Here is a 72,089-nt window from a genome sequence, read left to right as displayed (position 1 = left end):
GTTTTGTATCAGGATGATGCTGGCATCATAAAATGAGTTAGGGAGGAGTTCCTCCTTTTCAATTGTTTTGACTAGTTTCTGAAGAGATGGTACCAGCTTCTCTTTGTACTTCTGGTAGAATTTAGCTGCAAATTCGTCTGGTCCTGGGCTTTTTTTGGTTGGTAGGCTATTTGTTTTTGTCTTAATTTTAGAACTTGTTATTGATCTATTCAGTGATTCAACTTCTTCCTGGTTTAGTCTTGGGAGGGTGTATGTATCCAGGAATTTATCCATTTCTTCTAGATCTTCTAGTTTATTTGCACTAAAGTGTTTATAGTATTCTCTGATGGTTGTTTGTATTTCTGTGGGGTCAGTGGTAATATCCTCTTTATCAATTTTTATTGTGTCTATTTGATTCTTTTCTCTTTATTATTCTAGCCAGTGGTCTATGTATTTTATTAATTTTTTTTTTTTTTCAAGAAACCAGCTCCTGGGTTCATTGATTTTTTTTGAAGGTTTTTTTGTGTTTCTATCTTCTTCAGTTTCACTTTGAGCTTGATTATTTCTTCTCTTCTGCTAGCTTTGGAGTTTATTTGCTCTTGGTTCACTAGTAGTTTTAGTTGTGATGTTAGGATGTTGATTTGAGATCTTCCTAATTTTTTGACGTGGGCATTTAGTTCTGTAAATTCCCCTCTTAACACTACTTTAGCTATGTTCCCAGAGATTCCGGTACATTGTCTCTTGTTCTCATTGGTTTCAAAAAACTTCTTGATTTCTGCCTTAATTTCATTATTTACCCAGGAGTCATTCAGGAGCAGGCTGTTCAATTTCCATGTAGTTGTGTGGTTTTGAGTGAGTTTCTTAGTCTTGAGTTCTAATTTGATTATTTCTTTGCATTGGGTTAGAACATGCTCCTTCAGCTCAGCAAAGTTTGTTATTACTCATCTTCTGAAGCCTACTTCTGTCAGTTCATCCATCTCAGCCTCAGCCCAGTTCTGTACCCTTGCTGGAGAGGTGTTGTGATCATTTGGAGAAGAAGAAGCACTCTGGGTTTTTGAGTTTTCAGTGTTTTCATTTTTTTTTTTTTTTTAATCTTCAGTGAGTTTATCTACTTTTGATCTTTGAGGCTGCTGACCTTTGGATGAATTTTTTTGTGGGGGCTTTTTTATTGATGCTGTTGTAGTTGTTGCTTTCTGTTTTTCTTTTAACAGACCCCTCTTCCATAGGGCTACTGTGGATTGCTGGGGGTTTACTCCAGACTCTATTCACCTGGGTCCCTCCTGCACCTGAAGGTGTCACCAGTGGAGGCTGCAGAACAGCAAAGATGGCTGCCTACTCCTTCCTCTGGGAGCTCCATCCCAGAGGGGCACTGACCCAATGCCAGCAGGAATGCTGCTGTATACGTTGTCTGGCAACCTCTGTTTGGGGGGTCTCACCCAGTCAGGAGGCATGGGATCAGGGACCCACTTCACAGGGTACTCTGGCTGCCCCTTGGTGGAGGGGCTGTGCTGGGCTAGGGGGGAATCCTGCTCGTTCGGTTTGCCCAGATTCCTCAGAGCCAGCAGGGGAAAGACTAAGTCTGCTGATCTGCATAGACCACAGCCACCCCTCCCCTCACAGACTCCATCCCAAGGAGATCAGAGTTCGGTCTGTAAACTCCTTGCTGGAGTTGCTAAAATTCCTGCAGAGAGGCCCTGCCCAGTGAGGAAGGATGGGTCCAGGTTCAGCCTAAAGAGGCAGTCTGCCCATGATCTGCCAAAGACACTGTGCTGCAGTGTGAGAAATTCCTCCTGGGTCCGAACTGCCCAGTCTCCCTGAAACCGGCAGAAGAAAATGGCAGACTGGTACCTCCTCTTCTTTCACCAAGTCTTAATGCCCCATCAACCATGTCTAAAGTTCCCTTTTCCTTTCTTCACAGAGTCCTTGAGCCCTTCTAGCCAGGAGGACTCTGGGCCATCTGACTGAGCCCCCAAGAGCCCCAGGGTGCATGTGCAGATAGAAACCTTGCAAGGCCCTTGTTGCTGAGCTATGACAGATGGGCGTTAATTTGTTTTCACGGCTTAGATGCAGACATGAAATCCATCGGCTAGAGGGACTGATGAGCTGCTTGGGAATAAAATCATTCTCAGAGGAAGAGAGTGAGATGCCCAGGCTTGATTCAGCACAATACTCTCACTGTTGAGGGGCCAAGACCGTTCAATTCAGAATACAGCATGCGTAGTGTTAAATAGAGGCCAAGTTCATGTGTAAAGTGGATGAAGATAAAAATGTAAAGCTATTTACACACAGGGAGTTCCTGAGGTTTGGAGCATAGGCCAGTATTGTTTGAGGTCAATTTTAAAAGAGAATAGCATGAAGTTGGGTTGAGGGATTATTTTACTTTTATCCTTGGCCGCCCAGGTACTCAGATGTGGGGGCACCTGGGGTCAGTTAGTGGTGTTTGTTTTCAGAGACACTGGGTAAGGAGGGACTAAAACAGCTGAAGGCCAGGTACAATGAGTGGATAGGAGAAAGAAAAGATCAAGTCAAGAGGCCAAGGGGCAGGATGAGAATGAGAATATCAACAACAAAAGTAATTAGAATGAGGTGTCTGGAGAAAAGCGTAAGAAAAAATTGGAGAGTAGATTCAGGAACAAATCCTGCCAGGGAGCTGAATAGCAGTGTTTCTCCCTTAGTCTGTGATAGGGATCAGATGAAAGTCTTCTAAAGTTAGTAAAAGAATGTTGGTAAAGTTATTTAACTCTGTGCACATGATGGAGAAGTGGAATTAAGTTAAAAGTATTCTAAGAGCATAACGGACAATCATGGGACTCTGAACATGTGACATACTATTTGTTTTTCTAATTTTTCCCTTATGACACGTAAAAATCAAATTACACAAAGCAGCAATGTCTGAGAATCTTTGGCTCAAATAAATCAACCAGAAATAAGCTTTTAAAGTGTAGTCTATTTTTCAAGAGTTGGCTTTATTAAGTAAAATGAGAATGACCTACAGATATTTGCCATATCAATTTTTGTGACATGTTTGATAGAAGGCATTTTCTCTCCATGAGGAGTTTTATCTAATCAAATTTTCTTAATGCAGCCCACATTTGTTGCAGTCACAGAGACTCTAAACTCCATCTTTACTGCTTTTCCCCCTCTGAGATTGTTAAACACAGCACAGCCATTGGCCCTGTAGAAATCTTTATTTGAACAAATGAAAAAACAAAAACAAACAAACAAACAAAAACCAAGGACTGGGAAACCCTAACATATCACATGGGCATTTTTGAGGGGGAGGTAGTTATTACCACAGTCTCTGGAGCCAAGGAGATCTAGCCTTAGCCCAGCTTAGCCCTCAGATCAGTCATGGACCTAATGAAAACTGACTTAAGACTCAAGTTTCCTCAATGAAAAGCAGAGATAATAATAGTAACAAATGCAGTAATGCATGTACATTGCATAGAACCTTAAAATAAATTTAACAGAAGTTAGCTCTTATTTAATAACTGCATCTACAGCAATTTAAAACATTTCTGCCTCTTTGTCCAAATCAAACTGGTGCAGTTATACCACCAGCCATAAAATCAACAAAAAATTCTACTGGAGAGACTCCTACCTGGGTGGTGACCAATGGTATATATAATTCTGTGTATGTACATGCCTGTGTGTGCGTGTATGTTTGTGTGTGTGTGTGTGAGAGAGAGAGAGAATGCAAGTGAAAGACAATGACATCTTTAAAGTACTGAAAGAAAAAAAAACCCTATCAACCCAAAATTCTCTGCCCAAATGAATTTTTACTTAAAAAATTCAATTATAACTTTCTCAATTTCTTTGTGTAGATCCTGGCATCATAGTCCTGATACCTGAAGAATTTATCATTTTTTGTAGTGCAGGTCTTCTGGCCATGAATTCTCTCAATGTTTCAATGTTTCATTGAGCTGACAAAGTCCTTATTTTGGCTTATAATTGCCCATGGTAACCACTTAGCATGCTCCCTGGTATAAGGGGAGGAACCCCATCACTACAGGACAGGTGACAATTGACTCAAGGCAGAGGACTATGCATTTTACTCTCTGTTTCTTGTCTTTTAGAATGCCAGGCCCTTGAAAGCAGGAGCAGTCTTAGCACATAGCTCAAGTCACACTTTCCTCAGCAGCTACCACTTCGGCCACTTCTGACTTAGCAGCAGCCACATTCCCTTTCACTGTCCACTTGGCTGCCCCACCATTGCCTCTATATATCCCTGTGCCAGGTGTCACCATTGACCCACCCTACCACAGCCCTGTTGGTCAAAGGTTGAGGTGACAAGGGCTGTACTATCACATCTGCCCTAGAGACAGCAAAGCAGCTAGCTGGGATTGAGAAGCCAACAGAAAGTGGGGGTGGAGATGAGATGATGGGGTGGAGATATGATAGAGGTGACCCAGGGCAGGAATGGTTGCTTCAGAGATGGACAGGATGGGGGAAATTAGTGAGCTGAGGACACCTGTGACTTCCTGGAGGCAGAAAATGCCCTTCAGAAGGAAGAAATATGGGTGCAGAAGTTGGTGGGGAGGGATGGGTGTAGGGACAGGGATGGGGAAGGCTGTGTGTGTGTTTGTGTGTTTAAGTTTAATATCATTTGCTGTGAACTGATAGGCTGGAAAAAGTCTTTTAAAATAATAACAAGCTATTTACCAGCAAAGGACAGTTGCATCTAGACTAGTAAGAAACATGTTAGAAAAAACTTAGTTGGAGCCCTGGACCTGCCACTATGGAGCTTTCTAAGCTCTAGTTAAATCTTATGTGACTATTAAATAAAATAATGTATATAATGTCCTAGAACATTGGAGCCACACAGCAAATACTATTACTATTAACCACATAAACTTGGAAATCATGCAGACTTCTGTCAAAATATTATTCACCTGCCTTTCTATTTAAAAAAGAGGTTTTCATATTCCCAACCCCCATAGTTCTTTTGGGGTTTATCTACTCTATGTGAATTCTGTAATATAATTCACCATGATTTTAAGCATGAGCCCCAATTTGCATGCCAGCCAGACATAGATAAATGCACTTATAGAAAAGGCTTGAATAGTCTTCAAAATATTCTAATTATTCTTCTTGGCAATTTTGTTTCACACACACACAAAATTCCTCCAAGGATTAAGCAACATTATAATTTGTCTAAATCAAGTAGACTCAGAATGTTTGGTGGGCTGCTTGCCACTGTAAATACAACTACTGTTGCAGAAATGTCAGAGAGAATAACAGTCAGTATTAAGTCACCTCCCTGCCTCAGATTTCTCCACTCTCAACATATGACTTTTACACTTTACCAAACTTGTATTTCCAGAGCACAGATCTGTGCATGTCTTGTCTCTCACCCCAATCCTCCAGGGGCTCCCCATTGTCAAACAGCTCATCTGACATGACTGGGACACATTTCTAGCCTCAACTCTTATGATGCCTCCTCAGAGACCTATGTTCTAGAAAAACTGAGACATATCTTATTTCTTGTCCCATGCTTTCCCAGTGGGAATGTTTAAATTCCACCCATGCATTGAAGCTCAGATAAAATGGCATGTCTTTTTGAAGCTTTTCCTAATTCCGATGTTGAAATCCAAGGTGATAGTTTTTGTCTCTAAACTATCATGGAACTTTATTTTACCTGTTTTGTACTGTACTGTGCCTACCTGTGTAATTGCTTGCTTTTCTCCCTCCTCTCCTTCCACCCCTTTCTGCCTCAAACACCATGTGCACCTATGCATTTCACGGACTGAGCATACAGTGATGAACAACGCAGAAAAGATCCACACTCTAGTGGATGTGACAGTGTCGTTGGGGCAAAGATGGCCACGAATCTCATAACCAAAAAGCAAATTTGTAATTACAAAATGAGTTGAGTACCGCCAGGGAAAGTATAGAGCACTATAAGTGATATGCTTTGGCTGTGTCCTCACCCAAATCTCACGTTGAATTGTAATAATCTCCACATGTCAAGGGCGGGGCCAGACGGAGGTCATTGAATCATGGGGGCAGTTTCTGGCATACTGTTCTCATGATGGTGAATCAGTCTCATGAGACCTGATGGTTTTAGGAATGGGAGATCCCCTGCACAAGCTCTCTTGCCTGCTGACATGTAAGATGTGACTTTTCTCCTCATTCGCCTTCTGCTGTGACTCCCAGCCATGTGGAGCTGTGAGTCAATCAAACCTCTTTCCTTTATAAATTACCCAGTCTTGGGTATGTCTTTATTAGCAGCATGAGAACAGATTAATACAATAAGCTAGCATAACAGAAGATAGAATTTAGATTTTGAGGTAGAGAAGAAAGAAATTTTGGACAGAGAAATGGTGCCGACCTGTCATAACCTATATAAAGGTACTAACAAAGGACAAAAGACAGGCATCACATATTCAGGTAGCCTAGCCGGTAATTCACAGTGACATGGTCAAGCTCTTCTGGAGAATTCGTAAGAAACTGACAAGGTTTTCCTTGATGCTTACTCAGCTGTCTAAGAGCAGAACACTTTGATTAGCCTTTCTTCTAGTTAATTATCAGTTTACCCATTTATCCAAATTATCAGTTTGAAAATTATCAGTTTTCAAACTGTCTTTGGTTTTTCCTTCTCCTATCCTCTTTTTATATTCCTGGTTTTGTTAAATAAATTAACAATAAATAATTATTTATTATTGGTTTTCACTGCATATAATAAATAATATGTTAATAAATAACAATATGCCTGTCAGTTATTTTTGGCAGAAGTTAGCATTTACTGAGATTTTGTTATGTGCCAAACATGGTGCTAAGAGCTTTAAATTGTTTCATTTGATCCTCATAACATAATTCTAAGATTATTATTCTTTTATCATCAAAATGGAAACTAAAGCACAAAAAGATAAGTCAAGAAAATACCAAATTTGATTCTAGTTCTTTTATTTCAAAACCTGTGCTTCTACTCACAAATCACCACTCCAAAGTCATACCACTTTTTCAAGCTTCTTGAAGGGATACATAATGTTTCATCCATAGTGAGTCTTGACTGGTGAGATGAAAAATCAGGTAGATTAAACACACCTGATGCCATGATATTACAGAACTATAGGGGCTTATGCTGATCTTCCGAAAACATGACTCTCAAATTTGAGGACTCAAATCAGTCCAAAATTTAAATGCCAATTTTCCACAATAACATCATAAGTCGGCTCACAAGCAATAATTCTATGTGATTCTCTAAGATAACCGTTAGATGACATTGTGAATATATTATGTTTTCTTTTTTTTTTCCGGCTCACTTTTACCAAATGCATTTTATTTTGTTGTATTTATTTTATAAGGATGTTTATTGCACAGATTTTAATCTATGTTTTCCCTTCCCTTCCCCCCTTCCTTCTTCCTTATTCTTTCTCCCTTTTTATCTTTCTTTGTTGTTTCTTTTCCTTATTTTGTATTTTCTTTTTTCCTTTCTTTCTCTTCCTTTCTTCATCCTTTCTATTTATCCATGCATCCATCCATCCATCCTACTTTCTCATTCTATCGTAGCAAAATAGTTGTAATTTCCAGAAATTGTAAACATCATTCTAATAAGAATAGTTCTCCATGTGTTAGCATTCTCATAGCTGAGTTCAGAAATTGGCATGAGTTAGCTTACTAGTGCAAGCATCTCTTGTTGAGGGCGATTTGTAACTTGATTTGAAAAGGATTTTCATTTTCTAAGCAATATTCAAAGGCACTGCTTGCTCCCCACCACAGAGAATTTCTAAAGCTTTCAGAAAGCATTCCACCTGAATAAAATATCAGGCTGTATGATAAATAGGTAGACCTTGAAACCTTGAACATTGAGATACTTACCTAATCCTAAACTATGCTTCAGTAGAATAACTTGATTAACTTCCAAGATTTGACACTGTTTCCAGTTAAGCCAGAATGTCTCTTAGGAACAACTACTTAGCTGTCATATTGGTGCTATGCTTCAAAAAATCAAAATAGTACAGATGATAGAAAGTAATTTTTAAAATTTTGTAATGTACACTTGTGGGTTTACATTTAGATATATGCACTCAGGATTAACCTTAGATATGAGGACATGATGAGCAGGCTAATAATTTGGTATCTCCTTAAGCAATATTCTTTACATGGTTGTTCCAAATTGATTTAGTGGTAAAGAGGAGGACCTAGTTTTCTATTAGTAAGAATTGTATTTTTCTGCTATTCTGTCATAAAAAGGAACGAGATCATTCATTTGCAGGGACATAGATGGAGCTGGAGGCCATTATCTTTAGCAAAGTAAGGCAGGAACAGAAAACCAAATACTGCATGTTGTGGCTTATAAATGGGTGATAAATGATGAGAACACATGGTCACATGGAGGGGAACAACACACAATGGGGCCTTTTAGAGGGTGAAGGATGGGAGGAGGGGAGGATTTGGAAAAACTAATGGGTACTCGGCTTAACACCTGGCTGATGAAATCATCTGTACAACAGCCCCCATGATGACACAAGTTGACCTGTGTAACAAACCTGCATTTCTCCCCCTGCAGTTAAAAGTTATGTTTTGTTTTTTTCTTTCTAGATTCATGTTGCCTGACATTTCTAAATGTATTGTGGCTCTAGTTCTTTCTCTATTTTTCTATTGTTGTTTGCTAATCTGAAAAAATTTATTGGAATGTACTTAAAGGTTTTAAATTTAGATTAAATAGTAACATTTCACTACAGCATGCACTACATCATATTTCTTTTCTTGTTTTTGTTTCAGATTTTTCTTTGATTTTATTTCGTTTCAATGGCCTACTCTCAGTGTTGGTGTCTGAGCTTGCTGTGTGTGGAACAGAAGATTTTTAAACCTGCAGATTTATAGAAAACAACGAATCTTTAAATAGTTATTCACATCTGGAAGTGTTCCCACTTATTAATTTGAGTAGGTTTTGCCAGATCTGAGGGAAATTTTCATATTTTTTCTTCTCACATGGCAAAGAAGTTCTCAGGGCTATGAATTTATAGAAAGGAAATGAAATCTGGCAAGATCCTCAGAGACTGTTTAATTGGAATTTTTGTGCTTCAGATATAAAGAAAATCAAGCTCAGAAATGAAGTCAGGTGTTCCAAACCTCCCGAAAGGAGTCTTCCTGTTCTATATTCAGGAAGGCATTAGTCACGTTGAGGTCCTTTTGGGATTCTCTAGTTTTCATGTTTCAGTGGTAGACAAAGGAGTGTTTGAAGCATCAAGAGCATTTTCGATGTCGCTATTCTCTGTCTTAATTCTCCTGAAGCACCAATTATGATCAAGCTTGCAGTCTGAGAGTAAGATGTGGGAGGAGACAGAAATGAAATGCAATTACCCAAGAAAGTATTTAAATACAATTGTATTAAATACTATTATGGAGAGATACAGGCTACTGTGAGCGTGTATATAAAAACAGAGCGTTCTGATCTGGTCAGGTGGACTGGGGAAAGCCTCCAGGAGGAAGACAAATTTAAGCTGAGACCTGAAGGGTGATTAGAAATTGTGCAACTGAGGGAGACAATTCTATTAATAGCGCTATCATAAAAACATCCCCTAGTGACTGGAATGTAGGGTTTGAGACCTTGGGCTCAAAGACTGACTGCCTGAGCAAAATTCTCTCAGCTCTGTTTTCTGTGGGCAAGACATTGAGGTTTTCTTTTCCTCTCCAGTCTTTTCTGTGAAATTAGGAAGCAATACTATTAAGGTATTGGGCTCTTATAACCATTATCACACAATTTTTATAATCCCATGTGAAACTTAAATGCAATAATGCATATAAAGCATTTTAACATGGTGCCCAACACTCAGTAAACAATCAACAAATATTGGCTATTATTGCAGGATTCTGCAGCTTACAAAACATTTTCATAGGCATCATGCATTGTCTCATCACCAATGCTTTCCTGTAGTACTAGTTCTCGGGGCACTTCCTCCGCTGATGGTACTATGATTCTATTTGGAGAAAATAAGCAAATGCTGTGAACCCCTTGTTAGCTTTATCAGCAGTTAGGAGTGTTCTATAGGGAGAATCGAGACAGAGCTTGGGTCTCAGAGTCCCCAAGAATACTCAAGAATCCTCCTATGTAGACTGGAAGTTTGCCAATACTTAAAATTCTAGCAGTGTCTTAGACGAATAGAAGCACACATTTAAGGGACTAGGTTACATTAAGGGTTTTGACAACATGACATTTATGGTTTAAGTGCTCCTCAAGAATCATGTCCTCAAACTGTTCAATAATGATGTAAGATGGGTGAGCAAACAATTTAAGCTTTACTCTAAAATAATCTCAGCGGGAGCACAATATTGTAAACAGTCATTGCTGTGTCTCCATTCTGTGAAGTACCCTTTCATTGTTGTCCATTTATTCCTTTAAACTAAAAGTCTTTGACCAAGTTACTTAGCATCTTCTAACAATTCTTAAAAGTTCTTCTAAAGAAATTCAATGTAAGGCAGTGTGAGCTATTATCCTGACTATAAAGAATGTCATTTTTATTGAAAAGAGCAAACTTGCCACTATACACATTTGACCTCCTTCTACCCGGTATTGTGGCTCATCTGAGAATAGGGATGGTGGCTGTATTAGTTCATTCTCATGCTGCTAATAAAGACGTACCTGAGACTGGGTAATTTATAAAGGAAAAGGGTTTAATTGACTCACACAGTTCAGCATGGCTGGGGAGGCCTCAAGTACTTACAATCATGGTGGAAGGGGAAGCAAACATGTCCTTCTTTGTATGGCAGCAGCCAGGAGAAGTGCAGAGTGAAGCGGGGTGGGTGGAAGTCCCTTATAAAACCATCAAATCTTGTGAGAGCTCACTGTTATCACAAGAACAGCAGCATGGGGGAAACTGCCTCCATGATTCAATTACCTCCCATGACGTGGGGATTATGGAAACTACAATTCAAGATGAGATTTGGGTGGGGACACAGCCAGACCATATCAGTGGCATTTATTATTGCAATTTGACAGCATTTAACGTTGGTAAATTATTTTACAGCTTGCAACATACTTTTCCACATTTGGTTCTCTCAGCAGCCTTTCTCAATTTTTAGTTAGTGAAATTGAGACCCAAAGTTAAATAGATTGCCCAAGTTCAGAGAGCTGGTCAGTGACACAGCCAGGACTTGAACCAAATGTTTCACTTCCAAATAGAAAGCTCTTGCCACCAAATTTTGATTTTTGCTTCATTTTCAAAGCTTGCACATGAACACAAGAGCAAGTATGTTACAGTTCTAAGATTAGTAGGACACAGAAGAGGATCTTTTGCTAGTATGCCACTGAGGACCCCACTGAACTACATTCAGTTCCCAGAAGTATTAGGACTTCAAAGACCAGGCAAGATAATATTACTGTGTCACTGCCAAGCAACAGAGACAAGGTCGTGGCAGCCACCTTGGGGAGAACTGTTGGGGATACAGAGTTACAGCAGGCCATTAGCCTCTGTGACACTTTCTATACCTGAGAATTCCCCGGAGGCCATGAGGGACTAATCCTCCCAAGGCCTCTGGGAATTTTCAACCCTGTGTGGAAAAGACAACCTCCAACCATTTAAGACAGTCAAGAAAAGTTGTTAATGATTCCCTTAGGGTCCCTCGCTTCAGGCAGTTTAAGAATTGTTTCATTTCAACCTAAATCAGGACATCTCTTTAAGAAAATCCAGCTTGCTATTTTACTGCCTCCTTTGGGATTAAGTTAAGGAAACTAAAGCCATTATCTGCTTGTGGCTTTGCTGAATCAATGAATTTTACTCACTATAAACCCACGTGAAGTGATTCTTTTTCATGAAAAGATAGCATAGGCATTTTTTGAGCCTTGAGTTTTGAAGGATACACAGAAGGCTCTCTTAGTCTGATAATTAGAGCAGACATCATGGCAGTGCACATGCACAGTGTCAGGGGCTTTTCCACATTGGACATGCTGAAAGACGGAGATACAGATTCTGTTTAAAGTAAAATAATAAAAAGAGGGGCTAAGAAGGAATTTAAAGTATTTGGAAATCATAAAAAAATGGTTTGTCTTTCTCTGGATGTTGCTATCTAAATTGTGCCTTCCCTTTAGACTTTTGAAACATCTTTTGTTAAAAGCAAATACAGGTACAACAATTTTGCTTCTTTGGTACAAGCCTAATGGACTGGCACACGTGGCTTAGGGTCAGCAGTCACAGCTTAGCAAAGCTACCATGTTTTCTTAAATCTAGGACTGCATTGATTCAAAAATGCATCGCATTATTTTTATGCACCACTAAGAAAAAAAAATACCAACAGCTGGTCACACCAGCCTCTTATGGTTTTGTATCTTGTCTTTTCAATGGTACTGGTGATTTTTCTTTCCTTCATTTCATTGTCTGGCAAGTGAGAGGCACTGTCTTTTGCATGTGCCCCAATAACAAAATGTAACACATTTTCATCTACATCTATAAATAACTTGATTGTTGTTTTGCAAGAAATTAGGGAGTTTCAATCATCACTTGGACAGTAAGTATTTATTTCCCTAGTAATACCAAGTTTACATGCAGTGGCTCATTTCAACAAAATGACTTCGTTTCCAAAATGAATCATAGCGCAGTCTTTTTGAAGACCAACAAGTTATAATGTTTGGTATGTCACCACTGCCACCCAGACAACAGCAACGGTAGTAAGACACATTTAAATTTTGGAAAAGTTAAAATGTGAAAAACAAGTGTGATTTAGAATTGATGAACTATGATAATTCATCAGCCTAAATAGCCAAGAGATGAGGAAACCATCCAGATATGGGAATTTCCTGTCCAGTGATGAGGAATTGAAGAAGTAACCTAGTGACAAAGGACTTAATGTTCCTCTCAACATGACTAAGCTTTAGATAGGTTTCTTCCTGACCTCCCCCTTTCCTTAAAGCATTTACTTTAGGAAACTTTTACATTCTTTCTCTGCCCCTTTGAGGTGTAAGTCTTCTGTAACTCAGAAGTATCTTTCTCAAGGTCCTGGGAACCACCCCCTTTAAATGTAATAATCTAAAGAGAAGGGGCCCCTGTCTCCCAGTCTCTGTGGGAGGGTAGGAGCCTAATTTTGATGGGCTCTCATTAACAGACACAGACGGCTTCACACATTAATCAGCCTTCACTCCTAATGTCCTCTAGTGCTTTCCCATTAACTCACTCCGGCATTTACAAACCCTCCCCTCTAAGCCTTTTGTTTCAATGGGGTTGAATTTAATCTCTCTCCCCATTGCAACAGTCTGGATTAAAGTCCTTCTTGCTTGTTTACCTGGTCCAGTGCAACTTTTCTTTTACACTAGTAACCCAGTTCTAGAGAAATGGTCAGCGTTAACATGATACTGCTTACACACTTAGCATGTGTTATTTTGAATTGTGATTTTCTCTTTATGCATAAGTTTTGGTCTCCCAATTAGCTTATACAGTTTATTTATTTTTGGAGAGTAAATCCCAGCAATATATATTCCCCTGTAGTATTTTCATGTTGTAAATGCTGAGTGAAAGTGAAGGTGTGTTGAAAATTATAATTTATGATTAGAACTGGTCATTTTTGGCCGGGTGCAGTGGCTCACGCCTGTAATTCCAGCACTTTGGGAGGCCAAGGCGGGCAGATCACAAGGTCAGGAGATCGAGACCATCCTGGCTAATAGGGTGAAACCCCGTCTCTACTAAAAATACAAAAAAATTAGCCAGGCGTGGTGGCGGGTGCCTGTGGTCCCAGTTACTTGGGAGGCTGGGGCAGGAGAATGGCGTGAACCCGGGAGGCGGAGCTTGCAGTGAGCCAAGATCGCGCCACTGCACTCCAGCCTGGGCGACAGAGCGAGACTCCGTCTCAAGGAAAAAAAAAAAAAAAAAAAAGAATTGGTCATTTTTATCGTTTAGAATCGTAGGAGTTTAGAGGTGAAAGGAAATTCTAATCCAAATATCAAAGTTTTCAGTACAATATTCTGTGACCTAGAAGGATTAATATCTTTTTCAAGATCACACAATTAGTTAATGGTTAGCCAAAAACAGTCCAGTGCTGTTTTCACTAGACAAGTGATGCCCCACACTGAGCTACCCGTTGAAGAGACCTATGGAGCTTTAAAAAATGCTGACGCAATTTTTTCATCAAGATCAATTGATTAAAAGTCTCTGGTTGTGAGCCCTCATATTTGTGGTTTGTAAAAGCTCTCTAGGTGATTATAAAATGCAGTCAGGTCACGAAACTACTAGAATATGCTTTCTCCCTATGTGTAACCTAAAAAGAAACTAGTTCTTAGTTTGTGGTCCTGCGCAGAGTGGCAGAGGAATAAATTTTTAATGCTTTTAGCACTTCTGAGTGGATTCCCATTTTAACAGCACTCATCATTTATTATTTTTATTCCTTCTGTTGCTTTCATGGCTAGAAGTTTATAAAGTTGCGTGTGTTACAACTGCCTTGCTGGTTATGGTAGCTCACAGAGCCTGGGAAGGTGGCCTTTGTACTAAAGCAAACAGTACTTGATGTGCCTCTGGAGCTGGTCTATTTGCAGATTGGGCTGCTTGGCAGAGGGAAAAAGTTTTCAATGAACATTTCTATAATATTACCAATCTATTAGACTGCTGGCCTACAAATCTGTACCAGTGATAGAATTTTTGTAGGTCAGTAAGATATATACTTCATAAGACTATGAATGCCAAGGAAGAAAGAAATTGGATAAATGCAAATGATTATTTTGGTTATACAAATAAGTGAGCTTAATATAGTAATAATTGCAATTAAAAAGAAAGCCAGGTTCCATTGCACTAGAGAACAACACTTCATAAAGAAATTTAGCAAAGAAATTATTACATGCCTTAGCTGTAAGCTTTGAATAAGAACCACATTTTTAAGGTTTTTTAAAAAAATTCATTAGACATAAATTAAACCAAATTAGGAGATTGAAGTGTCTCCTCCCTCACTCCCACACCACCGTGGGCCTAACCTTAATTTGCTGATGTTCGCAGTATTTGTATAGTACTGCTCTTCTAGAGCAACGGCAATGCTACTGTGATGATTCAGGGAAAAGAATTAGAAACTATATATTTTCAAAATTTCCCTTTTATGAGCAATTTAAATTGGCAGGGAAAACACAATTAAGCAATTTCAAAGGTATAATTTCATGGAGATTTAAACACCACATATCCAAACAGTGTTTTTTAAAAAAGAAATTTGTAATTAAATTTTCGTATTATTTATAGTTCTAATCTTTGGGAGATAATGGTGAAGAAAATTACCAAGAACGTGATTTTTACAAAGAACTATTTGAAAAGTCCCAGCCTAAAATGTTGAAACAGAAAAAGGTGAGTGACTGGTGATTTTGGAGGCAGAAAACAGTGGAGCCGTCCATTTGGCATTGCTCTAAGGTCATTAACTAGGGGAGATCTGCAGGCTCCGTTCCTCAGCTTAGAAAGCCAGTGGCTCATGGAAAAAAGTCCTCCCAGCAAATAAGAGACTGCGCCATAGATACTGCAGAAGGAACAGGGAATTACCAGGTATCTTTAACCCTTCCATTTTTACATCCTATGTTTGTAATCTTCAAATGCAAGGTTTCATTTTACATTTTTTTTTTTTTCTGACAGCATCAAAGTTTGCTTCTATTTACGTAGAGTCTTGGGAGCCCCTAGTTTTTGAGCAAGTCAGTTCCATTGCACAGCTTTACTTGTTTGAAAATTCTCCAGTGCATCAATAAAAATCTGATTCCAAATGTTTTTATCTGCTAGCCTGAAGTTGCCTGTCTTTCTAGGTCTACATTTCGTAATACCAGGTTGGGGCTTGAAATCACCCACAGTATGAGTATTTATACGGAAGAAATCTGCAAGTGATACGAATCAGGAAATCTCTGAAAAGAGTTGGTTGTTAAACTTTACCAGCACACCAATACTTCTGGAGCTGAGCAAAATAAGTCTACCCCCTCATCTTCACAACAGTCTTTCAAACATATGTAAGGTTCCTTTCCCGTTCTCTCAGAAGTCCAGGCCATACAAGGTAGGAAGGACCCTGGGAGGGGCTCTTGCTGGGCAGTTCTAATTTTGAGCAAATGGTATGTATATTTGCCAGTGTGTGTGTCCTCATCTAAGATACACTGCTTGCTTCATTAAGCTGTTTCAGAAATTAAAATAATGTCTGCAAAGTGCTTAGCATGGGACCTAGCACGTCATAAGACCTTGGACATTTTTAGCTCTTATTATCTTTAGTGCAATGGTTTATTGAGCCAGAGAACAGCCTTTGCTTACTCTTTTCTCCCAGTCAAGGAGTTTAGGGAAAAGTGCATCCTAACAATAGTTTTTACTTTTTTCCAAATGGCTTTATTTGACCCAAATTTGTACAATTTTGATTAGGCACCAAGGCTTACATATACATTTACTTTCAACTTCAAATTTAATGTTGCATCCTATTAGCACACTTGGATTGTCAGAGTGGCTATCCCAAAGCCTTCTTTTTGTCTTACAAAGAGAGTGCCAAACCATTTAAAATGTTTGCTTGAACAGGAGCATACCCTTGGGTTTGAGGAGAGGTTGTGGAGTGTGTGGTCATTTCCTATACTATCAACTCTTCTCTGGTTCATCATTCTGTCTCTCAGAGCCTAACACATTTGTCCCTTTGTGCATTACTTACTCTTCCTCTCCTAATGTCTTTAAGGCTCATGGTACTCTCCACATGAAAAGGGGAACCCAGCTGTTGTTTTGGCATGCTAACCTCGTCACCAAGTTTCCCTCCTCCTCATGTACATGTCCTGTATAATCCTATCCTCTTGAGTGTGGGCATGAACTGTGAACATGATGGGATAGCACTCCCTTGATTAGGTTATTCTGTAAGGCACAGGTGATTTCAGAAAAGGAGATTATCCTTCTTGGGACCGGCTTAACCTTTAAAGGGATTGGATTTTTGCTGAAGTGAGAGATTTGAAGCATGAAACACATTCTGCGTGAAGGAGATCGTCTGTTTCTAGCTTTGAATTATGGAGGGGGCCAATTTGTAAGCACTTAAGAGCAGCTTCTAAGAGCCTTCAGCCCACCAGAAATCAGAATTTCAAACACACAGCCTCAAAGAACTGAATTCTGCCAACAGCCTGAGTGAGCTTTCCCCTATCCTATAAAAGAAAGTGAACCCACCTGACACCTTCATTGTGAGACTCTGGGTAAAAGACCCACTTTAACTAGACTTGACTTCTGAACTACACAACTGTGTGAAAATAAATGGCTATTGGTTTTGGCTGCTATTTTTTTTTTTTTTTTAATGCAGCAACAGGAAACACATGTACCAGCTATCATGTGCCCTCAGAATTTTCTTCTTCAGTCTAAACAGCTTTAATCTCGTCACCATATTGCCAGACTCTCTCAGCAGCCATGGGTGCCTCCTTCTCGATTCTTTCTGGTTTCATCAAAGTTTCTTCTAAATATGGGCTGTCTTTTCTCTACCTCTGGCTCAATATTCACTTGAATCACAGGTAGAATGTCTTAAAATGATCCAAGAGATGTTCCACAATGAGGTAAATGAACTAAGACATAACATTTTGAGGAGGCATGTGTATGTTATATCAACACAGAAAAATGTGAATCTGTTCTGAAACAAGGCAGAGAAATAATCGAATAAAAAAGCCTCTGACCCATTCCTCTACTGAGGCATTTTTCACACTGCCATGTGATTATTTCCATCTGGGTCTAGTCTGTGAACTCATTGGGGGTGAGAGACTGTACTATTTTCATCTCTAAACTCCAAGGATAGGTGTTCAGTGAATGTCTTCTACATTTACCTGAAATAGAAGCACTTGCAAATGATAGGAAGTACAGCTTGCTTAGATTGATTGAAGATATTCTCCGAAGTTGAGAAGCAGCAGAGAGAACTATCCGTTTGGAAAGATGTGAGCGACTGAGGAATGCACCATGAAGTAAATGCTTTTTCAGGAACTGAAAGCAATTTTAATGAAGCAGTTTTTGGCGAGCTCTTCCAGGGTGAGAGATGAAGAATTGAACAAAAATAAAAATGAGACACCTTAGAATTTGCCATAGAACAAACAAGACAGGATGTGATAACACTGGTAGTTTAGAGCCACTCTCAAAGCATATTTTCTCTAGTTCAGAAGGGCACTGTCTTTCTTTGAGAGAAACTGGGTTATACACACAGACATAACCAGGGGGATTTGTCCAGGGTAAAATAGCCAAACTAATATTAAGAGAAGAAAATCTACTCACAGTTGAAAGATAAATGGAATAAAGAGAAAGAAGCTGAAGAGCCTAGCCTTCTGTAGGGAAGTCTAGGCTCCCAACAGGGAACCCAATTAAGTTCTCTCTCACTTGGGTTGCCAGTTCCTCAGAGCACAGTCTGGGGAACAATCATCTGAAGGAAGTAAGCAATTGAGAAATAGCAGCAACCAAAACCTAAATTTATGTTGTTACTTGGAGCGCATATGCTGCATGAATACATGTGAGATCAGTAACAGTTTCACCGTTCCTTAGTTGGGGAAACAGGCCCAGAAGGTATGTGACCTGCTAAAGGTTGCACAGCTGATAACTGGTAGGGTCAGGTAAGGACTAGAACCTGGTCCAAGAATTTGATGCCAAATCCTGTGCTCTTTCAGAACATCAAATTATCTCTCCAAGGAAGAACAAAGACTAAAAAAATTTATGTATTTTGAGATCAACACCCAGGTTGATTTTTTTTTTCTTTTTTGCGAGATGTAGATGAGTTATGCTCCTGGGAAAGTCATTTAATTTTCTGGAAAAAAAATCCAATAACCCATTCAACTCTAACATCTTTGATTGCCCGATTCTAAGAATTTATTGAGCACCTAAAATGAATAAAGTTCCAGGACTGAGACTTTATAGGAAATACAGAAAAACTATGACTCTCTGTTGTTGTATATTCATTTATTTAACAGACATTTATTTAAACATCCTTCTGCCAGGCAGGTACTAGGAAACAATTCTAGATACTAGTATATTTTCCTCCATCAGCCAATTATACAAAGGTTTGCATTGAAAGTTGGCTCATAAATTCCCTCCTACTTTGATATCAATCCTGCATCAGCGATGTTCCTACAAATGAATCAGATGATATCTATTTTATAGATTTCTTTCTAAAAGCAGTTACTTTCTAACTCAATGTTAAAGTGTTCCATTTACCTTGAAGGTACAGATAATGTTTGTATTTGTTTTCGATAGTTGCTAGGTAACAGAACACTGCCCACCACTTTTCATCACAGAAACTATCAGTCAATTTAAGATATTTGTTTTTTATTTTATGTTATATTTTGGAAAGTGAGGAATGTATCTAATTGAGGTCCACATCATTAAAATAAAAAGCTTTGCTAGGTAATTAACAGTGAATATCTGTGTGGTACCAAAAAAACTGTTATGGTTACTCACTATCTCATTACAAGGTATTGTATCATTTCTATCATTTGAAATAGAATTTGCAAATCCATTTAACAAGGCAGACATGAAGTATAAAACAACCCAACATGCTGAAAGTGAACAAGTGAACAAGGATGACACTCACTGTCACCCCCCTCTCTGGTGGAACTCTCAAGATAGTTGGCTGGCTGTAAGTGATCCATATTTCTCTAACATAAGGATGAGAAATTATAAATAGAAGTTCTAATATTTTCTCTCATCATTTTGTTCCATCTTATACTATACTACAGTCACCACTGCCCATCTGCCATTGTCCTCCCTCCTCCCAGGTGACTGCAGCTCATTTTGGAGGCACCATTTAAAAACACATGCTAATTACAAAAATATTTAATAACACACATATGTGTAAAGAAGAAATTAAACATAACCCATAATCTACTACCTCAAGACGAATGTATATTACATAATTGGAAGTTTCCTATTTGTGGCAGTTGGTTGTGTGTGTGTGTATGTGTGCAACCTTTACATTTTTAAATCTCAACACTAATGTTAATAACTGGAATATTATTTCTGTTGGCTTCTTGTTACTATAAAGAAAAGCTATTTTAAACATTTTATTTTATGTTGACATTTCATTAAATTTACTAAATTCTCTTGTTATTTATAGCAGGTTTTTCTTTTTTTTGAGAGAGGATCTCTTTCTGTTACCCAGGCTGGAATGCCATGCCATGATAACTGCTCACTTTAGTCTCAACCTCCTGGCTCAAGTGATCCTCATCCTCACCTCAGTCTCCCAAGTACCTGGGGCTACAGACATGTGCCACTAGGCCTGGCTAATTTTTGTAGAGATGAGGTTTCACCATGTTGCCAAGGCTGATCTCAAACTCCTGGCCTCAAGCAATCCTCCTGCCTCAGCCTCCCAAAGTGCTGGGATGACAGGTGTGAGTCATCATGCCTGGCAGTCATTTTTTTTTAGTTCGTTTGTTTTTCCACTGGAGTTTCTTGAATTAATTTTCTTGGTGTACAGTAGAATAATCAGCAAAATTTTTCTTTTCAATATTTAAACCAATGGAACACTTCTTTTGTTATGTATTATTTAGTAGAAACTTCAAGATAAAAACAAATAATATAAATATATTTTGCAATTATAGTGTAATTGTATTACCAAACAGTCTGTTAGTATCCATTGAGTTTCACTCTCTGTCATGGTATTTTCACTGACTGCTGTTCTGTCAGTTTTTCATCTTCCTCTGTCTTGAGATTCCTGTTCTGATACTTTTTTTGATTGGTCTTTTTTTTTCTTTTTTTTTCCCAAACTTTTCTTACAATGAGTAATCATTAGGTGTAATCGCTGAATCTGTAATGGTGATAGGTGAATCATACTTGTCTAGGAATAGGCCTTGAGTTCCACTCCTTTTCTCTCAGTAGTCCATAAATGTTATTCCAATTCCAAGTGTTGCAGATGAAAAGTGTGATTTCAGCCTGATTCTTTTGCCTATGTAAATAGATTGTTCTGTCTGAAAGCTTTTAAGATTTTTCACTTTATTTTAAGAAATCATGAATTTTAATGCTAAGTGTGTGTCTTCAATTATCAAACCTTTCTGGAACTCGGTTAGCCATTTCAATCTGAGACTCAAATATTTCTTCTGGAAATTTTATTATATTATTTGTTCAATATAGCCTCTCATTCATCTTTTTTTCTTTTCTTTTTGAAACTTTTTTTTTTTCTTTTTGGAACTCAAATGTTGGGTTTCCTACATCTATGTACCAAGTATCTTTCTATTTTCCTCCTGATATAAATCATGTATTTTTGCTGTGTACTTCAGGAATTTTCTTCCACTTGGTCTCTCAGGCCTCTAATTAAGGCCTTAACAATGATTATATTCACTTTCGATGTATGATAATTTTAAAATATTTTTCTTTTTTTGAAATGGGGTTTTACTGTGTTACCCAGTCTGGTGTCCAACTTCCATGCTCAAGTGATCCTCCTGCCTCAGCCTTCTGAGTAGCTGGGATTACAGACGTGTGCTACTACTGTGCCTGGCTTTCTTTTTTTTTTAGTTCCAAAATATATTCTTGACTCTTAACTTGAACCCTTGACTCTTCCTAAATATCTTGCTGTTTCTCCTTCCTCTTCTCTTTCATCTTCTCCATCTCTTCCTCCTCTTCTATTGTATTTCTTAAGTAACCCATTTTGGCTAGAGTTGCCCAGATCAGAGTGTTTTACTTCTTCTTCATCTTTTGCATGGCATGCCCTTTAAATGCAGCATTTTCTTCCTTAACTGTAATCTCATGTCCACCTACCAGTGTTCCTTAGTAGCCTCTCGTGTGGTCTGGCAGCATAGCAGCAGACAGGTTTTCAGTGCCACATCAAGGCCCTGAGAGAAAGCCCCTGACTTTATCTTCTCCAGAATTAGGGATAAGGAGTTCAGTGTTCCTGTTTAGCTTGGTCCTGGATCCCTGGAGAACAAGGTGATCAGGCACATTCATACTGGCTGAAGTCACCCTTTTCCTTGTGGTTCCACATCTGGCCCAACAAAGAGAAAGTTCACCAGCTTTGTGGGGACTCTGGCAGACTCCTAATGCTCCTGTACACTTTAGTAGCCTGTCTGGCTTAAGAAACGTTAGAAAATGAAATGGAATTAGGAATGGAGGGAAACAAAATTCTACTTAAACCTTCATCTTCCAATAATTCTCTCCTAACTTTTTTGTTAGATAAAGCCTCCCGTATGAAACAAGAAAGGGTAGTGGAAGGACACAGTTTAGTTGAGGAGGGACAGGTCATTCAGAAGTCCAGCCCTTGTCTCCTGTGGTTTCTAGTGTGCCTGATGTTCTCTGATGTCAGCAGCTCACCCATAGCCCCAAGACTCTTACTTAGATGCTAAAGAGTCTCTGTTTAAAAATACAGATTTGATTATTACTTAGGTATGGCAAGACCAATAGATCAGGTGACTGCCATTGGAAAGAGAATTTGTTCTTCTCACAGATCCCAAGAGAAGAGGGAACACTACACCACAAGGGGCTACTAGGGGAAGACTCCGGGTCAGTCAGGAGACCACGGGAGGTGGTGAGGGGTATGTGGGCAAGAACTTTTATTGTATGGGGAGGAACAGTAAGGCAAGGTAGGTATATTTAGGATTAGCTAGTTTGAATAATCTCAGGGGAGCTCTGGGGCATAGGACTGTCCTTAGTTGTCTGATACTTGTCCCTTGGTGATTAGGGCAGGGGATAGTGGCCTGAATGTGTGAGCTGCTAAAGGACATTGGGAGTATGGGCACTGGTTGAGTTGCTTTGCATTTGAAAGACACGCTCTGCTCTCTAGCTAAGTTGTTTTTACCGCGAGGTATTGGCTAACCCTGGGAGGACCAGTCCCTTCCACAGTCAGCAAGACCCAAGAGGTTGAAGTCTCAGGTCACAGAAAATAAAAAACATAGTTAATTCAGTCTCCCTCCTAGAACTGCTGACCAGCTGTAGGCAAAACCTCCTTATCTTGATTTTTCTCAGCATGCAGTTTAGAACATCTAAACAACAGCACGACAAAATGCTTTCCTACGTACTAGAGGAGAGAAACAAAAACAGTACTATAAACCATAGAGAATACTGAGTAAAAGCAAGAATTTTGATCAGACATGGATTTGAATCCAAACTCAACTCTTAGTAACTCTGCTCTTGAGCAAAAATGGGAGAATATTACCCACTTTATAGAGTTGTCATGAGGAAAAATTATCCTACATGTAAATGATTGTGGTTGTTATTATTAGAAAAATGAACAAATAGGATCAAACTAGGATTTTATCCAAAATGGTTATTTTGGGTCTTATTATACCTAACTTTTGTCCTCACACAGTTGGTATAAATTCCTAGATGCCTGGCCTGGTGTCCTTCCTTCACAGATACTGTCTTTGTCAGAGGCATTTGAACCAGGGCAACTCCAGTTTGAGTGAGGACTAGGAAAATGAGGCTGAGACTTGCTGGGTTGCATTCACAGAAAGTTCGGCATTCCTAGCCTCTAGATGTTTACGGTTAAGGGAACAAATTAATAACGTTTTCTAAATAGACCGAGACTTGGAAGTGTCCAGATATCTCAATATCTGGAGAACAAAGGCATTCCTATATTTGCTTTAAAGATAATACTGATTTCTACAAAATACCATAATTAAGAAAATTATTTATCACAAACCCTTGTAGCAGAACACATATCCCCATATATACAAGCATTGTACCTAGGGTGGATGTGTTCCTCCTCTTACTTTTGGAAATGTTCTACTCTATGGAGTAGCCATCTTTTTATTCCTTTGCTTTCTTAATAAACTAGCTTTCACTTTGCACTGTGGACTTGCTCTGAATTCTTTCCTGCGCAAGATCCAAGAACCCTCTTTTGGGATCTGGATCAGCACCCCTTGCCTGTAACACCTTCAGTCCTGATCTTATCTCCAAGGTAGAGAAGGTACCTAGGGCTCCTGTCCTCTTCACTCATAGTCTCAAAGGGGCAGATTCCAGAGCCTCGGACCCTTTGGATCTTTCTACCCAGTTCACTGAGAGCATTGCCTGTATCCTTGGTGAATGTCAGGACATAATGACATGAACCCCGTTTTCAGGAGAGATCTGATCTCTAGTTAGTTTTGTCTCTTAAAAACCCAATAACACAACCTTAACCCCTGAGTAAACATCACATACTATTTAGTGAAGATATAAAGAGTACTTTCATGTTTCTATAGTTTCTATATGTGTTTATTTATGGATTTATTATGTATTAGTTCTTCCATTAGTTCATGTATTTATTCATGCAACCAATGTTTATTAACTTTCTACTATATTAAAGCACTGTTCCAAGTCCTGAGGGTATAGCAATTAAAAAATGCTCTGTCCTCAGGGACATTCAGTTGGGACTTATAGCTAAACAACATTGAGTAAGTTATCACAAAAATTAAAAATGAAATTGCTACTGTAATAATATGTGCTATAAAGAAGAGGTAGGGTAATTGCATCTTCCCTAAAAAAGCTAAAAATTTACTGGAGATTTAAAAATGGAAAGAAGTCATGTAGGCAAAGGGGACTGGAGAGGAGGAAGAGTAAGAGAGGAACAATAGCAGTGTTAATACTTTGAGTAGTTGTATGGCTGTTAACATAGAAGTTTCTGGAAGGTGGTTGTGGGATTGTTTACTTAGTTGAGGAAGAAAATTTAACACAAATCTAGAGCTCATGTTTTTCCAGAATGATACCAATTAAATGAGATTATTTAATGTTTAAGAACAGAAAAAAACACAATTTATGATTTACAGATGGTCTTTGACAGAGTGGCTCCTTCTGGGGTAGTAAAAAAACCCATTGAGATGTACTATGTATATTGTTTTCTTTTTTCTTTTTTTCCTTTTTTTTTTAGACAGAGTGTCACTCTGTTGCCCAGGCCAGAGTGCAGTGGCATGATTTCGGCTCACTGCAACCTCCGCCTCCCAGGTTCAAGTGATTCTCCTGCCTCAGCCTTCTGAGTAGCTGGGACTACAGATGCTCGCCAACATGTCCAGCTAATTTTTGTATTTCATTAGAGACAGGGTTTCACTATATTGGTCAGGCTGGTCTCAAACTCCTGACCTCATGATCCTCCCACCTCAGCCTCCCAAAGTGCTGGGATTACAGGTGTGAGCCACTGTGCCTGGCCGTATATTGCTTTCTTTAGGTATACTTTCACATGCAGCTTAGCTGACAACTGTCCTGCACCACTTCTTGAACTTAGCCTAAGTTACTGTAATACTCTGTCTTCAAACCTGGAAACACATAGTGAGAAGTTCTCTTTTAGGGCCTCCATGTGAGACTCTGTGGGCTTCCTTGGGTGCTGCCACACACTGATAAGTCTGGTTCTGGAGTTATATTGTCTATATTAAGAGAAAGAAGGAAATGACTGAGATGCAATCATGAACATATGTCACATAGAATGAATAGATACAAGGATGCACACATGTAAAATACTTACTAGTTTTAAAAGAACCTACAGAATTAAGAAATACAAATATGTTACAGAAAAATGAAAACATTTCGGAGGTTCTCAATATAACTTCCAGGGGATTTTCAGAGGTTACTAGTATTGTTTGTTTGTTGTGTATATCAAGTATATTGTGAATTTTCTATCATTAAAGCAATAAATATTCATCATAAAAGTTTTTCGGAAAAAAAACTGGAAAAAAGAGAAAGAAAGCATTTCCACCACGCAAATATAACCACTATTAGTATTCTGATGTGTCTTTCAAAACTATTTTTAATTATAGTCATGTATGTGTAGTTGTAGTCATATTCTCTACATAATTTTACATCCTGGTTTTCATGATCATTTATTATATGTTCCCGTATAATATGAAACTATTTATAAACTCATTTTAGTTGCTGTATAATGTTCCCAAGTAGTGATAGCATGGTTTAAATTTTCCAAGTGATAGATTTCTTACCATTTTAAGTAACAATGCATTAAGTATCTTTGAACATTAGATTTTTTGTTTCACTTTTCAGATTACATACATAGCATAGATTTACAAAAAGCTAAAATAGTGAAAACAACAGTATAAACATTAATAATGAAAAAAGTATGCACATTTTAAGACCTTGAATTACACTGGGAAATTAATTTTACAGAAATTTTACATCAAAAGATTCATGTAAAGCTTAAAATATTGGAAGAGCATGATCTCTCTATCCTCAAAGTGATTCAGGATAAATAGTGGAAAGCCAAAGTAAATATCAACAGAGAGAGAAAAATTTAAAATCTGTGTTCCCAATTCTGCTTTTGTGTTCTATTCTGCTTTTGCCTTTGTCCAGTGAGACAATATTGAAATCTCACACACAAGTAAACTTTAGCTCTGCCACAACTAAATGTCGCTGAGTTATTTCCTGACAGTTATTCATGGAACTTCTAGTGTGTTCTGTCCATCTAAGTCCATTCATCAACGCCAAGAGAAATGTAAAACTCAGGAATGTAAGTGAATACTTTGAGTCTCTCCATTCAGCAGATAATTCTTACATTGTGTGAACCGAATCTGGTTCCTGGCCCGGTCTAGTTTTGTCCTGATTCTGATTTTTGCATAGTCACTCTACTCCCTTTGCTAGTAGTATTAATATAGAAAGTATTGTTTTGCTCTCATCAATTGGTCTTTGTGATTAAGTGGTACAAACACAGGGAATCTGATATCTGCGAAGTGGCAATAGTCAGGAAACCCAGATGTCTCTTAATGCTTGGACTCCTGCATGTTTGTCTTGGTGATTCTGGTTCTCCTGACATTGGAGACACCCATCTCTTTGCACTAAACTTATTACATTTATTCAGGCCATTGGCTGGTGGTCTCAGTCACAGGGTTGGGAAGTCACTTGTGTCACTTCCTATACCACTAACCATTTGTTTTTCCATTGCTGTTATAGTTTTCTGTGTTGTCTGTCTGATCTGTATGAATCCTGGAAGCCTAGATATGATGTCCCAGCCATGTTATCACTGTTTATATATGAAAGTCTATGAAATTCTCAAAAGGTGAAACAAAATGATGGGCTCACAGGTGTCTGTATTTTCTTTTGATACAAATGTGTAACTAAAGCTCTCAGTTTCCTGTCGGTCTATAAATGAAAAAAGCTCTTTTTTTCCCCTTAAAGAAGCCATGTTCAATTGTCTGTTCATATTTATAGCCCTTTTTGTTTCTGTGGCCAGATTCTCTCTCTCTCTCTCTCTCTACCTTTCGGAAGTTAGTCATAATAATATGTCATCATTTATTTGCACTGCAGGGATATCTTATTCAGACCAGATCAACTATTCAAAGAGAAGAAACGTACTGCATACAAAGATCAAAGGAATCAATGAATCAAATTACTTTATATGGTTTGGAAAGCAAAGAGATCTGAATTCTGAGCTTGTTTTTTATAATCCTTATATAAAAGAGCATGAATGTGTGTTAAAAAATGCAGATTGGGAATATTACTTCTGGCTTTTTTACAGTTTTGTGTCCCCTCATTAAGTTTGGGGAAATATGAAGTATTCTTAGTGCATGGCCTTTGCTCAACTCCCTTGAAAATAATAGAACAGTTTTATAGAAATTCACCAAATGAACTAAATCAAAATGTGAGAAAAACCTTTGAGTGGCTAGAACTAAGTATAAATAAACCTTGGAGTAACGCTTCTATATCGAGTTGAACAAGTGTTAGAGAAAACTGCGTCTCTGGAAGAGAAAGGAACAACCTCTATCTATAAACTTCTTATAGTGGAGTTAGAAAACTATTTCTGCACTAAGCTACCTACCCGAGAATCAACAACAGGGAAAATGGCTTCTATGCTATAGAGGATAACTACTCCCCAGTTTTCCTTCCTTGATCAAGGGATTGATAAGTTTCCTTTGCTGTGTAGTGTACATGGTTTTCTAGCAAATACATTGAAATACATTTACCTATTTTGAAGGATATTAATAAATCACATTATGAAGACTCTTAAATTCAAAGGAGTTCCTATTTGGACTGGCTTACAGAGTGTAATAAATATTTTTATAAACCAAGGATAGGAAAACTCAAGAATTTTTGAATACGAAAAAAAATTAACTCTTTATGTTTTAAATGCCCTGGCTCTTTCAGAAAGCTTCATGCCCTTGCAGAAGATGTAACTCAAGGGAAGAAAAACTTGGCTGTGAGTTAAATTAATGGATGGTGTTAGGTTATAGCAAGTGGTCCATATAAAACTTGAGGCCATTTATCATACTTTTCTGTCCTCTTTTCTCCGATTTCTTTCACTTAAATTCTTCAGACTCTCTAAATGCACCATTTTCAAACAATTGCAGTGGTTAACAGCAGTCTCACAACTGTTGGGTTTGATATTTGGCCCTAGACTCCTCTGGTAAGAATCATATAGCTATGTGTACTGCCACATTCCTTTTTATAGTCAATAAAGAAACGTGGTTAACCACAACAATTAGCTGCTATTATTAGTATCTTGCACAGCCTTAAAGAAATTCAGAAGACGGAGATAAAAATGGACACGAAATTAATGATGCAAGCTATGATCCAATTATTTTTTATGATACTACACAGAAATCATGACAAGATTTATTAAATTTCACCCATTTGTTTGTCTTTCACTATAGTCAAACCCATTAAGGCCAGAGAGTGATGGACAGAGCAACTGATTATCATAAACAACACATTAGTGTCCCTTCAAGATGTACTCTCAGGCATGCATATGTGTGTATGACTGTATGTTCAGATGGTTCTCCTGTGCTTACAACATCAAAACCTAGCCTATACTTTTGATATGGCCATCTTCCTTTCTTATGTGTTCAAAAGCAACTCCCCTCCCCAATTAATACTGCCTGACAATAATTTACCAGGATGCATCTGCAACACTGGATAGCACCCATTGTATGAGCATTTCTCCCCTGTTTAAGAAGTTCAAATGTGGGAATAGGTATCCACAATTTAAGGCTGACTAAGGCCCAGGGAGCAAATAAAGCAGCTCAAGCTTTAGAGGCCCAATTGACTAGTAAAAATAGCCCTGGGTCATAGATTTTCTCTTGACTATTTACTGGCCAATCATGATTAAAGTGTGTACAATGACTAAAACACCTTGATACACCTGGGTATATACTTCAGGAAAAAAATGAAGTCATCACTAGCTTGGAGAAAAGGCTAATTGATTATCTAAAGATGACTGCCATTATTCATGGATATTGTTCTCTTGGTTACGTCTAGGCTGAAGAGTAAACTACATACAAATTGGGTTCTAAGTGTTTCTAATGAATTTTTGATTGCCAATAGATTTTTTGGCTTCCTCTTCTAGCTGATATTGTTATTTGTATTTTACTATCATTAACTGGATATCCCTGTGGTCACTCAAGCACCTCATTTGGGATCTGAGGTGGACTTAAGTGGGGACCGAAAAACCATGAGAAAATGGTGCAGACCTAACTTAACTAAACTGCCATCGGTAGGTTACCAGCAGCCAGAACTGAGACAGAAGCATCACGCTCCTGAAATAGCAGTATTTTTTAGAAACTCATCAAATAATGGAAATTGCCTTCCTCCCTTACTCCATCTACTGCTTAAGGGCAAGCTGTCCTCTCCTTGGTAGATTTTAGCCAATTAGTTTTGCAAAAAAAACTCTGTTCAAAAGAATTTCTGCAATGTTTGCTTTTAAAGCTTTGCCTTTGCCTTTGTTCAGTGAGACAATCTATGCATGCTTGGTCCCCCTTATATAGGAGTTAATTTTAGCTGTATTCTAAATCGGGGTGGGGGGCAGACTTTATTCTGTAAAAGGCCAAATAGTAAATATTTAAGCTTTCCAGGTCATATGATTTCTATTGTAACTTCTCAACTCTACTGTTGTTGGCAAAAACGGGCACAGGATATGAAAATAAATAAGCATGGATGTTTTCTGATAAAAATCTATGTATGGATATTTACATTTGATTTTTATCTAATATTCTTCTCTCATATAATATTTATAAAGTCAAAAGGAGAAGAATATTTAATATCTTTATTTTTAACCATTTAAACATTGATAAAATTCTTAGCTCGTGGACCATACAAAACAGGTAAAAGCTGGATTTGGCTCATGGGCTGTGGTTTAGCCATGTTCCAATGGAATATTTCTGTGTTGTCCTTTGCCAGAGTGTGACATGTGGACAAAGATAGGGAAACAAGAAGAGCTTAAGGGGAAAATCTTTAAAATAACCTGATTGTGTGAAAAGAGAGTTTGCCTCCCGGGAAATGTTAACCCTGAGGACATTCCTGGTAAAAACAAAAAAAAAAAACAAAAACAAACAAAACAAAACAAAAACACACAACAACAACAACAACAAACAAGAAATTGCAAGGAAATGAAGTGAAAGACAGCTTAGATATTTTTCTCAGGTCTTCTTTTCTTTTTTTTATTTGGTGGATTTCAAGCTTCACAATGGAAACCACTATTGCCTGCTTATTTCATAGACTGCAAAGGAAGGAGTTAGAAATATTATTTTGAAGTCATTCAACTCCTCTGGTATACAAGCGCTATAACATATTTATATCTTCCTAATAGGTTTTTTACCTCCCATGCTAATAGCGAATTGGCTTTTTGTTTCAAAGAAGCATAGCTGCATAAACTTTTCGGAAAAATTGGAGAAAACAGGGCCAATGTCTTGTGAGTGATTTGTTCAGAGAACTTGAAGGAAGAGGAAGAAATAAATGGACATTGTTGAGTAACTACCATAAACCAAGCATTATGCTAATATGTTCAGGATGCCTAGTATAGTGTTTAGCAGAGAAGGCACTGTATAGAGTAGGCACTAAATACATTTTAATAACTGCTCTAAATACACTGTAGTAGTTGCAATTGCATAGTGTATTTTTTGATCTGAACAAGACAATCACGTGCATAAGTACTCATGTCTGTTTTGCACTTAAGATAAAATACAATTTATGAGATTAAGCATTTTTCTTATGTTACATAATTAGTAAGTGGTGGTAAGGGCTATCTAGTAGGCCCTCAATAAATATTTGCTAAATTTTTATATGAATGAGCCTACTGGATTTGAAGCCAATTTGCAGTTTGCTTTCTCCTACCTGGCACAGAATATGGTCTATCCAGCTGACCATTTTAATGCTAACGTGACTCCTTGATGTGCTGCTGAGATCATACCTGATGAATCCAAAAAAAGAAATTCATTAGCAGCTAAGGGAGCGTGAACTCCTGACCCAGAATAGATGATGCTGTTAAGGGATTAGCAGTGCCATGCATAGAGTTATGATTAGCTAAATAATTGGTGACACTTAACACAGGGCTTTCTCCAAGGGGGAAAAATAACACTATTTGTTGTTCGTATAATTAGATTTTTCACCTCAAGTGGAAAAGTAAATTGAGCACAAAATGCAAGCAGGTCTGAAGTGACTGCTCAAAGTTGATGTGGGTCTTTAATTATAGGACTCATCAGATGTAGTACTTTAAACTTACAAGGCTGTGCTGATTTGAACTCAGAAATGTTAAAACCTCTGAGACAACAGATTACTGGTCAGCTCTGCCACTGCTGTGGCCGCCAGGAAATGTGAATCATTTATACTGGCACTTCATGACGCTGTGCAATCAAATCCCACTTGAGGTGCCTTTAAATAATTCTACTGCTTTGCTCTGGAAACTCCTGTCAGTCAGTAATCGGGGCTGCCATTTCTCCCCCCATTGCTCTCTCCGGCTTGGCAGCGGATGAACCTTTGTGGCCAGAGATTTGCTAATGTATCAGCTGAAAGGCACACATTTCATGTTTCCTGTGCCCTCTCATTTCCTGGCTCTCAAGGCACTACCTCTCCAAGGATCCATTTCGTGTTCCTAATAATTACCCTACTCTCGAGACAGTGACTGTAAGACAGATTTCAGAGTGACTGGCCTCTCATTTTCCAAAATATGATCTTCTATTGCTTTGTCTGAGGGTCCTGGAAAATCATCTCTCTCCTGTGCTGTACAATATGACCCAAAGTAAGAGGAGTGAAAGATTAGGAGAGAGCCCAATTTTTGTACCTGGGGGAATGAAGTGAATTAAAGGAGTGTTTCGTGTTTCTTTCAAATGTGACTTTGATAACAATTAATCATAGACAGAGTTTCCTATAGCTTCTCAGTAAAAATCTATTTTCTGATGGAATAATCTAATTCTAACATGCCACCTTTTCCAGGTCTCCCAACTAACTAGAAACTAAAGAGTAAATTCTTTTTGTTGACATTATGATATTCTTTTTGGCATTGTTCCTGAATTTCTACTTCTTAAATTTTATTATTTTATTATTTTTAAAAATTCAGGTAGAATTCTTTTGCTCCCTGTACTTCGTGATATTCCTGAAGTTTAAGTTATCTTGTGAATATATGTTCATATTTTAGTGTGAGCTGCCTCAAACATTTTTTGGAAGTGGGAATATGTAAACTGTACCTTGAAAATGGGTAAATGCCTCAGGCTAACAACATAGGATATAAATATTCAAAATATATATAAGAAGCCTTTCTCTAGTTCGGACTTAATGCTATTTTTTACAGCAAGCTCTGACTAGTTCTTGAATAGTGGGTTTATATTTAACAGCAATTGGATAAACCACAATTTGGTTTACATAGTCCTAAGTTTTAGTCTAAGCAAGTCTACTTGCAGAGATTAAGGTAAAGGCAAGCCTGGCACAGCAGGTCATGTTATCAGGGAAGTGCCTGGGCCATGGGCTGAGAAGACACCTTAAGGGAAGCTGTTAGAGATAACCAGATGGAAGAGAGACCAGCATGGTCCCTTTCCCCAGAGCTCTGTTAGAGAGGGATGGGAGAAGTTGTCTGGGGAAGGAACTCCTCTAGGAAGTGTCCCTAATGGAAGAAGAACTTTTTGTTATGAAAAATGTTGCTGTAGCTATTTTAATGCTAATATTGCCATATACATGGAGACCCAAAAGGAAATGGTTTCTTTGGTGAGATTAGTTATACTGTGATATAACAGATCTTAGGAGGAAAAGAAAATGAGGATTTCTTTCTCTTTAAGTTTAATATCTTGTTTTTCTCTTGATTGCACGTCCCTTCAATCTGTCAGCCTTTGTTTAAATTCTATTTTAATCTACAAATTCTTCTGGGTTTGCCTAGGAGAGGTGTAGTTTATTCCTGTTATCCTGGTATGATTATGAACAGCATCCCCTTTAACTCTCAAATTTGGATGATAAATTATATATGTACCTCAGTTACGAGGTAAGAGGAGTGGTTTGTAAGTCTCTCCCCACACAGAAAGAGATCTAAGATAGAGTGCATGTATATGGGAGCACTGTGTAGGAACCAGTCTGCTGTTCAGTGGATCATGGGATGAAGAAGGGGAAAGACAAGATGGAGGTGCTTTGGTCCACAGAGCTGAATAAAAGCAGGAGGGCAGGAGCCCATCCCCAGGGGGAGCAAAAGCAGGCTGATTGAGGGATAGGTCCTGGCCAAGCAGAGCAGCAGGAGGGCCTGGCTGATGAGGTGAGGCCTCCTGGGTGCTCTTTTGTCCACTGAGTTTTATTTTTCCTTTTGTTCCTTTGATCCTTTGTTTTGGTAATTGACTTCCTTGCCATTGCAGTAAGACGTAAACTCACAAAAATTACACATATTAGCAAGTTGTAGAGGTTTAAGAAATCTTACACAATTGCCGTAGCCCTTAGACTTGCAGCTTTTTGTAGACCTGGATCCCTTGAAGTCCTCTTGAATTTTTGTTCTTATCTCTTATTTCTTAGGGTGGACCTCACCTGATTTCTCTCCTTCAGATCCCACCCTTTCTATGACACATTGATTCATTCCTCCTGATAGCATACTCCCCTGCTACGATGACCTTAGAAGATAATTAGTCCTGAGTCATTGACATGAACATTAATTAGTCCCATTAAGTGCCCACTTTTCTCTTAGGGAACACCAGACATAGTGCACCCAATCCCAGTGAATCCTGGTATAGCTCTTCCTGATTTCCCACTTTAGTTGCAAAGGATAATTAATCACTCTCAGCGGGGCACTTTAAGCTGGAACACTGAGAAATGCCAAAGACCTTAAGGAAACTTGCAGGTATTGAATCACTGCTTAACAGGGAAGATTAGGGAAAAGCAGACTTCAAGAGTCGCCTAGACATATATTTATTTTGATACTCATCACATACATTTATTCTTTTATCATGAATTCAACAGATTCATTGATCACTTATTATGTCCAGCACTATGTTGAGTGTTGGGGACACAAAGTTAGATACAGTTTTTAAACTTAAGTAGGTCACAGTCAAGATAGGGTAGTAGAAAAAAAAAAGATTTGTTACAGTATCACATGATAAGTGTTTCAAATAAAGGTATACATAAAATTCTATCAAAAGGGAAAGGGGATATTTAGATAAGTTTTGAATGCTTCAGAGAATGACTGTATGTGGAGATTTTTATCCCTATTATATTCATGAAAGACTCTGATTGAAGCCTTACCACATTTAAGTGTTGAGTAATTTGTGTTTTGTAATACTGACAACTGACACTGGTCAAAATCAAGGTTCTGGCAGGGTGTTATGACTCCCCAGATCTGATTCTGTAACTATGAAAAAGTAGTAGTATTCTATTCCAATCTGGTATGCTATTATTAAATATTAATATGGGTGTCCCATGAACACCTCCCTGTGTTTAAGACAAATTTATATAAGGAATAACTAGTCTACCTGGCTTGTAGATAAATTCACACAGAAACTTAAGGCAGAGGTTTTCTGACATTCAGTATGAGCTCACATTTCTGGTATTAAAGAGAGAAAGGAGATGTTGAGGGATGGAATCAATGGACTAGTACAGCAAGTCGAGTTATCGCTAAGAATTTACAACTGCACCTCAAGCAAATCTTAGAGTGTGCTTTCTGAATTTGCCCAATTGTGATACTTTGATTAAAACAAAATTGAGTTATTAGTTAGTTAAAATGGAGACCTACTACTTCAGAGCAGTTGGCTGCATTTCAGAAGGAAGGAGAGGAAGAACATATTCAGAGACATTTACCTGAGGAAAGTTGTGTTTATCTAATTGTTTAGTTATTGTTGGGAGCCCAAACTCTTTGGATCTAAGGGCATGTTTCCCCTCATGAAATCACCAGAAATTTTAATAAAGATATTTAAGTATGTAGCATTTTGCCTGAGAGGATTGGTTGTTATCTGTGCCTAATTGGGAAAATTTCTAAACTGAAATGACTAATTTAATAATCACAAATAAGGAAGTTTGTTTCAGATTTTCCCTTCAAGACATCCTTGGGGATAGATGACCCAGGCATCCTTAAGCAGTAATAGTAAGTTGGTTAACACATTCACTAAACAAAGGGAGCCTCCTGTTACAGGCAGCACTCTTAGTGTGAAGTTCTTTTATATGGGAAAAGGAAAGGAGGACATTCATTCACATAACTAATGTTATTGAAACAAGCCATATGTGCCAGGATCTGCATTCAAAACACTGTAGTAAGACTGAATAGGTCATGATCTTTGTCTAGAAAGATATTACGGCCAGGGGGAAGTCAGAACTATAAACAAAATATACTGCAATGTCTTAAGTGCCCTAAGAAGGGCCAAAAAGAGTACAATGAGGCTCAGAGGATTGAACTACTAATTTGAGGTTATAAAGTAAGTTCCCCAATGAGCTGGCATTTAAAGGAGATAGAAGAGGATGGGAAGACTCTAAGGAGAGGAAGCATCAGAGAGAGCCATAGCCTGGCCTGCTGAGTTGCCTTATAATGGTGACAACAGCAGAGATGATGGTGGAGGGTAAGACAGTGGCAGCTCTTGTGTACCAAGCTAAGGAGTTGGGCCTTCATCCTGTATATATAACAAGTGTAATTTTTCCTTCTTTAAATATAGTTATTGAACAGGAGGTCCTCTTCAGGGTACAATCAGGAAGCCGTTTAATTCCACCATGTCCTCAAAATTGCTCCATAAGCTGAGAAAATTTCATAGCTTTTTGTCACTTTCAGTTATAAATAAAACTTGTTAGAAAGGCCAACGTGCCATGGGTCAAAATTCCAAGTTCTCATTTTACTAAGGACATCTTCCCCTCACCACAGCTAAAACCTGAGCTGGGTGCAGAAGGAGGAGTGGGGAGTGGCATGATTTCTGAGCCGGTACTAGGATGAGTCCCCCGCGCCCTTAAATTTTGGTCCCTAAATGCCTCACTTGCTTCACCCTAATCTCTGCTCTACGAGTTGTTTTAATTTTTTCTCCCGTCTCCTGCACTCCCCTCTTCTCCTTTTCACTATGCCTGTTACTTCAGATTTTGAAGGAAATACAGGTAAAGAAGCGACAGAGAGAAGTGCCTTTTCACTTGGCTGGTGGTGGTGGTTTTCTTGATGGTTAATGCCTTATGTTGCAGCAGACATTCAAATGCTTAATAAATGGTGCTGGGAAAATTGGCTAGCCATAAGTAGAAAGCTGAAACTGGATCCTTTCCTTACTCCTTATACGAAAATTAATTCAAGATGGATTAGAGACTTAAATGTTAGACCTAATACCATAAAAATCCTAGAGGAAAACCTAGGTAGTACCATTCAGGACATAGGCATGGGCAAAGACTTCATGTCTAAAACACCAAAAGCAACGGCAGCAAAAGCCAAAATTGACAAATGGGATCTCATTAAACTAAAGAGCTTCTGCACAGCAAAAGAAACTACCATCAGAGTGAACAGACAACCTATAGAATGGGAGAAAATTTCTGCAATCTACTCATCTGACAAAGGGCTAATATCCAGAACCTACAAAGAACTCAAACAAATTTACAAGAAAAAAACAAACAACCCCATCAAAAAGTGGGCAAAGGATATGAACAGACATTTCTCAAAAGAAGACATTCATACAGCCAACAGACACATGAAAAAATGCTCATCATCACTGGCCATCAGAGAAATGCAAATCAAAACCACAATGAGATACCATCTCACACCAGTTAGAATGGCGATCATTAAAAAGTCAGGAAACAACAGGTGCTGGAGAGGATGTGGAGAAGTAGGAAAACTTTTACACTGTTGGTGGGATTGTAAACTAGTTCAACCATTATGGAAAACAGTATGGCGATTCCTCAAGGATCTAGAACTAGATGTACCATATGACCCAGCCAACCCATTACTGGGTATATACCCAAAGGATTATAAATTATGCTGCTATAAAGACACATGCACTCGTATGTTTATTGCAGCACTATTCACAATAGCAAAGACTTGGAATCAACCCAAATGTCCATCAGTGACAGATTGGATTAAGAAAATGTGGCACATATACACCATGGAATACTATGCAGCCATCAAAAAGGATGAGTTTGTGTCCTTTGTAGGGACATGGATGCAGCTGGAAACCATCATTCTTAGCAAACTATCACAAGAACAGAAAACCAAACACCGCATATTCTCACTCATAGGTGGGAACTGAACAATGAGATCACTTGGACTCAGGAAGGGGAACATCACACACAGGGGCCTGTCATGGGGAGGGGGGAGGGGGGAGAGATTGCATTGGGAGTTATACCTGATGTAAATGACAAGTTAATGGGTGCAGCACAGCAACATGGCACAAGTATACATATGTAACAAACCTGCAAGTTATGCACATGTACCCTACAACTTAAAGTATAATAATAATAAATAAATTAAAAAAAAAAAAAGAAATATCTGGTCATTCCCATAATGTATACTAACAGAATAAATGTTGTGTTTTATTAAAAAAAAAAAAAAAAAAACAAAAAAAAACAAATGCTCTTCATGGCCTTTGGAGGCCTCTGACCTGGGAAACTGGCAGTTCCCTTATGTGTGTTGTGCATTCTCCAGCTGACAACTTTGGGCTCCACGCTCAGTCCTGTGCCAGTTGTATAGCCCACACACAGAAGTGGATTTACCCTGAAGCTAATGACGCTTCAACTTCAGCGCCCCTCACTTGCACAGGCTCCTACCAAGGTCCCAGGAAGACCCCAGCAATGTGTCTGTGTGGTCATATACTTTGGTAAAATTTGTAAGGATAAACTATTTTAACACAGTTAAGACTGAAGTCTCTTTCCTTTCCAGTTTTTCCTTTGAAATAATTCTCCTTATGTTTGGTGAACTTAGAGTGTCACTGGGAATTTGGGGAAGGTGATTTGGGGATCCATTAAATTAGGATTTGGTGGGATCCATTTGTGTGGTTCCTAAGTCACAAGATTTTGGTATAGATTCCAGAAATATTCCTATCACTCACTATAATAAAAAGGTATAGGGGACAAAGCTTTGTTTTTGTTTGTTTGCTTTTGTTTCTATATATATATATATTTTTTGAGATGTAATCTCACTCTGTCACCCAGGCTAGAGTGCAGTGGTGCGATCATGACTCATGCAGCCTTGACCTCCCTGGGTTCAGGTGATCCTCCCACCTCAGCCTCCTGAGTAGCTAGGACTACAGGCATGCGTCACCCTGACTGGCTATTTTTTTTTGTATTTTTGTAGAGATGGGGTTTTGGCATGTTGCCCAGGCTGGTCTTGAACTCCTGGGCTCACGTGATCTGCAATTACAGGCATGAGCCGCTGTGCCTGGCCTAGGACAAAGGTTTTATTGACATGAAATGTCCTATGGCATCTGCCCTCAGAAGTATGTGGATAATGAAGAAGAAATAAAGTCTAAAACCTATGAGGCTCAGAGCTAGTCTGTGAAAAATTCTTCCAAATATTACAAATCAGACATGATAAAAACTGGTCAGAGTTTCCTAAATTTGATAATAATCCAAAAAGTTTATATGGCATCACCAAAATAAGATTTGAAGAAAAAAGAAAGTTTCTAAACTATGAAAAACCAAAAAAATTGTTTCAACCTTACCCAATGAAAGACTAAATGATTTTAAAATTTTCTCTACTATCATTGTCACATGAAGCAGGTATAAAAAATATGGAGCCAAAATTAGGGGTAAAACTATTATGAAGAAGTGTCAGACAATTAATTATTAAAAATGTTACGTTATCGTGGGGATTCGGGTGTTTATGGCATTTGTCAGCTTTTAAAAATTTGTATTTTGTTATTTATTTTTACATTGTAAAGCAATATTTGCTTTTGTGATGTAAAAGTATCAGAAAATTTTATATGTGTTGAAGAATCATATATGTTGAAGAATCAGGCCCATAAAACCTAGATTCACGCTTTGAAAAAAAATTCAGCATTTATTTCAAGTTTAGGGAGTACACATGCAAGTTTGTTACTTGGGTTTATTGTGTGATGCTGAGGTTTTGGAGTATGATTGATCCTGTCACTCAGGTACCGAGCACAGTACCCCATCATTGGTTTTTCAACCCTTGCCTCCTCCCTTCCTTTCCCCTCTCGTAGTCCCTAGTTTCTATTGCTGCCATCTTTATGTTCATGAGTACCCAATGTTTAGCTCCCACTTATAAGTGAGAACATGTGGTATTTGGTTTTCTGTTCATGCATTAAATCACTTAGGATAACGGTCTGCAGCTGCATCCATGTTGCTGCAAAGGATATATTTCATTCTTTGTTATGATTGCATAGTATTCTGTGAGGTATATGTACCACATTTTCTTTATCCAGTCCACTACTGATAGGCATCTAGGTTGACTCCGTGCCTTTGCTATTAGAGTCATCCTTTTTGATGGGTGCATCTTTTCAGGTAGGCATCCTCTTGAACAGTAAGCTTTCAAGATGATTTGAGCTTGTTGACTTTCCATGATGTCAGCTGGGCCACAGATATGTTAGCATCCATGCCTTGCCAAACTCTGGAAAGATGAGTTGCTTCAAAGAGCACATTCTCACTTTCCTCAGAGAGCCAGGCCAATGGGTGTATGTGCTCTCTCAGCAAACCTCTAGCCACTCGTGGGAAGAAAGCAGCTTACTCTCTGGCAAGGACTCCTCTACCCTTTTCCATTCCGATAAACACAGTGTTGCTTTTGAGGCTTCTTTCACTTACCTTGAGGCAGAGAAGGGCAAAGGGTGGGAGATGCCTCATCTTTGCAGGTGAATACCTAAATCCCTTCAATTAAATCTGCCCTGATTATTCTTCTCAATGATTCTCTAGCTTTCACTTATGTATATAGTGGACGTGCATGCTGAACAAAGGTCTCATAACTGGTTTCACTTTCTCTGGGCAAGTCCTCTAAGGGCGGCAGTCCCGAACATCTTTGGCACCGGGGACTGTGGAAGACAATTTTTCCATGGACTGGGGTGTGAGGGAGGTATGGTTTGGGGATGAAACTGTTCCACCTCAGATCAAGCGTTAGATTCCCCTAAGGAGCTCGCACCTGGATTGCTCATACACAGTTCACAGTAGTGTTTCTATTCCTATGACAAACAAATGCTGCTGCTGATCTAACAGGAGGCAGAACTCAGGTGGTGGTAATGCTGGCTCTCCTGCCACTCACCTCCTGCTATGCGGCCTGGTTCCTAACAGGCCACAAACTGGTACTGGTCTGCAGCCTGGGGGTTGGGGACCCATGCTCTAGGGTATCTAGCACCTCTTGTTAGAGAAAGAGGACAATTGTTATCCATTGGCCTCAGCTGCAATTTCAAAAGAAGCACATGTTGGCATAACCACTTTTGTCCAAATATGTAGTCCTTTTTTTTTTATTTTTTATTTTTAGCTTTTGTGGATACATAGTAGATGTATATATTTATGGGTTATGTGAGATATTTTGATATAGGTATGCAATGCATAATAATCACATTAAGGTAAATGGGGTACCCAACACCTCATTTATCATTTGTGTTACAGACAATCCAATTATAATAGCTCTTTTAGTTATTTTTAAATGTGCAATTAAATTTTTTTGACCATAGTCACTCTGTTCTGTTAGCAATTACTAGGTTTTACTCATTCTTTAACTATTTTTGTATCCATTGTAATTATTTCTTTGACTTCGATATTTTGCCAGCAATCAGGTCAGTGATCAAACAAAAGAAAGGAATTCCAGGCAAATGAATTGACCCACGCAAAAGCATTAAGGATAGAAACAAAGTGGCTGTGGGATCCATGGGATGTTAAGGCACCTGAAGCAGAGGACAATGTGACATGAAGCACTAAGAGATGATGTTAAAAAAGGGTCATGTTGTGACTACCTTTTGTAGGATATTCAATTGTTTCCTCAAAGGTCCATGTTTAAATCTGAGGCATCTTTTAAGCCTTCAGGACATTTTAGCAACCATCTCTTTCTTTTATAATTTCCTTAAGTTTTTATTTATTAATCCCTGGTGTCTAATTTTCTACCTTCACAAAAATTTCAGGAATCTGCTGTTATCTCTTTGGGTAATTGATAGCTAGAACATGTTTCTTTGCCTTCCACACCACTTCCTCTCTGATTTTTTCACAGATTCTGACTGCTTCAAACTCCAAACCTCTTTTTCTGTATGGAAGAATTCAATGGTAGAGAAATTAAGAGGCTTTTCATGTTTTTCTAGGAAAATACTAAGAAGTGGATGAGGAAATTGGAATTCTAATGATTGAATTGTTTTCCGTGTTGTGGTAGGAATGTCACCCTCTAATGCTGCAATTTCTATATACTTTTTGGTTAAAGTTCAGAGCAATATATATCAATATAGATGTTTTAAAGCTAAAAGATACTGGCGAAAAAGTGAGAGTACTTGCACCTGGCACACCATTGTTTTCAGAATGCTATACTGAACCTCATTTTGTTGGATTTTCACAAGGATCACAGGAAATGGGATTCTGACTACTATATATGGGAAAGCCAGACACAGACAGGTAGAGTAAATTGGCTACATAGTGACAATGTCAGGACTATAATTCTAACCTCTCAATTCTCTCTTATATGTGGTGTTCTTTCCCTGAACACACTGAGGCTGGACAAGGAAACAGAAGAGATCAGAGGGAACAGAGAAAAGGGAGAAAGTGAAGTGAGTCAAGGACAAGTGTAGCGTGATGCCTGTCTTGCCTCACGCTACATGAATATCCTGGGTAGCTTAAGGCTGCAGGTGTCAGTTTTGGCTTAAAGGAAACTGCTTGGGGAAATGACACAGTGCATCAATCCACAGAAGGTCCTCCTTAACTAAGACAACAGAGATGTTTTCCTAAACAGATCAGACATGTTTAGGGATATAATCCTGCAGGAATTTGTGGGAGCGTTTCAGGGGACTTGGTGTCCTGGTGTGTGTGTGTGTTCTACAAATGGTATTTTGTATCTTTAAATGAATTCTTTTTGTTTTGTAAATACTCCCAATATCATGGTTATGTAAAATGAATTTTTCTCAGTGTCATTAGATAGAATAAAATGCCTCCTATTGTATGTTGTTGAAGAAAATGACATCTGGCATGCGATTTTTGCCTTTACTTTTCCTTTCCTACCTGTATGTTGGGCTAAGTGAGCCATAGCAAAGAAGGTACAAAATGATGTAATTTGGCTATCTTTTTGAGACCAAAATATTTGAGGGTGGCACAACATAAATGGAGTTTATATTTTGATGACTTGATATTTGAATTACTCTTTAGATATTTATTTCTCACTGCATTTAACAGTCTCAGGGACCATGCAGACTTAGCATCTCACTCCAAGATTATGTGAGTGCATATTCTTTTATATTTATTTTGTAATTATTAGAATGCATATGGCCTGAGCAAATTTAACAAATTATTTTTGTTGCTCCACTTATAAATATCTGAAATCAAAAGTTTCATGAAGCTACTGTTCTATTAGCTCTTGTTAGTTATTATGTAAAGAAATGATATTTTATATACTGAGTGAGAATAAAAACTATTATAAAAGCATTTTCAATATTTATGCCAAGCTTTTTTTCATGAAAAATGATTATATCAATTTGCATCATTTTAATAATTTTTATTGGCATATAATATAGTATCTTGGCTGAAATATAGCAACAGATGGCTACAAATTTTTGAGTTATTGATTTATGCATATAGATATTTAAGAACAGGAAGGGAAAAGGGTTCTAGGACACTCATTCAAATGAATGCTAACAAGAATGGAGTTTTAAAAGGAAGGGACTTTAATCTCTTGACTGTCAAATATTAAGACAAAACTAATGAACTCCTGACAGGTTTGAGTAAATTGAACAAGTATCTTTGAGCACCTACAATCAGACAATGTTTTATTGGAACAGTCATTAGTTCAGGATTCATGCAGTAGGTAGGAAAATTGGTGGATAAACCTCTGCATAGGATAGAGCCTTATGATAAGGGCCTCAAACATCTTGATGTTATTCTAAAGGCAATGAAGAGCCACTGGAGCCATGCAAACAGGGAATTAGAGAAGAGAGAGACTGGAGGTAGAACCATCATTAGTATATCCATACACTATTAGTGTAATAGTACTATAGTCTAGAACTCTAGGGAAGAGAATCCAAGAATTAGAAGAAAGGCAGAAACGTTGCACATTTAAAGGATTGGGTGGGAGACACCAGAGTTGATAGGTACAGAATGTAGCAACTAAATAGAAATATCAAAGTTAAGTCTAAGTTTTCAAGTACCTGTAATTGGGAATATACTGATCATATTATAAAAGATAGAAGTCAAAGGAGGAAGCATTTGGGAAATATGGTGAGGTATGGGGTATTTATGTAAGGTTATCTAATAGGTGGGTAAATTATTATTTGTCTGGGACTTAATTAAGAAGATGAGGTATTAGGCATTATACATAATATATAGGATTAGGATATGTATTTGGGAATCATTTGGAGGCTTTTGTGGTATTAAAAAAAAAAAGAAAAAAGAAAACCCACGAGACTTAAATGGTAGGGTTAAGTTTACAGACTTTGCCACTTTCCAGCTTTGAGGCCCTGGGCAGGTCACTGCACCTGAGTCTCAGTTTCCTCTTTTCTGAAATAACGATAGGTTGTTGCAAGTATTAAGGGAAAGGCTATGTACATTTTGTAAGTGTCTAGACAAATACAAGGTACAATTACACAGGGAAAGCTGATGGTGAATTTGTGAGAGAGGAGAGCAAATGAGATTGCCAAGGGAGTGACTGCAGGGAGATGGGAAAGCTTTGGGAATGCTTACACCTAGAGGGCTTGGGAAGGAGCTCCTGGCAGAAGAGACAGACGGGAGTGTCAAGACTAAGCATGAGGTCAATAATGCCAAAAAGTCTCCAGGAAGGATGGGAAGGGGTTTCCTGTTGAAAGGCACCCATCAAATTGGAAAATTTGCTGTTCACCAAATGCTGAACCCTCAGAAAAACAGTTTCACTGGCGGTGTGACAGCAGAAATCAAAGAGATAAATGAATGGGAGGGAACATGTCTCTCTGGTAGAACACTGTTGCCACTCAGCATCAGCATAGATCCTCAATGCGTACAACAAGGTCAAGATGTTCCTCTTTCTTGCTCTCTGGACTTTTATGTCTTGATAACCTCAGCAGTCAGGTAAGAGGTTTCAGGAGAGATGCTGGGAGGAGCAACAGAACAAAACCTTCATAACTACTTTAAGGATGTGGTACCGTATTTTTACCAAATGAGTTTGCAGTACCATTTATTTTGCCTTTACTATTGTATCTGTAATTACATGAATGTTTCCTTTACTTCTCCATGTAAATAACCATACTAGTAAATTTATAGGAGGCCAAAAGCCAAGGATAGAGTGCACTGCAATTGCCATTTGTCTCATTCCGATTCTTCACCAAATTCCTCTTTCTGTTTTCTACATGGCAGTAGTCCTTCATATTCTGGATAATAGTTTTTATAAACTGCCCGAGTACTAATAGCCTTCATTTTGATTCTTTATGCTCCTTAGTAAATCTTTGAATACCTTGCAGTCTGTGTGTATGTGTGGTAGTAGTGGTGGGGCTGGGACTGCTTGTAGCTCTATTGGATTCTCCACTCCACCTTCCTTATAATGTTTCTGATTCTTCTCATAGAATGGTTTTCTTCTATTAAATCACAGTTTTCGTGAACCTAAAAGCAAAAAGTTACCTTCCTTTTTCCCAGCAAAATTGTATTCTAATGGAGGAAAATAAATTCTAGTTTTCAAAATTTCCATAAATGAAGATTAAAAAGAATTTCCACCTTAAAGTATGATTTTAGTAACACTTGTCGTAAATGTCGTTTAAATAGTCTGTGTTCTTATGTTCTGTTCATGTTTTATGAAATATTTGGGGGTCTGGGTGTTTCCCACACAATGGCTGGGTTTGACTTCTTGGTGGGTGACAGTCCAATAAGCACAAGTAAGAAGGATTTAACAAGGGGATTTTTATAACTTGCAACAAGTAAGGAGGACACTGGGAATAATTCCCCAAAGCAGTGCCTTTCTGAACAAAGGTGAAGACAGGGCTTTTATGAGGTCGGTTTGCTGAGTCATCCTATGCAGAGGCGGAATGAAGGCAGAGCAGGCACAATTGTCAGTGATGCTTCCACACGGTCGCATGTATAGAAAATGGAGAACAAGCTCCTCCCTGGACAGGGTTTTTAGCACCATAAAGAGGAGAGTTTGTCAAAGTTCATCTCCAACTCAGGCATTCTGGATTCAACTGTTTGTTTTGTTTTGTTTTGTTTTTCCAGGGATGGGCTTCTTCCTGGACCTTTTTGAAATAACAAGAACTTCAAGATGCAGCGGTTACAAATGGGTACATTTTTTCTTTTTTTTTTATTATACTTTAAGTTCTAGGGTACATGTGCATAATGTGCAGGTTTGTTACATATGTATACTTGTGCCATGTTGGTGTGCTGCACACAAATGGGTACATTTTCACAGTGTGTATTCCAAACCTCATGGACCCTGGGTTAGGAATCCCTCCTGAGACATTCCACTCCTCATTCCTGACGGTTTAGAGACAGAGTTCATGCTTCTGTATCTATTTCATGCTGGCCGAGTGTGTTGAGTACCCTAAAGTTAGAGGAATGAAACTCTTGGGCTGCTGAGATCAAGTAAGTTTTTGGGTCACCTGGAGTTGCTTGAAGGGGCTGATATTATTGTAATAAAGCTGGAGATGAAACTGTTTGAGTCTTGAGGACACAAAGTTTACTACTGCATTGGCCTCCCAGAGACTCCTGGCAATCTAGATCTTCTAGTGTTGGAGGATGCAACCTAATGGGTTTTTCTTGAGGATTGAGGTCTGGTTTTCCCTACCCTCAGACACTACCCTCAGGATCTGATCCCAGCTTCCAAAATATTTAAATATCAGGTTAATTATTATGCAGATGTATGATAATTGAGGTTTTCCTCTCAAAAAGCATCCCTCAAAAAACTCTCTAAGGTGTAGATCTAAAGTAAGCCAATGTGTGAGGGTGACCCAGTGGTTCCCTAGTGTAGTCCCATGAACTTCCCTAAAACTCTGATTGCACCACTTGGTGACCCTCCTGGGTGTCAGGTGAAGCAGCTGCTCCTTTTTTTAAAAGCTGATACTTGAGAAGAACTCACTCAGGTGGTCCAGGAGTGCATTGGTAAGAGCCTCTTCTGTTAAAATTTTCCCAGCCTAGCTGTCAAGACTGAGGGCTTCCAGATGTACCTGGGTCCTTTCCCACTTTGGAAAATGCCCCCTGAATCTAAGGATCTTAAACCTGTGTCCTCGGAAAAGTTGATCTTCATAGTTAATCTGGCTAGGAACAGATTGCTGTTTACTGTGACAGGGATGCCTCCCAATCCTCCAGAGCACAGAGTGGCCAGGGATCAGGATTGCCAATTGCCATGATTGGAGTGTGTCTTAATCCTCCAGGGCACCAACTGGCAAAAGGTGGAAACTAAAACAAGAGGTGCATTGTGGTTAGTCTGGAGATCCTGTTGAGCTAGATCCAAAGATTTTTCCCTTTTAGTCAGTCCACAGGGTGAAGTCCACTTACCTCCCTGAAGGAGCACCAAACAAAAGGTCTGGACCACTGCTTCCACTCTTTTGGGCTAGATACAAGTGATGGCCTAGTGGGCTCTACCCCAAGATGAAGATCTTTAGGAATTGTACCCAACCCTCTCAGGCAACATGAGCAAGTTAGCTTGGCCAAGCTGCCGCTGTCCGCTTCTTTGCCCCATAGCAAGCCTTTGTGAAGTTAGCATTAGAACTGGAGTCTTTGTCTCATCTGGGTTGCCAGGGTTGTTACCCACACAATGAGTGTGTTTGATTGCTTGGTGGGTGATAGTCCAATGACCACAACAAAGAAAGATCTAACAAGGGGATTTTATTACTTGCAATAAATAAGGAGGGTACTGGGGACAATTCCCCAAAGTAGTGCCTTCCCAATTAAAGGTTCAAACAAGACTTTTATTAGGCTAGTTAGCCTCTACCTCACATGTAGAGGTGGAATAAAGGCAGAGCAGGCATAGTCTCCAATCATGCCTCTAGATGGTTGCATGTATGAAAAATGGAGAATAAGCTCCTCCATGGGCGGGATTTTTAGTATGGTAATTGGGAGAATGTGCCAAGTTTACCTCAAACTCAGGCATCTCTGAATCTAATCAGTTTTTGTTTTGCCAGGGATGGGCTTCTTTCTGGAACTTTTCTGCAAGGATGAGAACTCAAGGTTTAATAGTTACAAGTGGATACTTTTTCACAGTGTGTACCCTGAAACCTGGAGAAACTGGGTTACATGTGCTTTGAGAACCATGAGAAGTCAAAATTTACCTTCATGTGGAGAAATTTGAATTTCTGTTGAATTTGTCTTTGGAATTTATGGATGAATTCCAAAGAGAAATTTATCCTGGTAATGTTAAAATATCTTATGCTAGGAATTGGCTTGTGATCATGTCAATATCCTAATAATGTTTATTAAGATTCTACACATGTTAGTAATCTTTACTATGGTTAAGTGCCTTATAGTGTTGATTTTTTAAAATGTCCATTTAGCAGCATAAGTCATATGCTGTTATAGTCTGTTAATATGCATGTTATAGTCTGTCCAATCACATGCATTATCACTAATTGATTTTTTTTAGTTAAGACAGATGATGTAATGCTAAAGAGATAAGATGGACTAACGCATGTGTCATCTCTGATAGTATATTATCTCTCCTTATCAAGTTTTACCTTTACAGTTAGATGGATTTGTGGCACGAATTAAAATGAAAGTGTTTTGCACATAATATTAGACTAGAGGAGGTGACCTAAGGGTTTTCATTTCAGATCTATCATGAACCAACCATGTATGTAACTTTGGACAAATCACTCCATCTCCTCTGGCCTCACTTAGTTTTCTCAACTGTAGAAAGAAGGTTTGATTAGATTATCTCTAAGGGCCTTCTAAGTCTGTGATCCCAAGTTTTCTTTTCTTTAGAACACATGATTTTATGCATGCTTGTCTCTCTGAAAGAGTTCACAGTATGAGACTCAGGCCCTGTCACCTTGACACATTTGTGTTTGAGCTGGCTCCCTGGTGCTTGTGTCAGCTCTGGGCTTTTCTTCACAAAGAGTGCCTACAGGCTGAAGTACTCTCATCTCTCAAGTGTTTGAACATCCTCTGAATTTGTAATCAGTTTTTCTTTTTTTTAAGCACTAGTTCTCATTAAATGAATTAAGTCACCTCCAGTGGCTATGGACTCTTATGTTTCCTTATATACCCAGTGATCCTACAGGAGTCCCATTCAGATTGCTTCAATTCATGCAAACTTGCTCATTGTTCTACTGTGTCCATTTTTTAGTATTATTTTCTTTGTCCAAAGAATATTGATATAGGAAGGTTGTGTTAATTAGGGTTCTTCAGAGAAACAGAGTCAATAGCATTTATAGAGATAAACAAGAGAGGTTTTGTTGTGGGAATTGACTCACATGATTATAGAGACTGAGAAGTCCCACAATAATGCTGTCTGCAAGTGGGAGAACCAGAAAAGCTGGTAATGTGATTCTGAAGAAGGCTTAAGTAAGCAAATTCTTAAGACTGGAAAGCCTGAGGACTGGGAACTTTGATGTCAGAGGGCAGGAGAAGATGGATGTCCCAGCTTCAAGAGAGAAAAAGAATTTGCCCTTATTTTGCCTTTTGTTCTATTTGGGCGCTCAGTGGATTGGGTGACACCCGCCCATGTAGGTGAGGGTGAATCTTCTTTACTTAGTCTACTGATTCAAATGCTAATCTCTTCTTAAAACAGCCTCACAGGCACACCCAGAAATAAAGTTTTACCAGCTATCTGGGCATCCCTTAACCCAATCAAGCTGACACATAAACCACCACAAGGATGTTAATTCTTATGCAAAATGGCTTTATTCTTTGCCATCTCATCTTAATATTTTTTCTTTAAAGGTTCATAGGCCCTTCTACCCTCAGTCTTCCAAGGTCCTTCATCCTCTATTCATGACATTCAGGAGACTAATAAACTCATTTCTTTTCAAGGGATAGCTGTATTCCTTTCCTTTTTTAGCTGACTTTGTCACAGAGGCATACCAGAGCCCAAGACCTTTAGCATACTCGCTTCTGCTGTAAGTGACCCACTCTCTTAGAGCACCTTGGGCTCTGTTATAATTAAGAGTCAGTGCAAAAAGATCAGGTCAAGCAAGGGATTTCTAAATCCTTTTTCCAATACCCTGCCTTCACCTTTTGGCATTTTCATTGTCAATACCCATTAATTTTTGTACTCGTTCAGACTACAGCTCTTTTCCTGCTTCCCAAAGAAGCTGCCTCCTTTTCTTATGCTCTCTTTTGCCTTTCAAGCCTTAATTATTGGGAAGAAACCAAGAAAAGACAATACCCATGGGATGCAAAGGAGATATCTGTCCTTAGTCCTGTCATGGATTCCTCAGACATTCCCAGAAAAAAATCCTGTAAGTTCTATAAATCTCATAGTAGGTTTTGCCTTCTAAGTAAGCTCATGGTGAAGGCAATCCCATGTTTTAGTTATACTCTTTGGAATTTATGATGGTTAATTTTATGTGGCAACTTGACTGAGACAAAGGGTCCCCATATTAAATATTAATTCTGGGTGTGCTGTGAGGGTATTTACAGGTGATATTAACATTTGAATCAGTGGACTGAGTAAAGCAGATTGCCATCTCCAAGGTGGATGGGCACCATCCAATCTGTTGAAAGCTTGAATACGACAAAAGGAGGAGGAAGGGGGAATTGCTGTCTGCCATCTGCTTGATCTGGGACATCGGTCTTCTGCCCTCAACTGCGACTTACACCATCAGACCTCTGGTATTGAGAACTACACTACATCATTGCCTTTCCTGTGTCTCCAGCTTGCAGACAGCAGATCATGGGACTGCTCAACCTCCCTAATCAGTTTGCCAATTCCTTACACTGTAATACATTTTTTTTCTCTCTCTATCCATCCATCCTCCTGGTTCTGTTTCTTTGCAGAACCTTAACTAATAGAGTAGTCTTATTTTTATCTGATAGTTTGTGTTTGCCTCTTCTCCAATTTCATGAACTGTTCTGGGCTTTAAGATTTATACTGGTATTTTCCCTTATGGAACTTTCCCCTACATCATAAACCATAAGGCATCTGCTTCTAGTTTTGGTAAAAATGTTGACGATTTATGCCTACCATCCCTTGATACCTTGCTTTGCCATAATGGGAATTGACATCTATATTTGTTAATTGTAGGCAGGACATTAGCGGGGTCCCTGGGCTCATCTCTGTCTTCTTAGGTGCCTTGCTGGCCAGATCTGTTTTGTGGCAATGACAATGAGCTAAGAAAGGCAGCTGTTTATAAGCTGGTGATAGATTCCTTAGGAACTTCCAAAGGGTACCACAAAGAAGGTAAAAAGTTCAGTGGAGGTTTTATCTTCAAGAGTAGCTCATTGTAAAGTCTTTTGTATGCCTAAATTACATGCTCAAAGAGAAAAGTTGGTAACTTTCCCTCCTTTGCTTGTAACATATTAGCTGAAATAACACTAACTTCTTTGTCAGACGGAATCTATCTTTTCTGTCTGTGTTTCTTTCTTTTTCAGAACATGCATCTCTGATGGGCAAGGTAAATACATGCTATGCTAGTGTTCAGACACTACAAACGAAGAGCAAATATTTCTAAATGCGTGTTTAGACAATATAGTCTCTAATGTCACTTAAAATTTGTAATGTTCTCTTAGGCTTTAGGGAGAGAAAAACATGTGCAAGTGATATGTTTTGGATTTGTGTCCCCACCCAAATCTCATGTCAAATTGTAACCCCCAGTGTTGGAGCAGGGGCCTGGTAGGAGGTAATTGGATCATGGAGGCAGATTTTCCCCTTGCTGTTCTTGTAATATTGAGTGAGTTTTCATGAGATCTGCTTGTTTAAAAGTGTGTAGCACCTCCCCCTGCTCTTTCTTCCTCCTGCTCTGTCCATGTAAAATGTGCCTCCTTCATCTTGGTTTTCTGCCATGATTGTAAGTTTCCTGAGGCCTCCCCAGTCATACTTAATGTATAGCTTGTGGAATTGTAAGTCAATTTAACTTCTTTTCTTTAAAATTACCCAGTCTCAGGTAGTTCTTTATAGCAATGCAAGAATGAACTAATACAGAAGGTAACAGAAGTAGCCCATACGGCAATATCAAACCATTCATCTCCTTCATATAAGATGAGTCTAGGCTCCCAGGAAGCCCAATGGCAAACTCTAGAAAAATATATCTTCCTTAACTGTGTGAATTCAACCTCTACAGAGGATTTAGAAGTCTAAAAACAAACTGAATCCCCCCTAGGCCTCACAAAACATTTTCCTTGGGACCCATGGAGAGTTAGAACTTTATAAGGCTGGTCAGTGAGATTTCCTAAATGGGAACCTCTGGCTTGGCCAGACAGAACATGGAATTATCTTAAGTCTTATTACAAGTAGCCTAGAATTAGTATGCTTCTGTGACATATACTACACTTAAACAGCTTAAATGGAGTGGTACTCTGATCTGTTCCTCTTTTGATTACCTCCAAACTTGAGCCATGTGTGGACATATCTCAGATTGCAAAGAAAGCAGGCTTATTACATTCAGTACAAAAAACGACTAACAGAGAAAGAACCACTGCAAAGTAGATGTGTACTGAATAATTCCCAGAACTTAGAAAGGATTGGGAGACATTTGAATCTGATCAGCCAGAGTAGAGAGACTTGGATGAACCTGGAAGTCTTAGTAAACACAACAGAAGGATTACCTTTTTAAAATTTATTTTTATTCATTTTTATTTATTTATTTATTTATTGGTAGCAGGGCTAAACTATTCCTACAGTGGTATCCTAGGTCCACCTTTAAAAATCTTAAAATAAGTCTTAAAAATATCAAGCTGAAATCTGTCTGCCAAAAAATAAATTAAAAAAACAAAAAACACACAAAAAAACCCCAAATGCAGAGCAATAAACCAACACTTAATCCTCTTTAAAAGCAGATAACAAAATCCTGACACTTAAATGAACTTAAAGAGCAATCAAAATAATTTAAACCAAAAGACACATACAAAGACACAAGCTTGAAACAATGTGAAGAGTCTCAGTGACCTGTGTGACAATGTCAGCATGAAATGTATAATTTCTATTGTACAATACAAAGTCATTAGATATGCAAGAAGCAGGAAAATATGACCTTATCATGAGGAGAAAGCACATTAATAGAAACAGACCCAGGAATAACAGAGATTATGGAATTATCAAACAGGGACTTTAAAACAATATTATAAAAATGTTTAAAGATTTAAAGGAAATTATGTATAGGAGAAAGAGAAGATATAAAAAATAACCAGTGGAACTTCAGAAATTTTCTATTTCAGCACTTGAAATAGAAAATTCATTCACTTTGCATAACAGTAGATGAGATACTGGAGAAAAATAGATAAATGAACTTAAAGAGCAATCAAAATAATTTAAATCAAAAGACACATACAAAGACACAAGCTGAAAAACAATGTGAAGAGTCTCAGTGACCTGTGTGACAATGTCAAATGATCTAACATACATTAAATCTGTGTTCCAGAAATAGAGAGTGGCAGAAAAATATTTAAAGAAATAATGAGCAAAATTACCCTTATTGATTAAAAGTAAGTTCTAGAATTCTGTGAAGTTAAAAGATAAATACACACCCAAAACCCATACCAGGACACATCAGAATCAAATGGCTGAAATTCAGTAATAAAGAGAAAACATCAAAAGCAGCCAGAGAGGGGAGAAAGACTTTTTATAAAGAGAAGCAAAGATAGGAATTATCACTGACTTCTCATCAGAACCAATGCAAGCCAGAAAACAATGGAATAGTATTCAAACTAGAATTCCATATCGTGCACAAATATCCTTTATAAAAGAAGGCAAAAGAAAGGAGACATTTTAGAAAAGCAAATTATGAGAGAATTAATTGGTAGCAGACCTGTATTACAAGAAACATTTTAAAAAGTTCTTTTCACAAAAGAAAAATAATACCAGATGAAAACTTGGATCTACCAAAGAGTTGAAGAATAAGATCATAAATATGTGAATAAATGTAAAAAGACTTTTCTTCACAAGCTTTTGTTTTTTAAAATATAATGAATTGCTTAATTCAAAAATATGTATTGTGCAGTATATACGAAATGTGGAAATAAAATCTGTAACAACTGCACAAATGTTAGTGGAATGGTGTGATGGGGTTATGGAATATGCTGTTGCAAGATTCTTATATTCAGTATATATGAAGAGATATGATATTAATGAAGGAAGACTGTCATGAGTTCAAAATGAATCTTATAAATCCTAGAGAAACAAATACTGATATAACAAACTAGTAATTTTTCCTCAAGAGGAAATTCTTTAGATGTAAAGTTGATGTAGCCACTTAAAAATAAGTTGTATAGCTAATATTAAATGTACTAAATTAACATGCTACTCGCCTCATAAACACTAACAAAGAAGAGTAGAAGGAATAAGAAACACGCAATGGCCTTTCTTTGCTCGGTGAATTTGGAATTCTGCTGAGAGTGAGTTTATCTTCTGTGGACTTTTTGAGAAAGTTGTTAAAAAGAATGGGAAGGGAGAAGAAATATTTCTTCATATTGTAAGGGTGCATCTGAAGATGGAGAGCATGTTTGTGGTTACATTAGTCCACATAGTTGTGCATTTTTCTCCAGCAGTGATTAGCCATTTGAAGGGTAGGGAAGTCAGGTGATTAAACTGATATAAGACTGGCATGTTGGATAGAAAGACTGTAATAAAATTGTGGGAATATATGAGTTCAAATGATGGGTGAGATCTAATCCAAATGTGGGGGGAAATTATTTCACTATGGGGTTTATTGTTTGGAAGAATATAGTTCAATGGACTAGAGGTCTTAATGTCAAAGAATAAGTATAATTAGAGTGATAAAATGAGAGCAGTGAAGGCACAGAGATTTAGAGTAGAAAACTAGAATTAAAGATTTCAGAGGTGGGAAAGTTTTAGGTGACATCAGGAAGTGAAATGCAAGTGTTGATTGGTGGGGTTGGGGAGGCTGTTATTGATTTTGTGAAATTGGCATGCTTGGTGGGCTGTTCATAAAGATTTGTATCTTACTTAAGATAATGGTGGGATTTGAGATTCATAGACCCTGAGCCAGGCGACAATAGCCTGTGATCAACAGTATTTTCAGGGCATAAGAACCGTTTTTTACACCTAATGAGGTCCATGATTTTTGACTTCCCCAGGCTTTAATTTAGTCAGCTGAACTAACCCTGTGCAGTACTCAGTAAATGTTGAATATTGATGATGAGAAAACTAGGGGAATATTACCAGAAGTGTCCTTGTGGATAAAATCCAGTAGCTACTAATGTTTGTTTATACTCTCTTTCCAATCATACGTTAAGAAATATAAAAAATAAGTGAATAACTTCTATGCATTATTTAGAAACTTTAAGGAAGGTAGGATTATAAATATCAGCATCTATATTCAGATATTATATTGCATAGGTTTGTATGTGATGCAGAGGAAAAGCTGAGAGAAGCACCAATATAAGCTGATTTCTATCTGATGTACTTTCTGTATGTTTAGTAAGGTGTGAACTCTTATAATTACTTTATAGATGAGGAAACTGAGGCTCAAAAAGATATCAGCTCTCTGAGTTGAAATTCATTTATAAATTAATTAGAGTTCTCAGACTTCAATGTAAACAAGAGTCAACTGTGGTGTTTGATCAAATGCAGATTCCTGGACCTGACTCCAGACCTCCTGAATGAGAAACTATTGGGATGGGTCACTGATAATGATGGTGTACATGGTATCTTTAAAAGACAAGAATCAAGGAAAAAAAAAATGAAATGAAGGCATACCAGGTTAAAAAGGTAAAATTAATTTTCAGTTTCTTCATCAAATGTTGAATCAACTAACGGAACCACTGATGCCCTTCTGTTCAGGCTATGCTTGGGGCACTGACAATTTTAGTGTGGTCTTGTGGTGAGTGAGATTAAGAAGTTCTGAGTCATCTTTCCACCATCAAAGCGGCATTAGACCACATGGCCACCTGGCTCCAGGCCTCTGCTGCCTCTCCTGGCCAAGTGCAGTAGTGCGCACACCTTGACAGGTGACTGGAAGCTGTTGGAACTTTGAAGAACAGAACTAAGGTGATAAAGCCAGGATAAACTTTCATTTTGTTTTGGAAAGAGAAGAAAAAGGGAGTAAACAAGAGGCTTACTGTTTGGAGCTGGCGGTGTAATATAAACGTATGGTGAAATGGAAGCCATGTCCCTCAAATCCTAAACCTCTTATTCCTCCATTAAAAATGCGCTACAGATTATAGGCTGCAAAACTAATATTATTATAGAGGTAGAGTAGAACAGAGCCACCCCAAAGGTTTTAACTTTCCTGATCAATATTTAATAACTTAAGAGCATTGATGGAACTTTTACGAGAAATTTCTGAACAATACTTTCAATCCAGAGAATATATGTGAAAAACAGGAGAGGCATCAGAATTAGAGATGGGACTATGTCTTCCTGGTTTTCCAAAAAAGAAACATAGTCGATGTTGCAAGATGACCCAGTAACATTGATTGGATCCCTAGAAAAAATTTTAATGCGGTTTCTTCATTTAAATTGTTTCAAATCTACTTAAAAAGAAACAACAATCACAACACCATTGTGTCAGGAATAAATGAGGTCAGATATAAGTTTACTTCTTTCTTTTGTAGGCCTACTAAATTAGTAGTTCCAGAGAGGCATAGATCTAGGGCATCTCATATGCACCACTGCATTTGAATTAAACTCTCTAAAGCCACAGGCCTCAAAAGTTTTCTTCTTGGTTTACTTAATTCCATAATTATTCATCCATCTTCAGTTAGCTCAGGAGTTGTAATGATGAGAAAAGTAGACTGTTCACAGGACAAGTGATCATTGCAACCTTTTTAGGATGCTTGTCTATCAAAACAGACAGAAGGGTCAATGGTTACCTAAGTATAAAATCAATAGTTCTGACATCTTGGTCAGAGATGTGCATGAAGCTGTACAACCTGAGAAGTTGTTGTTTTACAATATTTTTTCCACTGCTATATGCTTATCAACTATTGTTTCTATTCTTAAAAATAAAATTAATAAATATGCAAGCTTAAAACATTCACAAACTTCATAGAGCTTCAAAAGAGACATAGACTCTTCAAAAGAGACATAGACTCTTCATAGACTCTTCAAAAGAGACAAAAATGTCACTGGGTCCAGTCTCTACCTCTTTTAAGAAATACCACTGTTAACAGTTTTTTTTTTTTTTTTTTTTTTTCAGAAAAAAAGCATGTATTTCCCTATACACTTATACACACTGGATCATACTATATGTACTGTTTTACATCTTCCTTTTTAGTATTGAATAATACGCCTGGGCGATCTACACATATCTACACATGTAAAAAAATTTTATTCTGTTATTTAAATTTATGAAGTATTCCATACTTGTGGTCTTCAATACCTTAGCAACTAGTCACTAGCCGCTAGCTACTGGTTCGATACCTTAGTCACATTAAGTATTTGAAATGTGGCTACTGCCAATTAAGATATGTTGTATGTGCATTTCACTTTGCAAATACATTGTATTTGTTTTCTATTTGGTGGACATTTGGGTTGTTTATAGCTTTTTTGTTGTTATTCCTAGTAGTGCTGCTATGAACATTCTTGAACATATTTCTTCATGTGTTTAAAAGTTTTTCTTGGATGGATATTTTCAATTTTTATTTTTTATCATAACTCAGTGCAAAACACATCTTACGATATACAGAACATGTGCACACATACAGATATGTCATCAACTCTCCTCTCCTCTTTTTATTTTATAGTGAGGCAAATTGCATACTTCAAGAGTCTGATGGTAATTCTTGACCCTTTACTGTTCCATATAAATTTCATAATAGGCTTGCCAACTTCCACAAAGGGCCCTGTCAGCATTTTGATTAGATTCCAGTTGAGTCTATAGTTTGATTAGTAGGCAATTTATAAAAAAACAAGACAAGGGTTTCTGGTCAAGAACATGATATATCTTCCCATATTTTATATATTCATTTCGAGTTTGAATGACAGAGTTATGATCTTTTGTAAAGTCTACTCTTAAATTATCCCTTATCTTTTACAAATTATTTTCTCTGTTTTTGGCATAAGTTGATATTTATATGTGCTTGATATTTAAATGTCTCTTGTATACAGGAACCACAAGAAAATTTTAATCATTTTCTTTCTTAAAATGTCAAATCCTGGCTGCATTGATATCACTCTGATGCTTTGAAATTTATCCAACTTTTCTAGTTTTTCAGGCTACAAGAGGTGGTCTGATGCAAAATAAAACAACTCAGGCAAAATAGAACATATTTATATATATATATTCATAATGTTTTTGTCTGGTATTGGTATAAAGGTTATAGTAGGCTCTTAAAATTATTGGGAATGCTTCCTCTTTTCTCTTCCTTAACAAAGTTTGCCTTAGATTCGCTAGATGTTTCTGAATGTTTGGTAGAACTTGCTTGTAAAATCATGGTGGCCTTGTTTACTTTCATGAAAATAATTTATAACTATTTTTAAATAGTATAGCAGTTATAGTATCAATTATATTTCTTTTGAGTCAGTTTTGGAATTTATACTTTTCTAGGAATTCCTTATGTTTCATTTTTCACATTTATTGGCATCAAATTACTCATAGTATTTTCTTTTAAATCTCTACTTAATCTCCAGTTCCCTCCCTTTTAATCCCTACTAATATCATTTCCATCTTCTCTTTTTCTTTTTCAATTTCCTTCAGAAATTTGTCTATTCTATTAGTTTTTTTTTCCCTCAAATAATCAGTTGTTGACTTTGTTGACCATCTTAATTCTTTGACCTTTCATTAGTTTTCATTGTTGGCATTCATTTTTACTTTTCGTATTTTCTAACATGAGCATTTAAAGCTTTGCTGCATTTCGAGGCTGTCGATGGCTTGCCACAGCCCAACTACGTGATCTTCTTACCTGCATCTTACTTCCTCTTCCAACAGACTGCCAGCCAGGCTGCTCCAACAAAAGCATGATTGAGTGTGTTCTTTAAACATAGGTGCTGATGCAATCTTCTCCTTTTTCACCTTTCATCTTCCTCTCATCTCCTAGTTTTCATTTTAAGCTAAGAAATATTTCTCAATTACTTATAAGCTAGCTATATTAAATACACCTGTTAGCATCGTAATACAACGCCAAAGTTCTTCTAAAAATAATTGATGTATCTTTCAACATCAAATGCACATTTATATTAAAAAGAATAACATAGCAACGGAAGTTTCTGGTTTACCTTGGCCTCAGAAGAAGTGTATGTAGGTATAAAAGTCTCAAAACTCTGAAGCTATGATGTGCTTTTGAAAGTTTGGATTGGCTAATGATGAGATAGCTATTTTTAAGGCTAGAGTTGTTCAAATCTGAATGTTGCCACCAAGGGGAAAACAAGAGAGCCCGGCTCTGTGTATTATTTATGAGGAAGTATCCTGAAACTTATCTTCAGGTCCTTCGCGGGAATAACTTCTCTTAATATAGTTTCAGAGCTGGCTGTTTCTCATTCATTTAAAATGGTTTAAAATTCTTTATCAGTTTGATTAAAGAAAAAAATTTAGTGCCCAGGTCGAACATTGAGTACGTTGAGATTGAATTTCTGTTTCTTAAAAATGTATTTTTTCACCTGGTGTGCAAAAGATAAGTTTTCAAACTAAATGCTGAAAAAGTCTGCGCTGACCAGTCTATGCTGAAGTCTGTGTGCCAAGTTTTGATGGCCTCAATTACGTTTCTGGCCCTATAGCACGTGCTGTTCCTCTGCTCCCCAGGATCCTCCACGCCCTTGCTCAGGGGTCATTTGTCTGCTGCTCTCACTTTGTTTAGGGGCCTGGCCAGGATCTTCCTCAGAACTATTTCCTCCTTTCCACCCTTTCCTCAGTCAGCTCAGGGAGTTGGGAGTTGGTTAGGCCCATGGGGACTCAGGACCTGAACTAAATGCCTTATCCAGACTGGCTAAAGTTTCTCTAGGCACCAAGACAACTTAAATGTATTTATCCATAGATAAAGCTATACTTAATTTGGAAATGTTAGCAGCTTATTTGTTAGAGGATTGACGATGTGGCCATTTTCTCATTTAGATAATTTCTACTATTAAATTATATTATTATAATCAAAAACATGTTTGTGGATATCCTGACAGGAAAAATCAACAGATGCTACTTAACTCTTGGTTCATCTCAGAAGTCAGAATGAGTGGGGATATTTATTCTGTATAGCCACTTTTCCTTTTTGATTTATAGTCCAGGGGCAAGCACTGGGAAGGCCCTGAAGAAATAAAGAATAATTCTGCTTTACCTAATATGCAGCTATAGTGTGGGAAGAGGTTAAATTTTGGTCAGATGTCTGGAAATAATGGGGCTAAAGATCCTCTGTGGCCTGATTGAGTTGATTCTGGATTTGTTGAATGTGCTCATATCCCCAGGAAGCCAGTGAATCCTGTGTAAAGTCCTTAATGGGCATCTAGCTAAAATAGCACTTCAGGTTAACTGTGACATTTGCTGCTCAGTTCAATAAGAGTAGGGAATTCTCATGCAGTTTTTGACAGATGTAGATAGATTATTACAACCACTTATTCAAGGCTTGAGAACACAATAGCATTAGGAAAAGTGAGACCCAAGTTTTAAGAGTTTTCAAGATCTAATGGATTTATGACCTGGAAGCAGAGTAATAAAAACAACATCTACGTTAACGTCGGAATCCTTTTCTGGGAAAGAAATGGTGATGGCCTGGGTGTAGTTGTCCCTGTGAAGGAGGCCATAGGGATAACCTGGAATGCACAATCAATCTCATGGTAGAGTTTGGAAGAGGTGGAAGAGGTAGAGGAAATAGTGCTATCATTTTCTTTCTAGGTTATCTGTATGTGCCTGTATGCTGAAAGACCAGCAGATATCCTGGTCTCTGCCTTTTGAGATGCTCTATTCCAAAGACACCTAAAGCCATTCAAAGCTTGGGCCTGGGAAACTTATTAAAGCCATTTATTTATCTTTGGTCATTTCCCATGTTTGATTTACTGCATGTCATCACCAAGGGAGTAAATAATATAATTAAAAACTATATTGTCATCAAGTATTTTCCCAGTCTGTTTTTTGTTTTGTTTTTTTGTTTTTTAAAGGTAGGATTGAGGCTCAGAGAGCTTAAACTCTAAGGACCAGCAAGTAATACCATTTATTGAAGGGCTTTTTTTTTCTAATATGACTGTTTCGATGAGATGGTGTAAAGCAAACCAAGGTATGTATCTCAGCAAAGCATCTCTTGGCATTTAGTCAGTAAGTAGCTATAATTAGGTTCAAAGTCTCCAGAGGTCATGAAAAACTAAAATGTACTTCCTATTATCAGTGATATAAAAAAGAGTGGAAGGGTAGTAATTGGAGACTAGTATCATCCACCATTCTCAATATATTGAAAACATGGGAAACTTGTGAGAAGTTCCTGTGGACTGTGTCCAGGACCAGCATTAACCCAGATATTGACCTTTCTATTGTGAGTATGAAGGCAATGAAGAAAAATTCTTCATGAAATTTGCATAATTTGAGAGAATATTAAATGTGTGATATTTAGAAATCTATTTAGTTAAGTAAGTCTTTGCATGGAATTGGCCAGATTTCTTAGGAGCCATGCATAGCTTTGTGAGGTGATCTATTTTCTTGCAACATTTTTTTCTGCCCTACGTCATTGATTCTTGAGAATACATTTGAGACTCTTATTTAAACCAAAACAGAGGAAAGAAACATTTGCTCTTAAATTTCAATCTTTTTCAAAAGATCTTTTCTTTTTTTTTTTTTTTTTTTGAGAGCTAGGCAGGAAGACAAATTCCTCATCCTCGCAACTGCAATAAGTGAATAGAACCAAACCATGACTTTCCTTGCGCAGGTGTTAAAGTGAGATATGGCTGGTTTGCTACAATATTAAACTGTCCCTGAGGTTTTTAGTGATAGGATTGAGTATTTCTGTGGATGGGATTTGGGAATTTTGTCACTAATGAGGGATTCCATCTTTTTATGGTTCTTTCGCAGCTCTTGAGGTTTGAGGACAGTAGTGTTCTTGAGAAATCTACAGGAATGTGGGGCCACTCTTAGGGAGATGAGTCTGGAAACTCAGCTAGAATTCTTACCAGTGTTCAGCACTCATGGGCAGACATTGGATCCCACAGGCTTAGCATTAGTTAGAATCTCAAAAAGGATGGATATATATATATATATCTCCACTTTCCTTAATAAAATCTTCAGTTGGCAGCAAAGAGAATATCTACAAGTGAGAGCTTAGCCAGACTCTAAAACCAGGCCTTGTTTTCTTTTTTCTAGAATTTTTCTTGCAAATTTTCATTACCACCATCTTGGAGATGACGGCATGAGTATATGGCATTGCTCCCTTTGAAGTTTTTTGTCTGAGAGACAGTCCATTTTTCTATTAACAGTTAGGCCAAACTTGAGATATTTACATTATTTGCATAAGACTTATCTGAAAGTTGGGGAATAACAAAAGAGAAGTAACTGGAGAAGGACATGCAACTGTGGTTTACAATGGATGACTGGCTTCTATGATAATATGTTGGATCTCCTAAATTTCAGAAGTAAGAGATGAAGACATAGAAGAAAAAAGTCGTTGTCTCCTCCCCAGATAATCAATGACAATTTCTAGGAGTGACCATATCTATGTACAATATTAGAAAACCACACAGTGTTCATCATTTCATGGAAGCCATTAAATCTCAGACTGTGACATCTTCCTGTATTACTTAGAGCTACTCTTGATTGTTAGAATAAGTTTTAGTGCTTTGGCTGTGCTATTTACAAAAGTCTCTGAGGCTGTTTCAATGTCCAAAAGAGAAATTCTACAATATCTTTTGCAGAAAATATTTGAGACTCCAGAATATTCCAAAATGAGGAAATAGGAGAAGCCAAGGCTTAAGCTGTAAATGGTGTAAGAGCATCTCCATGCAGGAAAATTTGCTTAAGACCAGGATAAGGAGACTATGGAGGTTGGCATCCAGAATATAAATAATTATTGTGGATTTGATCTTTATCTCTTGAATCTTATCCAGGCACAAACTTTGATGAGAGAGTTACAGGGCTCCTGGGTGAAGTCTAAGAAATATTCTGGTTCTTAAAGTTACATTCTAGCAATGAATGGGTTACCCCAATACTAAAAATGTATTTCTTCACAATAATATGGCTTTTCTTCCTTGCAGCAGAAAAACAGAGGGGAAATAAAGGAACAACACTTGGCAAACCATGATAGAGATCTTACCTAGATATGCTGTGTTGACATCTTTGTTTCTTCCCAGTGGGGTACCATGTAGTAGAAATCAAATAATGTGTAAATGAATCTTTAAATGAAGCTGTAGCTTCTGTTCTATTGTCTTCTGTGTTTCTAACAATAGAGTATTGGGACCCAATTTCTCTGTGGACACTAAAGAAATTGGTGCATATCTAGCAAAAAAAGACAACAAGTGTAGTAAAGGGCAGTATCAGATGAAAAATGTTTGGAAGTATTAGGAGTATTTAAGTTAGACAGATGAAGACTGGAACTCATGATACAAACAGTGCAAGAATTTCCCAGTGAAAGAAAAGTTTGTTTTATGTGAAGCCAGAGGGTGAGTTCTATACTCATGCCTTCATGGTCAGATTGAAGCAATTATAGATAGCCCTGCACAAAAGAAACCCAAGTACTTTGCAGCTTATCTGACCTCATCCAACATACATAGCAAGATCTAAGAATATAGAATTTTCCTTTATTTGTACACCCAATGTATCAAATTACTGACAACAAATAATTATTCAATAAATGATTTGTTGACAACAAATGGTTATTTTGTGCCAAGGATGTGTCAGCTCCGTAGTGAACATAACAGCCATGGTCTCTTTCCCTCACACCTTTGTCTGATAAAATCCAGAATGCCTTATAAATATTACCTCTAATATCTCCTCCCTCATAATCCTACTAATCTCTTTTAGTCACTCCTTTTTCCATTATATATGCCTTTATTAAATATTTTTTCACATCACATTTTTTATAATTACTCAAGTATGTAAAAATTAATTTTTTCTTTAATTTTATAGTTTTAGCTCCTGGCAAATATCAATTGCTTAATAAGTGCTGTTCACGAAAGAATGGAATTATAAACATAGTTTTCATGTCCCTGGAAGCTGGGGTTACTTAAGGGGCATCTCTAATGCTTTATTCAAAAAGGAAATTTAAATGCTTCCTTTTCTCCACGCCTTTTGCAATCAACATAGATTATTCCAGTGTCAATGCTGCCAATACCAGAGATAGTAGGATTATAGTGAAAGAGAGCCAATCAAGATTGCTCTTCTTGGCTATTAAAATTAAGTCTTGATCTATACTTGTTTACTTATACTTTCATTCTCCAATAAGTTAAATACAAGGTGTTTTCCAAGCCATGCCTTATGTAATTTAATTCTCATAGCAACCTATAATGTTGCCCATTATTAAAGTGTTAAACTAAATACTTTAAACTTGTCAGAAACTAAATTGATTGTTCCAGTTTTTACTTTTGATATGGCTGCTAGAGTAGAAAATTATGTTGTACCACTGAACTGATGTATCTGAGTAGACAGCTTTAACTTGGACCATAAAGCTTTTAAATGGGACCATCAGATAATTATTTACCATCCCATACTTATTGCATTTTAGTTGGAGTGTGATAATGATTATTGTTGACCTACTTAGATTTTCCCTATAATCAGATTTATCTCAAAGCCTACCAGTTGTTCATATTTGACCAAATGCGTCTCTTATTGGTTAAGATGGCTGTTCTCTGTGGAGTTACCTGAAAGATGTATCCATGTCGATTTCCAAGTCTGGCATTTGAGTCTTCCAAAATGATTCTTTCAGTAAATGAGAGCTATTTCTAGCTCTTTAACCTCTTAATCTGCATCTTTACCAAGGTCATTATTTGTTGGGAATGCATGGGATGGATAGAACCTTTATTGTTTCCAGTTATTTACATATTTATGGTATTATTAAATGAAATAAAGACCAACATCAATTTTATTCCAATTTTTCAATTTTATAGATGTCTGAGAAATATTATTTACTGAAAAGTAGATGGGAATGGAAGGAGTTTTGTTATAGTAATGTCACTCACTTTGAAATTCTTCTGAGATACATGACAAAAACTGCATAATGATTAATCATCAAAAATATTTTTTATGAACAGCTGTCAACTGATAAGTTCTTCAATCTATCTCTTTGAAAGCAAATAATTGGATATCCCTTGACTGAGAAGAGGATTTTTAAAGATCCAGTCACTAAACTTCTTCATTTTCTCAACACTAACACCCATATTTAAATCATCCATTTGTTTGACATCCCAGAGACTGTCAAAAAAGAAGCAAGGAAACATGGTAAAATTGAGATGGATGAGAAGCAAGACTTTACCAACTTTTCTGAGCTTCAGTTTCTGTGTAAAATTGGAATAACAGTGTATCTATCTCTTATGTTTATTGTGAGATATTATAAATGAGTTATGTATCTATCATAGCAATACTAAGAACCACCCAAGAAATAGCTATTACATGATGCACTCAGGCCTGATTTAGGCAGTTAACCTTACCTTACCTTACTACAGGTGAGTGGGGCACACAATGGCCAAATATAAAACAGGAAGCACAATCAAGATTTTGTTATACAGTACATTTTGAGGTAGAATTTTATCCAGTGGTAACATCTAATCTCTTTGGGCAGGAGATTGGCTAAGGTTAGGTTAGGTGTCAGGACTCTAGAAACATGGGCTTAGGTAAACCGAAAACTCTAATTTCCAGCAGGAAGGCAGTGAAGGAGAATCTGTTCCAGACTTCCCTCCTATATCCTCAGGCATCTCTTGGGTTGTAGATGAGTTCTCCCTGCATAGAAGTTCTCTCCGCTTTGTATTCCTTCTGTATATATCTCTCTGTGTATCCACATTTCTCCTTTTAATAAACACATTAGATACAGGCTTACCTTAGTGACCGCACCTTAACTTGAACCCCTCATCTATGAAGCCCCTATTTCTAAATAAGGCCATATTTACAGGTCCTGGGAGTTAAGAGGTCAACATTTTTGCAGAGCACACAATTCAACCCATAACAGTGATATATCAAGTAAGAGATAGGCAGATCTTAGGGACATAAAAACACCCATGGATTTTCCTGGAGAGTAGAATACTGATTAGGAATTAGAAGCATTTGTTGAAGCCCTGCGTTTGTCACTTACTAGCTGTAGGTGACTTTCCTTCAAAAGTCTTAATCTCAGTTTTCTTATCTCTACAGTGGGAGTAAAGCTTCATAGTTTTGTCTAAAGTATTATAATAAAGGAGGACATATATGTAATAATGATTTGAAAACTGTGTTACAAAGATACTGTATATAATTATAGTTGTTATTAATGCATTTATTTACTCAATTTCTGGAAAAATCTAGGAAACACAGGGCATAAAATAAAGTTGAAAGATCTGAAGTAGCTAAAAGGCAAGTAGACGCAGGGACCATTATCCATATGATCAGTTTTTGAAATAGCAATGAGTGATTTCACTGTAAACATTAATGTGGTTTAATAACTGGCGATCACAAGTATAATTTAAAATATGTTACATGTTTCACAGTTTCCTATATGGAGTTATTTCTTTATTAGCCTATAGAATATTGAGAGGCAGAACAACTTTAAAAATATTTGCTATTGTTTGGAAGAAAAGCACTGTGCTGAATGTCCATGAGGGGAGAAACATACCAAATTAAAGATATATATATATATCTTTATATTTATATTCCTCTGCCAAAATTCCTCCGTCAAAACAATGCTGATGTAAGACTCTGCAGGGTCAAATTGGGTTCTAACTGCTATGAGTTAAACTTCTATCTTTGGCTAAATGAATTTCCTCAGCCTTTTATTCTGCATTCTTGGTAAAAGTTTTGGGGGCTGACAGATTGCTGTTATGACCACTTCAGACATTGAAAAATGACTTAGGAGAAACAGCCACGGCTTGGGAGAGACAAATAGCTTCCCAGAAGACAGCGATTCATGCAGGGGTCATTACCACATATTCAACTACGTGAACCTCAAATATGTGTAGACAGTTCAGTATTTGGCAGAATCAGTACAGAAGTTACCTTCTAATCCCTTCTATTAGGCAACAAACAGAAACCCAGAGAAAATGAGCACAGCCCTTTGAGTAGCCCATGTAGCATGTAACTTCATGAGCACATTCTCTGTTCTTTACATGGCTCAGATAATTATATGTAAGATTACAGAATATAAATGCAGATTATATAAACTAGTTGACATGCAGTAAATAATAAATAAACATGGTGCCTGGCACCATTCTAACCCCAGAGACCAGAGCCAGAAATCAGATAAGTAGCCTTTAAAAGATTTATGATTTAGTGAAGTAGTATAATAAGCAAATAACTATGACATGGTGTTAAAACTGCAAGGATTAGGAATCTACAGGATGCTGCTGTAGGAGTATTCAGGAGAGTAACCTTACCTGGACTGGGAGATGGGTGTAATAATGGTAAAAAAGATTTCCTGAGGAAGAATTTTTCACTTTTACAGTGTGTTGAAGGTTTAGTAAGCATGGCAAGATTTATTATCTACCTCATTATAAGAAAGGAGGTGAGGAACATTCCATTTTAAACCGCTACTGAGAAGAAATATTAGGTCTTAATTTAGTTATAAATTGAACCCATTCTTAAGGGAACAGAAACTCCTCGCTCTTTCAGTTCATTTGCCTTAGAAGCCAAGTAGAGGTATAACTTATGTGTGAAATGCTGGTATTCTGAGCGGCTAGGACCTGGTGGTAGAGTTGTCATACTTCTGGAACAGACTTCCACCTGAGAAAAATCTCTCAACAGAGTGTCGGATAAACCCACAGTAGCTCCATATGTCCAAAGCACACAGGACATAATGTAAGGCAGTTGGTTTATTTACATGTAAAACAAAACATTAAATGTAGTAAATAATATTGATGCTTAGTAACTCAGGGTCCGTTGGAGTATCTGTACCTACATGGATTAAGGTCTAACAAGACTTGCCATCCCTGGATGAAAGATTGTATTCACAGCAGAGGTTTCTACCAACAGGAATACTACAATGAAGCCAAGTGGACTCCTCTTTTCCTAGAAGGGTCCTTCCTCTGGAATTGTTGACACTGGGCCCTGCCTCTCTTCAGCCACAGCATCTGTATCATATATGTCAGAGCAACGTATGGGTCCCAAATGATACTTTTCCTTCCTATAGAACTCCTGTAATATTTATGCTATGCTGTTTGAGTGAGGTCAGCCTGAAGTGGTTTTCACTGCTATGAAGATTATTATTGGTAACTTCTCTTATCTAGAGCCACGTGGAGATATAGCAGGAAGTGACCTTGTTAAAAAGAAGTCACAGTAGCCAGGGTAAAATCACTCATCTTTTTCTCACTTATTCAGAATTCCACTTTTATTTTACTATACATTTTCCTAAAAACAGACATATATGTCTTGCCTTTTAATTTTATTTACTTGTCCAGTCTTTAAACTAGTAACATGTTGTTTCAAATATTGTGTTTTAAAAATACTTTTTAGTAACTAGTAATAAAAGTCCCTCTTTATTACTCTTCTATTTTGTATTCTAAAGAATGTCAAACTACTAAAAAGTAGGGGGAACCATGTAATACCCATGATCTCACTGCCCAAATAAACGTATTAACATTTCTTTATATTTACATTAATTTTAAAATATAGGAAATAAAATATTATAAAACATTCTTTTTGACTACTATTCCCAGTTATCTGACCTCCCTACCTTTTCCCTAAGGCAAACACCATCATGAAATTCAAATGCAGTTTTCTAGGTCATTTAATTTTTTTTTCATTCTTAGGCTTATTAATTTTTTTTAGAATAGTTGCTAAATCACTTTATTTTCCCGTAAGTTACTGGGGTACAGGTGGTATTTGTGGTTACATGAGTAAGTTCCTTAGTGGTGATTTGTGACATTTTGGTACACCCATCACCCAAGCAGTATACACTGCACCATATTTGTAGTCTTTTATCCCTTGTCTCCCTTCCCTCCTTCACCCCAAGTCCCCAAAGTTCACTGTATCATTTTTATGCCTTTGCGTTCTCATAGCTTAGCTCCCACATACAGTGATAACATATGATGTTTGGTTTTTCATTCCTGAGTTACTTCACTTAGAATAGAATAATAGTCTCCAGTCTCATCCAGGTCGCTGCAAATGCTGTTAATTCATTCCTTCTTATGGCTTAGTAGTACTCCATCGTATATATATACCATAGTTTCTTTATCCACTCATTGATTGATGGGCATTTAGGTTGGTTCCATGATTTTGCAATTGTGAATTGTGCTGCTTTAAACTTGCATGTGCAAGTATCTTTTTCATATAATGACTTCTTTTTCTCTGGGTAGATACCCAGTAGTGAGATTGCTGGATTAAATGGTAGTTCTACTTTTAGTTCTTTAAGGAATTCTCCACACTGTTTTCCATAGTGGCTGTACTAGTTTACATTCCCACCAGCAGTGTAGAAGTGTTTCCTGTTCACTGCATCCATGCCAATATCTACTGTTTTTTGATTTTTTGATTATGACCATTCTTGCAGCAGTAAGGTGTTATTGTATTGTGGTTTTGATTTGCATTTCCCAGATCATTAGTGATATTGAGCATTTTTTTATACATTTGTTGGCCATTTGTAGATCTTCTTTTGAGAATTGTCTATTCATGTTCTTAGCCTACTTTTTGATGAGATTGTTTTATTCCTTACTGATTTGAATTCATTGTGGATTCTGGACATTAGTCCTTTGTCAGATGTATAGATTGTGAAGATTTTCTCCTACTCTGTGAGTTGTCTTTTTACTCTGCTGACTGTTCTTTTTTTCCATGCTAAAACTCTTTAGTTTAATTAAGTACAAACTATTTATCTTTATTTTTATTGCATTTTCTTTTGGGTTCTTGGTCATGAAACCCTTGCCTAAGCCAATGTCTAGAAGGGTTTTTCCAATGTTATCTTCTAGAATTTTTATAGTTTCCAATGTTACCTTCTAGAATTTTTATAGCCTTTTGTTTAGTAAGAACTCAAGGACAGAAAGCTGGACAAGATTGCATGGTTCTATTCTAGCTGCTTTCTATGAAGATGTGTGCTTGGAAAAGAGAGGTTTTTGGTCTTTTCTTCTGCTAATCAAAGCTTGATTTTCTGATTGGATAGGTCACATCTATAATCAATAAATTGGGGACTCCTTTTCCTTTTTGCAGAGCATAAAATCCATAAGGAAACAGGTCATTTATTTGTGGTAAAGGTAACCTTCAGCTGTAGGTTGTTTGTTCATAAGGACAAGTCTGTTGTTTATCACTGGCACAGTGATGACAAAGGCAGGAAGATTAGGCCAAGCCTACACTTTCAGGAGAGTCTATCATTGGATTGACTTTGGTGTTCAGAAGCAAACTTTCTCAAAAAGCAGGCAGGGAAGGAGCCAGTGATACTTCTGGGCTTGTTGAGGCATATCCCTTCCTCTCTCAGGATGGTATTTGTCCATTTTGATAAGTCTCACACGGTACTATTTATAACTTGTAAGATCATTTCAAGTCAGTATAGGTCAGTAAGTTCAATATTTAAGTTTATTTGTGCCCCCCAAATCATGACTTCTATGACCTAGGAACATCCCTTGTCCACATTTTTAATGGCATGAAATCTGTCCTGCAATTTGATCTTACAGCGTACACTTGGAATAGATTTTTTAAAAACTGTAAGCTTGACAGTAGTGGCTATGCTTCTGAACTTGTACAGGTGATCAAATGATTTATTTCCTTGTGGAATTCTATGGTTTATCTGGACTTTTATTTTGATTCAAGTTTTATTTATCTATAAGCACAAGCAAATTGGACTATATCAAGGGGTATTTTCTGCTCCATTTGCTATGGCTTCTTCCAATAGTTCTTCCAGAGTGTCTTCAGCAGAACCAAGATTTTCTTGCTGCTGGAAGTGCTTAACAGAGTCAAACTTCATAGAACGAAGTACACTGATTGTGTTGTCATCAAAAGTTGGTCTGTTAAGCATTTGGGCCATTTATATCAATTTTAAGATGAACTGGGAGCATGAAGAAAGAGAAAATGAGTTTCTCCTCTCACTAACACACAAGTTTTCCAAATGGAAAGAAGCAGGGAAAATACGGGGTAGAGGTTTAAAGAGAGGTTAGGAAAGAAAGTACGTTGCTCCAGACTTATTTTCCCCAACTCAGAATGGAAAAAGTGGAAAATAAGATCACAGAAAGAAGGAAGAGAAGGAAGGAAGAGAAGGAAGGAAGGAAAAGAAGGAAGGAAGGAAGGAAGGGAGGAAGGGAGGAAGAGAGGGAGGAAGGGAGGAAGGGAGGAAGGAAAGGGGCATTGAGAATGCAGTAAAGCATATGAATGTGTACAGACATTCAGATATAGGATTGAAGTTCCAGCCTTGCTACTTTCTAGCTGTGTAACCTTGGGCAAGTTACTTAACGGTACTAAGCACCAGTTTCTTTATCTACAAAATGAAAATAACAATAGCACCTTTCTTATAGTGTTGTTATAAGAATCAAACGAGATAATACATAAAGTGGGCTTAGTTCATGGTAAATACTAAATAAATAGTGGTCAGGATTTCAGTTATTACCAATGTTTTCTTTTTTCCACAACTGTTTTGAGATGCAATGAAATCTTACATATTTGGCCTTTACTGATACATAATTACTCAGACAGAAATCAAGCTGAAGTTACCTTGATGAACAACCTTTCCTGTGAAATTAGCATTAATTAGTATAATTAATTAACATAGTTAATAGACTAGACAAAACTGAAGTAGATTTATTTGTTGAGAAATACTGACTCAACAAATGTCTCTTATGCTTACTTAGCTTAGTTAGCTCAGCTTCAATTAATAGGTACATCTGAAAATTAAAATACTTCTCCCAAACTGAATTTCTTTAAAAAAATCTACATTTTATGCTGTTCAATGAATTAGACTTTCCTCTCCAATTAATTGAAAAGAGTAAAGTTGCCGGGCGCGGTGGCTCACGCCTGTAATCCCAGCACTTTGGGAGGCCGAGGCGGGCGGATCACAAGGTCAGGAGATCGAGACCACGGTGAAACCCCGTCTCTACTAAAAATACAAAAAATTAGCCGGGCGCGGTGGCGGGCGCCTGTAGTCCCAGCTACTCAGGAGGCTGAGGCAGGAGAATGGCGTGAACCCAGGAGGCGGAGCTTGCAGTGAGCCGAGATCGCGCCACTGCACTCCAGCCTGGGCGATGGAGCAAGACTCCGTCTCAAAAAAAAAAAAAAAAAAAAGAGTAAAGTTGTAGAGTCTAACAAAATTTCCTTGCCTAAAATTAAAAAAAAAAAAAAATCCGTGGGCAGCTCTCTTTTCAGGACAGGGTCACTCTAGACCACGGATAATCGAATTCTGTTGAATTTGCACAATGATCTCTTTAGCCTCATTCATGATCGTAAGCAGTCTGTGAGTGATTACCCAAAGACTCCTTGAGGACTCTTAAACCCTAATGAGGAATGAGAATTTTACCGAGAATGAAACAACTTCCTTAATACATCCTTCATAAAGTCCTTTGCACTCTGAGAGTCTATGTAAAAATAGAGAGTTCTATGTAGAACTCAACTGGACTTCAATTATGGCAATATGTCATCGAAATACATCCTCCTTCATAAAGTATGTAAAAATAATAACTAGAACTTAACTTTGTGCTGCCATAATATTTGTCATCAAAAGAACAGTAGATGAATGGCCTTTATTCTAGTCTTGGTTTTGGCCAAAATCAACAACAAGACCTTAGGAAAGTCATCAAACCAATCCAGGTCTCAGTTACATCATTGTAAAATGGGACATACCTCTAATTTCCTTTAGCTTTAACATTAATCAAAATGTATCAAGCCACTCACAAACTTCTTGTTTGTAAAAGATGCTGTCCTGTACAGAGCAGTAATATACTCCCTCTTTGTGTCTGCAAAATTAGCACAAGGTTATTGTTCTTGGGATTATTACATCATTTTACATTTATCATTTCTCTCTGTAGACTTTACTGGGACAGAC

The 72,089-nt window shown here is 37.7% G+C and overlaps 1 long non-coding RNA gene across 1 annotated transcript; it reads left to right on the top strand.

Moving 5' to 3' along the window:
* Positions 1 to 15,347: 15,347 nt before the first annotated feature.
* LOC126936841 (uncharacterized) lies at positions 15,348 to 64,521 on the top strand. The gene is made up of 4 exons (XR_007719588.1): positions 15,348 to 15,425; positions 45,228 to 45,292; positions 54,694 to 54,831; positions 64,213 to 64,521. It is a non-coding gene; the product is annotated as an uncharacterized LOC126936841 (long non-coding RNA).
* Positions 64,522 to 72,089: the final 7,568 nt, after the last annotated feature.

The sequence above is a fragment of the Macaca thibetana genome, chromosome 15 (genome assembly GCF_024542745.1).
Source record: "Macaca thibetana thibetana isolate TM-01 chromosome 15, ASM2454274v1, whole genome shotgun sequence".
Classification (NCBI taxonomy): Eukaryota; Metazoa; Chordata; class Mammalia; order Primates; family Cercopithecidae; genus Macaca; species Macaca thibetana.
This window is presented reverse-complemented; position numbering and strand designations above follow the sequence as displayed.